We start from the raw sequence: 60,948 nt of genomic DNA on the forward strand, positions 1-60,948 counted from the left end.
TCCTTCATATGAAGATCAAAAGTGATGAATGACAAAAGTCAGCAGGGAGGGTAGGGAGGCACCCCCTGAGGAGGGTGGGCTACGGCAAGCTACCCGACGAGCTTCAACTCAGGGATGTGGACTCCTGGGGCTGGATCAGGGAAAATCTGGCTTTAAAATATTCCGCACCTTGGCTGTCGAATGTGTCACAGTTATCCTTCTGACATTACACATTCCTCCCGTTACACTGCTCTAAGACTGCTTGCTCATATTAATGACTGAGCGCCTCAGCTATGGCAAATCAGTACAGTTTTGCTAAATTGTTCTACCAGCTTCATAACTTGTCTCTTCGCTTTCTTTTTTTGCAATGAATACAAATAATTCCAACCTTTCTCCAGCCCTTTAGCACTATGACCTTTGTGAACATTTTCTAATTTTCCTTCCTGGTCTTTCTGGGAACATGTTGCAATATAGATTGTAAGATTCAATCCTGTATCCTGTTCATTAACAAAATAATAAAATTTTTTACGTAGTAACTCTGTCCTTTTTTGGTTTAGCAAATTTGTTGTGCGTTGGAAAGATTTCTTTACAGAGCTCTAAATAGTGACGCAAACCAGAAAACCTGACTGCATTTGTATATTTAATTTTTGGTTTTGCTTTCATTGTGCAGAGCATCATCTGAAATCATGTCATCTGGGTTTGTTTGTGCTCCCCAGAGCTGGGTACAATATTTCAGTGCCATTTTTCCTTTAAGCAGGTGTGTATGCTAATTTATATTTTTTGGGTTAGTGAGAGAAGGGTAGCCAGCTATTCAACAGCTCTGAATCCAGTCTGCGGAGCTGTGCTTTATATGTTTCTTCTTCCACCTGACCATTCCACTCTTTTCAGGTATTTGCTTTGAATTCTTGTGTATTTTCTTGTTATGAACTTATTTCCATAGTAAAAATTAATCCTTTATTTGTGTTTATGCACATTTATTTGTGTATACGCAAAATTCTTGTAACAGGCAGCATTAGTACTCCATGTTTTCACACAATTTTCTGCAATAATGTATTCCTGGAAATAAACCGAGAAACTGTGTTTAGAAATTAGGGCTCACTCTTACCTTTTGACTTACTCTCTTTTGAACTAAGCCCCTGCCATGGGGCTTAGAGTCTCAGAGGAGACTCTATTCCATAGTTGGTGAAGTTATTTATTCAGTGCCTGGCGCTCCCTTTTGATGGGATAAAGCATTTGTCTATACAAGGAAAGAAAAGCACCATCAGTGGAGACAAAACTATGAGAAACTCATGAAGGTTCTGCTTGCTATGTTCAGTTCATTCAGCATTTCCATTTTTTAGTTTATTTTACTACTGCTTCTAGCTGTCTTTTTAACAGAAATTACCTAAAATCAAGAACCAAAACAATGTGGAACTCCTAAACGAGACTGATGATCCCTGACGTCATTGGTAGTCAGGTCTAGCTCTCAAGTTCAGCCACATATTAGATAAAACATATTACTTCTCATGAACAATAGTCTGCAATAAGAGATGTTTTCTGCTCTGATAAGTGGAGATACATCATCTCAGCTTCCTACATTCTTCAGATTGCATCAGTGGTATTTGGGCAAAAATCTCATAACTCCACGGGAACTGATTATTTTAAATAAAGTATTGAAACTTGTCAAAATATCCACTGTCACTTTTGGGGCAGTAATTTGAATAAAGCTTGAAATTGATGAGGGTGAGTCACTGACAGAAATTTCTTTTTTGTCACACCTCTCTGTTATCAGTTCCAAACAATATATCATAGTTCTGACTGCACAAGGAAACCAGAGGATGCTATAAAGGTGAGCTTGCAGGACTGGCCCATAACTGAGATTAAAGTTTAATATACGTCAGTCTAATACAAAGAGCGAGCACGCTCAGCAAAGGACTGAGTATGATGTTCTCTGAAAGAACCTGCTTGGATGAGAAATCGGGGGAGTGGCTGTTTGAACCTGATGCTTTAGTTCACAAGTGAAGTTCTGCTAACGGCTTGAGATGGAGGATGGGGGTTATGGATTTTAAAACTCATGAGTTAAAATGGTTCCAAGTGGAGAAAGAAGAAATGAAGGTCTGGACAGGAGAAGATTTTTACATTAAAAAAGTCCAAAACAACAACAAAAAAATACAGTTTGCCTGAGAGGGGATAAAAATGCCCTATTCTCCTGTCTGAAGAAGACAAATTTGGAGGGCTTCGGAGGTGGGGAGAAAGTGTGTGGTTTCTGTTTGAGTTTGTGTTTTTTTCCTTTAATGTCTTGTCTTTTTGTTTTGGCAGGAAAAAAATGTTGTTGGGGGTTTTTTGGGGGGGGTTGGGTGTTTTTTTTTTTAAAACCTAGGCTTCTGTGGCACTTGGCTGATCTGGCTGGGACACAGCCATCCTTCCACGTGACCCAGTCTGCCCTTGGGGATCATACATGCTGTCATTCTCCTGGCAGTGTCTCACGTAGCACAAAAAAAGGGAACAACCTGGAGATCTACACAATATTTATGATGCATTATCAGGGTGAATGTAATGTGTAGCTCCTTCGGGACAGCATTAATCCCCTATTACTCAGGGTGTCAAGGAAATGTAAGTGGCTTATCTACTGTAATAAGTGACAATGATTGGATGCTCAGACCTATTCTCCACCATACCTTGTTCCCTCACCCTCAGCACAGGTAAAGGGGCAGTGTCTCCCCTCCGGTCCCTCCCCACCCCTGTTCCCACAGCAGAGAAAGCAGCCCTAAGGTGAGGCTTCATGAGTTGGCATTTCTAGCAGCAAGAGAACGAAAGATGAAGGTGGGATCAGGGCGCCATGAGTGTTGTGAATTGCTTAGGGCAAGAGTGTCTTGGGAGCAGCTGGATGAAAGTGCTGGGATTTTGTTGACTGGTGGGATTTTGGGACTGGGACTGCTGGGATTCTATTGACACTGTTCGGATTTTTTATTGACTTCCCTCACCCATTACTCGGTCATGCAAGGCAACTGCCTCCGTTGGTGACACCTGCAGACAGCTCTGGCTTTTATTAGGTCAACTAAAATAGTTGTATGGAAAAAGCCAAGCTTCCAGGCACTCAGTGCATCCTTTGGAGGTTTTTTCTTTTTATTGACTGCATTTACACTCCAGGAAATAAACCGGTCTTCAGAATTGTTTGCAAGCATTAAGATGTACTTTGTCTCATGTGACCTTAAATATGACAGTATGGTGTATGTGTTGCTTCATATCCTCTCCTCTTCTCATTTCAAAACCCCCCAGGGAAAAGAGGGAGAGAATATGGGTGAAATATTTCAGATACTGACTATGTGGTTTTTACTTTCCCGTGCCACATTCTTGATGCTTTCCAGACCTGCAGTGGCAGATAAATATAAGACACTTGGGATACCAGTATCAGTTACAGCTAACTGCAGTACCTTGGCACAAAACATGGTAAAGACAGGTTTAACACTGTAGAGCACTGCAGCTGTGGTGAGGAAGAGAGCTGGTGTTCAGGGGTGTAGGACAGAGATGAAGAGAGGAAAAAAGCACCAAAAAAACCCCAAACCAGAAAATCAATGACACCTACACCAGACCTTTGGATAAAACCAGCTAGTTACCTCTGGTATGTGGTACTGGACATCATAAAACCACTCTACGCTGACTGTACTGCAGTTGCTTACTTGCAATTTAAAAGTAAATCACGATGAAAAAGCAGCAATTGTCAAACACTTATCACATGAACCAAGTTAAACCAGCTATGTTATACCAGGGGGGCAGGCTAAAGAGTTGGTTGGGGTTTCTGCCAGTGCCTGTTATTTAAGTGATATTTTTTAACGATGACCTTGTATTTCTCAGGCTGCTATGCAGTAAGCTCCTTGTAAGGAAACAAAAAAGAAGCACGTACTTAAGCACGAGATTTCTTAACTGGATATGGTAAGGATACACAAGAAGCTGTTAACAGCTCTCAGTGAGATTCTGTAAAGATTATCTTTTTATATCGCCTCGCTTTGCAGCTTTGATTGGCATTTACAAGTAAGTTTTCCTACCCATATTGGAGATGTTACTGACCAAAGAGAAACCCAGTGCATGGGGGGAAGGAAACCGGACTGGAAATAGCCTAGAAAAACAGGGAATGAAGAGTGACAGAAGTGCATGTGCAGAGGGCAACAAACAAAGGCAGGTTTGGAGCAGAGGTAGTCAGCTGCAGGAAATTACTCATCTGCAGCTGACATTAGCTTTTTCTCCTGATTTGTTGACCTACAGAGACAAGGATGGCTTTTGCAGACCTGCGAAGTCTTATGCATTGCACGTGGAACTCACCTGATGTATTATTTCCCCCTATTCTCCATATTCTAACCAGCAAGGCGTCGTGGCTGGCGTTGTGGCTTCCATCCTGGTCCACAACCTGCCACCTGGCTGAACGTGGTGCCTGCAGATCACAGCACAGAAACCAGCCAGACACCACGTTGTGCTACCGATAGGAATGTACCCAACCTCTGGGTCCCCACAGGTCATGCAGTCCTGACAATGACACACTCGCCAAGAGCAATGTAAGATCGCCATCCCTGCAGCCGTCCCCAGGTTCTCTCAAAAACTGGAAAAGAAAATGCTGCTGAGGATAGTGCAAGTGCAAGTGCAAGGGGAGAGGGATTCCTCTCACACTTGCAGCTGCAACAAAAAATGCCGGACTTACAGGCATTGAGCTGCGGAGCTTAGTGGCATGCCCTGCTTTTCTGCATGTGCTTGTCTTAGCAGGTAAAGTTCCTCCACAAACAAATGATCATCCCTAATAATAATTTAAAAAAACACCACAAAACCACAAAAAAAACGAGGAGAGGTACTGCTTCCATGTGAACTCTTTGCAGAATTTTATTATGAACTAGCACACAAAGCTATTACACTTCGTATGCTTGCTCAGTTGGGAATGTAGGCAAATAGTTCATTCACTCCCAAAACACAGAGAAAAAAAAACATGCTCACTGTTGCCCTTAACTTCTGGCATGGTTTGGGCTGGACTGGCCACTGAGATGATTATACGCATGTAAGCGCAGAACTGAGAGAAAACTTGATGTAAATCAGAATAGATATTCAAGGCATTGGTAGACAACAGGGCATTTGATTTCCCCGTGCTCTCCAAGAATTGAGAACCAAGCTCTCCTCGGTGTTTTGATTTAGAATAAGCGACTTTTTCAGGTTTCTCTACAGTTGGTTAAAGAATTTTTATATCTGATTTTCTATTACTATTCTTCTTTAAACTTCATTTTATCCAGAAATGCTCACAGATAAGTCAAAAGAGGTTGCAGACAGATGCATTCAGGTGCATTTTTATACCTATTATATCTAGTCATTTTTTCTAAGCAAGGTAACTGATGACATCTGTCTTAATTTCCTCACATCTGTGTCACTCACAGCAGTGAAAAAGTTACAACCTGATGTTCCAGAATCTTGAATCAGTCTTTGTTTTGTAGAGGTATAGCCATCCTCAGAGCTGAAAATGAGTACTAATGCTTGGCTTTGGAGGTAAATGATCAGGTTTTCCATGATACCTCCTTGAACTCTCTTAGCTTATTTATTAGTTATTCTGGGGTTTTCAAAATTAGTATTTTGGCTTAGTAAATTAGTTTATTAAGTGAGAATTTTATTACACGGTCCTGTTACTCATGCACGTAGGAACAGATTTTCCCAGAAGGACTGAGTGGATTGAAGCTCCTGGCATTTACATCACCCAACGAGATGCACACAGTGCCCCACAGCTGCCCTGCTTAAATGAGGGCTGTGTCGGCGCCTGGTACTGAGCCTGAATTAACGCCTTACCATGCTGAGCAGGCAGGGGTAAAATACTCAAGAGTGCGATAAAACTTCACCTGAGTGCAGGTGAGTATCCTCAAGAAGCAGGCAGAAAGGAGCCTTGGGGCTGAAGTTGCTGTTCATGCCATCTGGATGTGACACCTCAGGCCCTAAAAAGCAGCTTTTTTAACTGTCTCTCAAGCTGTAATTATATGAATCCCACTACCTCCTACTAGTACAAAGCCACTTAAACTGCAGCTAAAGATGTTTTTAAGCTAATCTTTCTGACGGCGCTGAAATGGGTTTGAAGCCCTTTCCTTGTCAGCTCTAGCTGAGAAGTAATTCAAGGAGATGCTGCCTGGTAGCTCTTGATCGCAGCAGCTCAGCTGAGGTGTGATGGCTGACTGTAAGAGAAAGCTTAGTCCTTTCTGAGGCAAAGCTGGGCAGGTTAATTAAGCCCTAAGTAATGATGATGTCAGATATTATTTAAGTTGTGGATGCCCCATCCCTGGAAGCGTTCAAGACCAGGTTGGATGGGGCTTTGAGCAGCCTGGTCTAGTGGGAGGTGTCCCTGCCCAGGGCAGGAGGGTTGGAACTAGATGACCTTTAGGGTCCCTTCCAACCCGAACCATTTTATGATAATTTAGCTCGTTCTTGGGACAGACTGGGAGTGCTCAAAGCCAGTTAGAGCCCACCTGGCCCAGCAGGTGGTGACTGGTGATAGATCGGTATCTGACACCGCTTCATGGCTGCTGTCAGGAGCCCACTATGGGAGGGGAGAGGCTGGACGCCACATAAGGTGTGAGGCTGTGGCAGCCAGGCAGGCCACTGGGACGAGGACGCTTTGCTCCACCAGCACTGCAGATGCGCAGGGCACAGACAGCAGGCCGGCCATGTTGGGCTGTCTCCAGCCCCCGTGAGACCGGGTGCTGGCACTCGGTCTGGGTGGCCAAAACCCAAGACCCACACCTAAGGCTTCCCTTATGTTCATTTCCAACTTCCGGCAAGTTCGCCGACGACACAAAGCTGGGGGGGGTGGCTGTCACACCGGAAGGCTGTGCTGCCATACAGAGAGACCTGGACAGGCTGGAGAGCTGGGCAGAGAGGAACCTTATGAAATTCAATAGTGGCAAGTGTAGGGTGCTGCACCTGGGGAGGAATAACCCCACGCACCAGTACAGGTTGGGGGCTGACCTGCTGGAGAGCAGCTCTGTGGAAAGAGACCTGGGAGTCCTGGTGGACAACAGGATGACCATGAGCCAGCAGTGTGCCCTTGTGGCCAAGAAGGCCAATGGCATCCTGGGGTGCATCAAGAAGAGTGTGGCCAGCAGGTCGAGGGAGGTCATCCTCCCCCTCTACTCTGCCTTGGTGAGGCCGCACCTGGAGTACTGTGTCCAGTTCTGGGCTCCCCGGCTCAAGAAGGACAGGGAACTGCTGGAGAGGGTGCAGCAAAGGGCTACCAAGATGATTATGGAACACCTCTCTTATGAAGAAAGACTGAGGGATTTGGGTCTCTTCAGTCTGGAAAGAAGACGGCTGAGGGGGGATCTTATCAGCACTTACAAATACTTAAAGGGTGGGTGTCAGGAGGATGGGGCCAGGCTCTTTTCAGTGGTGCCCAGGGACAGGACAAGAGGTAATGGGCACAAACTTGAGCATAGGAAGTTCCACCTAAACATGAGGAGGAACTTCTTTACTTTGAGGGTGGCAGAGCACTGGCACAGGCTGCCCAGAGAGGTGGTGGAGTCTCCATCTCTGGAGACATTCAAAACCCGCCTGGATGCATTCCTGTGCAGCCTGCTCTGGGTGACCCTGCTCTGGCAGGGGGGTTGGACTAGATGATCTCCAGAGGTCACTTCCAACCCTGTGATTCTATGATTCTGTGATTCCTTTCTAGCAATGATACATTATAAACGTTTATTTAGGAAACAGAAGCAGTGCATGAGATTTTTCACCAGAGCTTTAGGGAACCCTTATGCATCCTGAGGCATGGGCGGCCGGATGGAGCCCACCAGGTGCCCGGGGAGAGGCGGCAGTTGCCGGCACCACTGGGGAAGGATGTCCCCGGCTCTAGGGACAGCGCGGACCCGCCTGGTCTGGGCGGGCGGGGGTCTGCTCCTCAGCGGGCCCCCTCGCCCGCCTCGAGTGCCCACCGGCGGCGTGGAACCTTTCCGTGAGGCGCCGCTTTCCACTCGGCGGCCGCCGCGAAGGACCGGCCCCGCTCCCGCCGTTGCCTAGGTAACGCCAGGGGAGGAGGCGGGGTGCGGCGGGGAGAAGCGGTCCGGTGCGAGCGGCCTGCCGGCGGGCAGGGGTGTCGTGTCGCCATGCTGGACCCGGACAGCGGGCTCTCCCTCACCATAGCGCGGATCGTCCAGCGGCTGAAGGGCTCCAGCCTCCACTCCCAGCTGGAGCGACAGGCCCGGGTGAGCCCCGACCCGGCGCCGTGGCCTCCGGGCCCGCCTCCATTTCCCGTTCCCCGGCCCTTTGTTCCCGGCCGCCGCCCCTGGCCCGGGCCGTGCGGCCTCCGCCGGGGGCCCGGGGCCTCCCCTCCCCTCACTCCTCCCCCGGCGGGGCCGGAGAGCCCTCTGGCTAGTTTCTAAACCTGTATTTATAATTCCTCCCCTTGGGACCGAAGGATTTCGCGGAGAGTATGAAGAGTATCCTCTTGAAATCTCGCTGCTCCAAATCGTTCCTAAAATGAATCGCTATGTCTGTTAATCTCTAATTTGGCAAGCTTTAAATACCCGCCCCCCCCCCCTTCCTGCTCCAGAGTGCCCCTGATTTGATGAAAGGAAATGAAAAATGAAAAACGCACATGAAAGCACATTTTTTTGTAGCTGGGAAAACAGTTGCTTTTTTATATTTAATAACTTATCCTCACTTGAAATCAGCTTTTCATGTTTCAGCTGAACTTCATTTAGAATGTTCTGGATTAAAACTGTGTCCATTTTCATGACCATAATAACATAGCAGTGATGCAGTAACGATTATTGTGTGTTACTGAAATATTTTGGGTTGGGTTTTATAAAATCTTGGGGTGTGGTTGGTTTTGGTTTTGTGTTGTTTTGGTTTTTTTTCAAACAGTGATTGAAATTGTACAGATATTTTTTTTCATAGAATGTCCATTATCTGCCTTAGTTTTGTTGGGTTTTTTAAATGAAACATGATTTTTCTTCTCTGATGTCCCTAAAGCTTTCCATAGCAAGTGACATCACTGTGTGCCTTTTCTGTTTTTTTTGTTTTGTTTTTAAATTTGCTGATTAGTTCTCTAAATGCTTTTTTAAAGGTATGTCTGTTTTATTGCTGTTGACTGACTGCTCTCTAAATGTGTGAGTAAGCAAATGTGCATGACTTGAAGGGGGCTGGAATTAGAAAAGAGTATAGATGTTGGGTTCTGCGAAGTGTTGGGGAGTTCGGCATCCCAAATAGCCTGACATGAGGCGTGGAAAATCTGATTCAAGACCTTGTCCTCAATAAAGACGGTGATGGCATTTCAAAACAGGGCTCTCCTTTAACCACACCGTTACTGATGATAATAAAACCTGTACGTACTCACCTTTGCATTAATTCTTTTCTCTCCTGTGAGGCCTGATTTCATAGTCATTTGATACTTTACATGTTTGTCTTAAAACATGAGGAAGCTTGGTGTCGGCAGGACTTGGCGGGGTGTTTAAATGCTGCTGGTGGATGGCTCTTTTGTACAGCCGTTGATAAGCATGGATACTCTGAGGACCTTAGCAGTGGTGTTTGATGCTGGTGTTTGATGTCTGGAAGGGCAGTTAAATGCCTGACAGTACAGCATATCAATTGACTCAATACAGGCAGAAACTCTGCATAATCAAAGCACAGAAGTAACCTATTAAAAAAAATAAATAAAACACAGTGTAATGACCGCAGCCAAATCTGTCATGATAACTTTGCAGAACACGATTTTACAAATTTCTTGGAGAAGAAAAAAAACCATATGTATATATAAGTCAGAAGATTATTCCAGTAACATGAAGTGCTAAGGGGAAAGAAAATAAACAGGTGTTTGAAGAGTTTGTAATAGAAAATTAAATCAGAGCTATAGTTTGGTGTAGACTGAACTTTCTTCTGAAAGACTGGAAAGTTTTTAGGTACATCAGCTAGAGGATTTCTCAATGTAAAGAGTCATCTTTTGGAGCTCATGGTTTAAATTAATAGGGCCAAACGTACACCCTGTTTGAGAGGAATGTGTATGTTCTCCTTGATCTTGAATTTTTTTTATTGACTTTGGATGTGTTTATGTTCTTTCGTGGACAGTATAGACTTGTTTTATTTATAATGCTTGTATAGTCATGTTATTGCTATACTATGCCATTGTAAAGGCCCTATCAGTGAATTTCTTATATTTGTCCATCCCTTAGCAGCTGTACAGAGTTCTGAAGGTTTCTGAATTTTGCTACTCTCTGCATTAAATTAATGCTTGATTTCCCTCCCATTATGTGGGATATTTCTGAAGTTGCATTATCAAATATGAAATCTTTGCTATTGTTATGCATCACACCTGAACTCCAGTTTATTGATAGGACGTGATGAGTTTCTTTTTGTCTGTTGGTTAACAGTCAGTTTCTGAACAGTGCTTAGTCTGCAGCAGTTGCAGTATTGATCTACAGGTGGTCCCTTTTAAGGTGATTTTAAGCTATTTTGGGGGATTCATACTGCATTTTGAGAAATCTTTTGAGTCAGTGCATCAGAATAAATTTAACTTATTGGTTTTGGTTATTTATACTACAGTTATATTTTACCTTTACAAAGATTCCTCTTTATCTGTCAGTGTAGAAACTGACATTGCTGGTACTCCTTCCTCAGAAATATTTACCATCTCTGAAAGCAAGAGAGTCAGAACGGATGGTAAGGTCCGTTATAATATTGCCTGAAATTTTTAAGAGGTCAAGTAGTCTCCAAACAGTATTTTAACTATTAACGAAAACTGTTTTGTAAATTCATGTCTTCTTTTAAAGTCTAGGAAGGAGAGCTGAAAAGAAAGTTTCTTTCACCAGTTAATAAAATTTCTGTGAAAACACAATATCCTGACATTATTTGTGAGAGTTGATAGAGTAGCCCTGTGGTTATGAACTGATCACACCAGCTCGGCTGTCACCGGGAACTTGAGATAGTCTCAACGACTGTGATACACAATCGCTTTGAAATAAGTTCGGCATGGGCACCAAAGGATTTGCTGTCACAGCTTTAGCTCTGGGGATACCAAGATAATCACATTTTTGTCCCAGGGACTGAAGTAGACATAGGGTCATATGCTCCTAATTGACGGTCTGGAAAATAAATGTTTAGTTGATTTTGTAGGTTGAGTTTTGGTGTATTGATAATGTGCCTGCAGTTAATACAAAAAGATCAATGCAGGAAAGAGTGTACATGTGCCTGTCATTTGCTTTGGAATTTATTCTGAACATATTTTGTAGTGTGTTTGAAAGGAAAGAGTGGCAGTTACAAAGAGCCAAAATATTAGATAGTAGCCTTTCAACAGATAGAATTGCTGCTGAGGTTATTGAGGTTTCAGAGAAGTGTGATCTCAGTTTCTTAGGTACAGCTTTCACTTTGTGAGTTTGTAACCAAATTATTTTTGCTTTTGTCTTCACTTTCCTCTTCCCTTTTTGAGTAAAAGTTTTTAAGGTAAAAATTAGAGGTGGTTAGAAAAACAGAGACACTGATATCTTCAATCACAAAATGCATTTTGAAAACAATTTTTTTTTTTTAAATCTTGCTAAAATTTTGTTTTAGGGAAAATCTTTGTCAGTGAATTGACAATAAAAATGGAACAGTTCAGAGACATGAAAAAATGCTACCTTTTAAACACATTTTCATTTGCAGACAATTCAGAAACTTTGTTTTTCGTCATGTTTGAAGGAAGATGGGCTTTATTAATTAATTAAGATTAATCAGTCTTATTTTTTGTCCCCTCCAAACCTCTGATAGAAACCAGTCTGACTCTGAGTTGCCTGGAGCCTCTTGTGGCCAGGGGCAAATAGCAAGTTAGGTTAAAAAAAAAAACAACAACGACCAACTGAACAAAAGCTTCAATAGTTTATTCCTAAAGAACTTTTCTGAAACAGGAAATGAAAATAAAATGAAAGATAATGGTTCTAAATCATGTTTCAAATTGAACAAGAAAGACTCGCAATACAAGGAGTCCTTCCAGGCATTTTCTCTGTAGGTGTTCTTTGATTTGTTTCTTGTAGGTGTCTGTAGTGGGACAGCTTGAGTGAGAACTTGCGGAAAAACAGGATAATGGATGTCAAAGTAGGCTAAAACTGGTAACTTGAGTGTAAGAATCAGCCCTGACACCCCACCCTACCCCACTCTGAGTATTAAGTTTGGGAGTGAGAAAAAATTTTAGGAAGTACCTGAAGGTATGAAGAAGCTGTGGAGAGGAGATGTGCTAGGACATGTCATGATCAGAATGACTGTCCAGAGGAGAGAACTCTGCCATCACTCTTTGAACACATTTTGGTCACAACAGCCCCAAGCAACGCTACAGGCTTGGGGAAGAGTGGCTGGAAAGCTGCCCAGCAGAAAAGGATGTGGGGGTGCTGGTGGACGGCCAGCTTAACATGAGCCAGCAGTGTGCCCAGGTGGCCAAGAAGGCCAACAGCATTCTGGCTTGTATCAGGAATAGCGTGGCCAGCAGGAGCAGGGAAGTGATTGTGCCTCTGTACTCGGCACTGGTGAGGCCTCACCTCGAGTCCTGTGTTCAGTTCTGGGCCCCTCTGTACAAGAGGGACATAGAAGTGCTGGATCGTGTCCAGAGGAGAGCTACCAGGCTGGTGAGGGGTCTGGAGACCAGGTCATATGAGGAGAGGCTGAGGGAGCTGGGCATGTTTAGCTTGGAGAAGAGGAGGCTGAGGGGAGACCTCATTGCCCTCTACAGCTGCCTGGAAGGAGGTTGGAGAGAGGTGGGTGTTGGCCTCTTCTCCCAGGTGAATAATGACAGGACCAGAGGAAATGGTCTGAAGCTGCAGCAGGGGAGGTTTAGATTATTAGATTATTAGGAAGAATTACTTTACTGAAAGAGTGGTCAGGCACTGGAACACCCTGCCCAGGGAGGTGGTTGAGTCACCATCCCTAGAGGTATTTAAGAAGCGTCTAGATGTGGCACTTGAGGGCATGCTCTGAAGGGCAGAGATTGTAGGTTGTTGGGGTTTTTTGTTTGTTTGTTTTGGTTTTTTTTTTCTGTTTTTTTTTTTTTTTTGTGTGTATGTGTATGGTTGGACTCAATTATCTCAAAAGTCCTTTCCAACCATGAAGATTCCATGATTCTATGAACAGACCTGTGGTTAGTACCAGAAAGGTTTAAAGAAAATATTAATCAAAAGGAGAGGTAAGGGTCTTCACAAGAATTCAGATGGGGCAAAGAAGGAGAGGAGCTTTCCTTGGGAGTCCTAGGGACGTCGCAGCTGGCATTTTGCCTGACTGTGTGCTTCTAAAGGGAGCACAGGTAAATGTCTTAGAATAATTTATGCAGAGTGAATGCTTTGCAAGATATCTGAGGATATAATTTTCATGACATTCTTCTCCAACAGTTAAAAAAAAGAAATTGATACTGATCCCTAGTTAAGTAAAAGATCAAATTAAGAAGAAAAATGTTTCTGTGAAATGTAGCATTTATTTAATAAAACTTAGCAAATAAATGTAGGCTCGTGAGTCATCATAGATAATTAATGATTCCTTTTCGTGCATTGTAGTTAACAAATGGCTTACTCTCCCCTCCTGATAGAGCTTGTACTTTGTTTTTAATGGTTCAGCAGTAACAGTTGCAGTACAGTGAATTTTAAATTGAATGCAGTTGTGAATACGTTGAACAGATTATGGAGCTCAGAAGCAATGCAAGCTTGATTTGCAGATTTTTTTTTTTAGTAATGTACATTATATGTTTTACCTTGCGTGTGTGTATTTTATTTGCAGTACTAATTTTGTATTCAAATTAAATTTAAAAACTTTATTAAAACAACAAAATTATTAAAAATGTATCCTGCATGTCTGGTGGGAGAACGTAACATTTGAAGCTGTTTATTCCTGTATGAGGCTAATTGAATCTCTGTTCCAACTGCTAGGTTATTTTTACTTGTATAAGAAAGTTCACAATACTTTTTCTCTTAGTGTAATTACTGTAGAAATGTAGAAGGTTTGTAAAATCGTCAGTGTAATCAGGGTTTTATACTTACTGCAATTTATTTAGTTATGCTCAGGATGATTCCTCTTTCTGTTACAGAAAAGTATAAACCAAAACCAGAATCATTCCCTTAAACTTTGTAGGATTTTAAATGTTTAGAAAGTGTTCACATTGAAATTGTTGTGGTCGTACTTGAAGTGGTTTTTAACAAGTTGGCTTGATGCTGATAAAATCTAGTTATGGCAGAATGGAGCATGTAAGAAAAGGTGAATATTTATTAGCTTTTGTTGAATTTACTTCTGCTAAAGTTGGGCTGTATTTGGCATATATTTGATGCTTTATTGTAATTTGGGAAATAACAGCAATAAAAGCTAAAAACATTGTGTACTTGTGCAGAATCATAATGAACAGTAATAAATGCTCTGAGAGTGTACACGTTTGCCTAAAACAAAAAGGCTTTGAAGAGAGATTAGAGCAGATAGCCTGTAAAAATATTTAGATTGTGTAAAGGTATTTGCAGAACTGTTTGCAGCAGGATAAAAATATGTGTTCACCTGATGCAGTTCCACATTTCAGTAGAGTTGGATCACTGCTCTGCAGTGTTTATTCTTGTTGGGAAAAGAAATAGTTTAGCACAGGAGTTATGCTAGAACACTTTGTTCTGTCAAGCCTCCTCATTGTAGTAGTGTGCTGGTCCTCTGGCTGCTTTCTTTGAGTGCTGTGCCTTGATGGCTCATCTGCCCTCTTGCATGATCAGTGCTGGTCCTGTCATGATGACTGAATGCCATTTCCAAGTTTAGGTGCTAGTTTGCAAGTAGATTTTTCTCTGTGTTCAGTTGCTCTACAAATCAATTTACTATGCCCACCAGCTTTTCCCACCTAGTGCGGTGCTATCCTTTTGCTTACTCTCAGCCAGATCAGTGTCGAGCGTTTGGATTTTCTTCCATCCTGGCATCCAAGTACTGAAAGTGTAATACATTTGGAGTATCGCTTAGGATGGTGACTGTCCAGATCTCAGCAGGATACCTCACCAAATTCAAAGGCAAAAAAGATGTGCACAGAACGTAAATACAAAGGATTGCTAGTGGTACCTTAGCTGCCTTTCAGAAGGTTTGGCAAAATTTTGAAAGTCCCAAAACTATCCTTTCTCTTCTGTACAGCTGAAGGACAAGAGGTTGGGTGCCAACAAATGCTGTAATAGTAGCTTGTTTTATGAAGGAATGTCTAACAGCTGGTTGCTTCTTGATTTGCAAGAAGCTGACCAAGACTGTAGATGAACATGGACACCTGAACTCTGGTGCCTTATCCATAAGAATATGCACAATGACAGTTATACTGGAAGAGAAGATGTTAGGCATTAACTTTTATTAGAAATCATTTGTTATTGCTTGCTGAATTATGCTGCGTTCATCCCTGTCTCCTTTCAGGACTCTGTGTTGGCCTGACTGAGCCTCTGAATAGTGTGGCTTCTTCCCTGCTCCCGCTGTTGCTCTTTGCCTTCACGGCTTGTTCCCTTATGTTGCTCACTCTCCTTTACCCTGCTTGTGATAGCCTCCTGATAGTACCAGATTTCTTTTTAAAAAAGGAAGATACTTGTTCATCAAGATGTGTGTATTGAAATTGGAGAGTCTGTAGTTCTATCTGAGTATATGCTACATTTTGATCATGCAGGAAATTAATTCAGTTCATCAGTACAAATTTCATCAAGGTGTGTTTTTTCCCAATAAACCTAAGCCAGGCATTTTTATCAGTGTAAATCATAGTAATGTTTTTTATATAAATAAATTTTTGTCAACACGTTTTTCATTCTATCAAAAAAACATAGTGGATAAAAACGCAAACGGTACTTAGGTAGTACCTTGTATCAAGCAGATCACAACAAACAAACCCTACCAAAATGCTTAAATGTTTTTTGCAACATAGTGCAACAGAGAAATAAGGGATTTCCTTTATCTACCAAAGCAAGTATTTTCTTCTTTGGTTGTATTATACAGAGCTAGGGTGTGTTTTTCTGTGTTAGAACTGGCTGCAGCGGCTGGCCGCACCGTCTGCCAGATTCTTCCCTTTCAGGTTTCTAATTTCTGATTTGAAAACTGATCAGCAGTCTGGTATGCAATGAGTCCTTAACAGTCATGGTTTCTGTAGCTCTGTGTAGCGCTGTAGGAATCTATCGATCCCAATCCAGAAGTAAACAAAAGGAAGAGTGGAAATGGGAGGAGGCTTTGGCAATCGCATCCTGAAATGACAAGAGTGGGGACAGAAGTACCCCCATAATCTAGGGAGGGAATTTTCATGTTTCTTTTATGAAAATTTGTCTCAGTAGGGCATTTTGTACTCAAGAGAAGGAAAAAGACACAGGAAACAGGCTAAACCGAAAAGTTTTGATAAAGATTAGCATAGGAATATTAGCTGCAGCAGGGCTAGGAAGAGTGAAATAGACCTTGGCTGAATAAATGGGCATGAAGAGGTGAAGGTGGAGGTCGATGCACCAACATAATCCTTGGAGAAAGTTTTCCCCAAAGTGCTGGCCTGCTTCCTTTTTGACTGCCATCCTGCCACATACAAAAGAGTCACTGTTTTCTTTTTTGTTCTGCAGCTGGGGAACAGAGTCTGTTGGGAACAGCAGTTTACAAGAAAGTCCTCTGTTGTATCTTTTGGGCTGACAGGGAAAATGGGAAGCCATCTGCGTGGACTGAACTCCTTTATCCCCTCTAATGCAATATGCTGTATCAATTTCCAGAGTTTCCAGGAAACCACAAAAAAAAAAGGGGTTGTCAGTCTAAGTCATGCCTCCACTAATGACAGGAGCTCCCAAATTTTACAGATATATGAACAGCAGAGAATTAAAATACTGTTCTCCTGTTTGCATTTTTGTCAGTTCTTGCACTGTTTACAGTGTCAAAACAATGAACCCACTTTTTAGTAAGATTCGGTTTTCTTGGTTCATTGTCTCTCAATGAATTGTGTTTGTGAGGGGTTTTTCTTCTAAAAAGGGTTATTGAAGTGTGTGTACCAAGCCCCACAGGTAAACACTCCATGGACCTTGAGATTAAAATTCGCCATAGTTAACCCAGAGGATGAAGTTGAACATTTACAGAAGTGTGTGCAAAAACGTCTAAGGAACAGTAAGGCAGAATTTGTCCAGTTTGCCCTGTGTTACTTGATTTAAAATTCATACAGGAGAGGTACAAATCCACTGCCTTGCAGCAGAAAAAAATTAAACTCAGCGTGACATATGTCAGTCCAAAAAGGACATAGGGCTTTCCATCAAAGTAGATTCAGAAGGAATCCTTCATAAAATACTTCTTGAAGCTGTTGCTTGAAAGGGTGTTTTGTGAGCTGCCCAATATCTCTCTGTTTCCCTGCCTTTAGTGATGATCCTTTGCCAGCTTTTGCCATTGTGCTGAACGGAGTATGTGTTTGTCATTTGACATGAGAGTTAGGCAACTCACCACACCTTATGATTTGTGCTTACGATCACCTTTCTTTCTCGAAAAGCGTGCTTACTTACAGTCTCTTTGCTATTGCAGTCGAGAAACCAAATATAAAAGCCTTCCTTACATGTAATGGCAAGGGGACTTAAAATAAGAGCAGAAATGTTGATGCTGTCAGTCTCTGCGTTATTGGTCCTTCCTCCTTTCTGCATTGTGGATTCATCTAGACTAACTTTTCCAGCAAGCTGCGCAGCACAGAAAATACCATTTTCTGTATATAAACTGTAAGGCAAACGATAGGATTGTGGAGTTTGCTAGTTGTGTGTGATGGACCTAAAACATGCCATGTTGTCAACAGCGCTGTTAGGGCTGTCAAACAGCGCAAGCTGGTGAAAGTTTATTTTTAATAGCAGCATAACTTACTGCAATAGAATCAGCAGCTGATACCCCTACAGCATATTGCTGAGTAGCTTTTGGTAAGAGCTGTCTCACATTTCTAGGTAGGTGATGTGGACATATGCTTCTAACATATGCCTTGAGCTGTTGTGGCAGTGGAGTAAGTTGCACAGATCTCCCAGTGTTATTTTGAAATTAGCAGCCACGGTTGCTATTCTTTTCTAAACCTCTAGCTTTATTGTCTGGTGTTAATCAGCTATCACAACACTCCATATTTAGGAAAATATGTATTAGAAGCTATTCACAGAAACATCTGAGTTTCTGATTGTTGTCCTTTTGGACCTTTGTGGTCTATTTGTTTTTTCCTCTTGGTCTAGCTATAGAAGGAGAAGGAGATGCTATAGCAGCTGCTTCTGCTGTTGCTGAAAAATCTGCAGCAATATCTGTGTGGTAGCATCATGGTACAGATATAAAGCTGGTTGGTGCCTAATTGTCTGCATTGAGTGGATTTCATTACAAAAGGCTGTATATACCTGGTAGTCACAGCTGCAGTGGGGAATATTTGGTCCACAGTTTTTTATTTCAAGTTTGAAGACGCCATTTCTTATCTGAAAGAGGTGAACTGCGGGAGGTAAAGTGAGGAGTTATGGAGTGTTTTCAGTTTGATTCTTTCATGTAGAACACAGTCAGTGGCTTCTAGTTAATTACTTGTGGAGCTTATGACCAGTCCTTTAATGTGTAGAGTCTAGAATTTGTGCTGAGTATGTGCAGCACTTGCTCAGAATATTAAGCATATATGTCAGTGATACTCCCTCTCCCTTCTCTCTTCTTTCCCACATAAAGCTTTTAGTACTGATGTAAAAGCAAAGACATCGAGTGAGGAAAAAGTTTACAATTACCACTGTCAAGTTAGTAGGAAGCAGTTTGCTTTTTGTGTAACCTTAAACATGTATGTTTCTTATTTCATAACTTAAAATACACAATATATCTTCTCTTTAGTGCTTGCTTGATGCTTATTTATTTATTGATTTATTTATTTTTCATATTAGGTTAGCCTACACAAACCAGAAATTAAACTGGAATCACTAAAAGAAGATATTAAGGATTTTCTGAAGACATCAGGTTTGTAATACTTCATTGATGCAGTTGTGAATACTATAGATCTACACAAGAATGTAAGTGACACACAGGATGAAAATAGTAGTTTGTGCAGTTTGGTATCTTGTCACTGACAGTACCCACAAGCAGATATTCAGTGATTATTAAACAAGAAGGAATATTAAAAGGGAAGAAGTTCTTGGATTCCAGCAACATTTTGAAAAACATACTATGCTAAGAATATATATAGCATAAGAATATACTACAAAGTGATTTTATCATTATATAAGATACTGGTAATTTTTTTGAAAGTTCTGAATAATACAGGAGTTCAGTCACTTCTGAAAATGGAAGTTAACATTCATGGAGGTACTCTTGAAAATTTTACCCTTAGTTAAATTTCCAATTTCCATTGGAAGTTTTAACCTATGTAACTCTGTCATGTGAAGATTTGATGATAAGTGATATAAGATTTATAACCACCAGGAACACTATGTCTATTCTATGATTAATATTTATGGCTGTTTTAATAATATGATGGCTTTGAAAAAAATAGCATACAATTATTTAATCACAACTCTATTGTAATTATTTAAATAGTAGGTGGAAATAAAGGGTATTCACTTTTTATACAGACCTCAACTTGGAGTTTTTCCTTTCTTAATTAGGTTAAGGGTTCTTCATATCTTCCTGGCCGGTAGACATGAATTGAGATAGGACAGAAAACTCCAGTGATTCTAAAGCAGCTTCTGATTCATGCTCCGTTAGTATTAATTCCTAAAGTTGTCTTCTGGATATTTTTTTATTTTAACAGGTTGGGAAAAGAAGCTTCAGAATGCTGTTTATAGTGAACTCAACGTGTGAGTTTATTTAGTATTTTTATTTAGCAAGTTCTACTCACATGATTTATTTTTGATTCCTTTGTATATATAGGTGTATGATGTGTTACTATCGTCTCCGAGATCTGTCGTACCAAGGGTGCCTGCTTCATTTCTGTTTTTAAAGTGCCATTATTTCTTTTTCATCCTTGTGAAAATAATAGACTCAAGTACATTTTAAGGTTTGGGTGAAACAAATATCACCAAATTCAGTAGTTACTTTAATAATTTCTTTGTTGTTTTACTTCCAAAGCTACCAACAGTCATAATATAATTCTTATGTAGTTCAGGTAGTTATTGTAAGTTAAATTTAATACAATTCAGCATAATATTTGTGTCATCATTGCACATATTTGTTGTATTAATTTTTAAGAAAATGTTTAAACTAAGGTATTCGATCTCTAGACTTACCAGATCAGTGCTCATCATGCTTGGAATATGGTCATAAACACACTGAAATTTGTGAGATTCACTTTTTATTATTGTTCAGCGCACTTTGGATTAGACTTCTGGGAAGCATAAGCTGCCTTTACATTCTGGTGAAGTGGAAAGGTGAATTTAATAACAGATATAGCCCTAAGTGCAACTACCTAATAAGAACTGTGTATGCAAATCTATTCGTGCTAATTTAAATAAGTTTATTTGAGTTACCAGTTCTGAGCAGTGTGTCTTAGTAGTATGAGGGACTCAATTCGGCAAAAAACTTGTAAATGTATCTGTTAATAAGGATTCGTCTTAATCATGTCTTTCAAGGGAAAAATATTTACCTGTCTTTTGGACTAAAGCTTATGCTTTCTTTGTATTCGCTGAAATAAGCTGCAAACAATAATGAAATTAGCCCTGGAAAACTGAAATTAACGAAGAATACCATGATTTCATGAGCATTGTGGAAAAGCCAAGAAACAGCATTGCTGAGATCTGTTAGTATTGATTCCATTTTACACATAGGCACAGTGTTGTCCAGAACAAATTAGCAGCAAGTACAAAATGACCTTACTAGTTAAAAATGGGAAGAAATTTCGGGAGGGTTTCCCAAAATCATATGATTGTAACTGATTGAATACATTTAAACAAATGAAAATTCAGGATAACTATAAGAGAAGCTTTGTCTAAATTTTGTTTCCTGAAAGATGTTTGAGACAGTTAAAATTAAGCTGGATAAAATGTTTGGCAATAACTCATTGGAAATAATCTGTGCTACTGGAAAATAAATTAGTGTTTTGGTTTGGTTTGTATTTTTTTAATTTTTGTTCCAGCTTTTATATTTTGTCTGTTTATGAATGGATATTCAACTTTGCTTAGGTCAACACCACAAAATTTTAATTGACTTTGACATGTATGTACTCGCTATTGATTTTTAAAAGGAAATCCTCCAAAAAATATATTGTGTTTTGCAAAAATATAATATCCTGGATAGTAAAAGTTCTGAGGATTCATAAAGATGACTTGATATGAAGAGGTTGCACTTCTAAAATACCTGATTTGTTCATAGAATTATTTGGTTTTTATTTTACAAATTTGTGAAGTTATGAGGAAGTATTATTTTTAATATAAGAACTCATGTTGAAGAAATACTTCTAAAAATAATGTTTATTTTTAGTTTTGATAAACATACACAGTGGTTTTACTAGTGCTCTGGTGAAAGAAGTTATGTTTAGGTTTACAAATATAGGATTCAGTAAGCAAAATAAACATCTGAACATTTAAAATATATTATACTTCCTTTAAGGTTTCCTTCGCCCTGTCATCCTGCAGCACCGGCTGAGCACATGAAAGAACCGTTAGCTTATATGAGGAAAGCCCAGGTTGGTTGTTAGCAATTTTACTGTTCATATCAGATCTTTGATTAGACTCTTTGAGATTTACTCTGTATAATGTTGTTGTACAATTTCTAGGTTTTATACCTTAGGAAAAACATAAATTTGTACTTGCATCGAAGTTAATAATAATGTTGTATATGTGACATTTCACATACATACAAAAAATGCTCAAGTAATTCTCCAACCATGAAAGAAGTAGGATATAGTGGCAGGTAAGTGAATATTATAGAATAGAGACAATATGAAAGATGTCAAGGAGGAGAATTTGATTTTGTTGTGAAGAAGAAAAAATGTAGCTGTAGGTCATTTCACTTAGGGTTTCAGAAATACTTTTTTGAAGCGACACGGGCAGGCAGTTTTGCAGTGAAAGACAACAGGCTGCAGAGATAGTGAGTTCTTTAGAAAGAAGAGATATATTTAGTACTTAGAAATGTGAAAGGAAGATGAAAAGTATAGATCTAAGGAGCTTAAGGCATATTGAAGGAGAATAAGAGAAACTGGACTATAGAAGATTAAATGAGGGTGTTTGGTGTCAGGAGAAAAATTATTTTTGCTTCGTTGTTTTTTTCACCAATATATGCCATTTGAAATAAATAAAAAAAAAATCCACATAAAAATGTTAAAAAAATGCTTCAAGAATATTATCTAACCAAAATATTTGAGGTAAGGATAAAATTGTATTTAACTCAGCCGTGCCTAGAAATACATTGCAGTATTTTTTTACAAGGCATTCAACAAATTGTGTTGCTTTATCAATCATATTGGTGCTTATTCCAGGAAGTCTTATGCTGCTGTCCTGGGTTTTGGTCTTTAATATTTGGGAGCAAAGATTGTATTTAACAATTTTTCTTCTGTGGTGTGAAAAGTAATGCCACAATTTACTGCCTGAAAATAATCAATCAGTTTACTAATGTGGAAACCACAGAGGTGTATCTGTGTGTATGTTTGTCTAAACCACTTTTATTGGTTATTAGTTTATAAAAGTGTATATAATACTTACGGTAACCAATATTTTTAGCTCTATGTGAAAAGAACTGTTTTTCTAATAGGAATGAGTAGGAGAAGTCCTGTCTTTACTAGTTTCAAAATTTCATAGCCCTATTTCAAAGGGGTTTATGCATCCATATCCTCTGGGGTGGGTTAACCCTGGTAGGCGGCTCAGCTGCTTGCTGACTCCCCTGCAGCAGAATGGGGGAGAGAATTGCAAGCGCAAAAGTGAGAAGACTTGCCATAAAGACAGTTTAATAGGTAAAGCAAAAGCTATGCATGTCAGCAAAGCAAAATAGGAATTAATTCTCTACTTCCCATTGGCAGGCAGCTCTTCAGCCATCTCCAGCAAAGCAGGGCTCCATCACACATGACAATGACTTGGGCAGACAAACACTGTAACTCTGAACATCCCCCGTTCCTCCTTCTTTCTCCTAGCTTTTTTATTCAGAACATGATGTCATATGGTCTGGAATGGTCATATGGTCTTTGCTCAGCTGGGGTCAGCTGTCCTAGCTCTGTCCCCTTCCAACTTCTTGTGTACCCCTAGCCTGCTTGCTGGTGGGGCAGCATAAGAAACAGAAAAGACCTTGATGCTATGTACACACTTTTCGGCAGTAGCTAAAACACTGGTGTGTTATCAGCGCCGCTTTTGTCACAAATCCAAAACACAGCACCATACCAGCTTCTGTGAAGAAAATTAACTCTATACCAGGCAAAGCCAGTAGATCCTCTTTCAAATCCTTTCTTGAAATACAACCCTTCAGTAAAGACATATGAATCCTTTTCATAGAGAAATATTGATAAATAGTGATAGTTGGGAAATAGTAATAAATACACAATTAGGGGAATCACCATGGTATTTTCTAAAACCACTGAGGTACGTGTGAGCGTTTGATTTTCAAGATGCACACATATTTATCACTGTTAGTAGTAGGTCCGTAAGAAAACAATCATGATCAGATCAGTAGAATCACAACTAGGTTTTATTTTGTTACCCTGTTTGCATAAAGAGCAATAAACAATGTAAAAAGCTTACAAAGTCAGTCTTTCCATGATTTTGGTTATTTGTTTAAAATATTTGGAAATAGCTAAAATGCAAATATACAGGTTGCTTATACCTTTTGGGGGTGAGCTAAAAGTGGAAATTTACCAATTTACTTCCATTAGGTATTGAAAGTCTAATTGAATGTTTTGAAGGTAGAAGACTGATTTTGTTTTATTTGTAGGTAGATTTTTTTTCCACCTTATTTGTCTTTTAGCATCACAAAGGTTAGAAATATTTTGAAACTACCAAAAAAATTTGTCTTAGTAGAAAAATGTTTTCCATATACATTATATTTGATTTGTATTATGCACAGACACTGTTTAAGATGCTGTTTCCATTGTTATGAGCTCGTTGACATTTTCTTTATCCTTTCCTATCTTAATTAATTTTGCTCTACTTCAGAATTCTGGAAAGAAGGGTAGCAGTGTCTGAAGACCACCTTACTTTGTTATCAGTTATTGGAATGACTTTGAATCAGTAATTAAAACTAATTAGTATTTTTCTAGAGTAGATATTAAAATGTTCATAATTAATCCTTTTTCTCCTCAAATTGGTTCTGTCTTCTCATTCTTACGTAGTAGACTGAAGTTTTTGTATGGTATTCTCTTTACTACCTCAAAAGAAAAACAGCTTTCTAGGAAAGGATAGAGCATTAATGGCAATGAGTAGTAATGCTGTATATCATTCATGTAGTCCAGTGTAGAAAACATACTGCCATTAATAAGTACATATCTTTGAATATTAATGTGGCATACTGTATATTTTCTAATTGTGTCTGCCGGAGAGCTGTTCCTGTGGTTGAGTTGAGATAGATCACTGGGCACAGCTGCTTTAATTTAAACCATTGTTTAGGTCTTTCCTAGACGGTGAAATATTAGGTCTTTTTTGGTTTTTTTATTTCCTAATTCCTAAATCTCTTTGAGAAAACAGACTCGAGTACTTGAATAGTTGACAAAGTAAAATGGTGTTTTCTTTGAAAAGTATTAAAGTCAAAATAAATTTGATAACATTTTTATTATTCCTGAAATAATTTCTGTTTCTTGTTGCAGAAGTTGGAGTAGGCGATATTCAGATCTCTTTCAGATTGTGTATTGATTTGGCTTCTTGTGTCCTAAATTAAGTTATGCCTCTTATCAGAGGCCAAATGAAAAGTTCATGAGCATCAGGAGAGCAGTACCAACATAGAGTCTGTATTTCACTTCTCTTTGAAATGTACACTTTTTGATTAGAGAAAATGTTCACTTTGTTCTTTAAACTGCTACTAAAACCTCTGTATTCTGCCTTTGTTTCCACTTTCTTATCCTATATGGCTTAGTAGTCTCCGTGCTCTCTCACTTCTCATTTCTTCCAGCAACAAACCCACGCTTCTTAGCAAAATAGGGTACTGTAAATGCTCTACACCACCCCTCTGCGAGAGAATAACCAGTTTGTGGCATGGCATTGTGTAACTGCAGCATTTAGAAGGCTAAATAGTTGTGTATTATTTCAATACATAATACAGTTAAATAAAAATATTATACAGAGTATTGTAAAAAATACTGCAATTTGGAAAACATTCCTTACAGTCAAAACTCAGATCTGTTTTGTTTATGCAAGAGAAAGTGAAGGGATGAGTTGATTGTGAGAAGAAATTTCTGGTGAAAAATAGCTATTTTGTTTGATGAAAAAAGTCGTAAGAGGATCTTGTAAATGGAAGCTACTATGAAATAATTATAGACAAGTTATAATTTTTAATTTTAACAGAACATCTGCCCTTCCCTTCATTTGCTTCCTGTCTAATAAACTGCAGCCTTTTTTTGGACAGAACTTTAAGTTTGAGAAACATGTGGTTAGACAGTAACTAACTGCTGTAGAATAGAGCAAATTACAAATAATAAATAGAGCTAAATGACATTAAGAGGAGTCTTTGCATTCATTTGATCGAGGCCTGACTCGTCATCCACAGAAAACTAAATTAAATATAAAACCCACCAGTGCTGCTGTAATCACGGAAGCAAAAATCCTAAGTCAGTTGACAAGGAAGTCAATACTAGTTGGCATTAACCTCAGAGGAATTATCCACGGATTAGGCACCATATGGTAAGTTTGAAGTCTAATGCAATAGTCGGAAGAATCTGATTGCTCTTTAAGCTGTCCACTTGCTACTGAGGTATTGTCTACTCCTGGTTTTCTCTTTGATTAGAGAACTATCTCCTGAGCATTGTTTTAGGAGAACTGGTTTTTTTTTTGAGCATTACAGAATACCAAATTTCTAACTTTTTTTAACTTCTGAGAACATCTAAGATACCATTTGTGGAGAAAGACTTGCATTCCTTTCAGGTCGCAAAGTAGAGAAGGCATTCTCTGTACAGAGTTGATTGCCCTGCTTTTATAATAGTTTGAAAAATTTGTTAAGTGTTGATATATAAGAAAGCTTGAGCATTAGGCATATGTCAAAAATCAGTAATTGTGAAATACAGGTCTTTGGAGATCTGAAATGTGAACAACTCGTTTTTCTGGTTATTTATTTTCGTGTAAATGGTGAAATCTGTTTGCTGTATTGTCTTAGTTTAAACAAGCATGTAAATATTCCCTGAACGTTTTTGCGGATGATAGTCAGTGACTCTTGCTGTCCTTTCTCACATATGACTTTAAAAAGCTGCTTGTTATTACATGATAAATGCAATTGGAGGAAAAAGAAAGTCCATATAATTTAATCTTTTGTGTGTTTCAGGGAAGCTGGGAGAAGCGAATTCTAAAAAGTCTAAACAGCATGTGCACGGAACTCAGTATCCCACTAGCGCAGAAGGTAATGTAGTATTAAATTTCTGTTGACAAACTTGACATTTTTTTGGAAATTAATCCTTGTCTTGCACACTTGTAATGTAATGTTCATTTTGCACATGGTTATCAAAAGCTGCAAGGGCAGTATCCAAATAATTGTAATACAGAATAATTTTCAGGGATAGTGGCAATGTATGCATCAGCTCAGCTTGGGAGAAGATGAAGTCTACAGGTACATCTTCTTTGCTGTTGCAGTAATTAGCCTCTTGAGGGAGCAGCATGTTGGAAAGTTAATTGCTCTTAATAGAGCATTTTTGTGTGCAGACTCAGCTGTATAACTTCTAGCTGCGTAGCCTGTACACATATAGATATACTCGGTGTGCTGGAGAAAGCTCTGGTTGAACTGGTGCTTTAGGAGAGAAGAGATACTGGTACATTGCTAATTTTGTTTTGGGTTTTATTAATTTTGAGGCTTTAATTTTAAAGATCATAGAATTGGGGAATAATGTTGGAAGGTTTTGTTCTTTATCTTTCTTCTGCTATATATCTATGATAGGTAGCAGAACATCTGTGGTTCATGTTATGAGATAAAGGATGCAGCTGTATTTGCTTTTCATGACTGCCAGGGACAGGAATTTGATGACGAAGTCCAACAGCTCTACGGAGTGAGCAGTACATCTTCAGTAATATGAAACTGACTACTAATCAGCCTAAAATTCTGTAGTAAAGACACCAAACTATTTAATGGGCTCCTTTTTACCTTGAACTGGAACTTGGACTTTCTACAGTAGAATATACCTTCAGGTTAGGGATAATTTGTAAGCAAAATGAGTTTGTGTTGCTAGTGCAATCTATTTTTTAGAGTTACATTAATTTATGTATTTGAAATAGGCATGTTTTTGCTCATTCTGTTTAAAAAAGAAGAGTTACTTTCTTGTACCTTTCAGAGGCCTGTAAATGAACAGAAAGAACTGCTTAATAAATGGAATGAAATGGGAACTGATGAGCCAGGTAAGGTTAACTAAATTTATGTGCATTAAATTTTTGTACATAGAAAAATAGCATATACATCTTATTTATCAGTCAAAGATTAGTATAATCACTTCAAGGTAAACTGATTTCAATCCTTTTTCTCATTGTTAATGTGTAAATGCAATGGTAATGCATAAATAAATATTTATTTCATTGTTATTTTGTTTCAAGTTATTGTACTGACTTTGAATCGTCACTGAGAGGTCATGGTGCAATACTCTTCATTCCAATGCTTTAGAGATTTATACAGCTAGGGCATAGCTCCTCTTAGTGTAAGCTCAGGCTAATAGAAAGAAAACGTTCAGAGCTATGTATAATTAAGCTCAGACATTTTATTAACAAAACATAAAAATAACACTTGCACGGAATTGTTAGTCATATTATCCTTTGGGAGAGCAAGGCTAACAGCCTTGTTAGTTCATATCCGAATTCCTTAAAAGAAATGATTTCTAGTTTGTATCGCAGTACCACCTCTGCGATGGCAAATGCTTTTCCTAGATTGTTTATGACTAGTTCCTATTTTTTATTTGTCAGCAGTACATTTAGTTTAACAATCTATGATGTTAAAAAATCCCCTTCTTTTAGAATATCATATCTCTCCCATGTCTAAGACAAGTCTTCAATTTAAAGACTTATGTGGAATAAGTAAAAACTTCCTGGGACTACTGTTCACTTACTTGGGATTTACAAAACTAAGGCACTAACAGTCGCATAATCTTGGAGAATATGTGGTGGTTGTAGCCATGATATCTGTGATAATGATATTTTAATCTTTGCTTTATTATGTCATTGAAATTGCTAGATTGTGTTTCAGGTATGGGAAAATTGCATGGTTTTTTTATCTCTTGGTTTTAATGTAGCATCATTGACATCTTATTCCAGATCTGAGTCTCTTCCGGCCTGTTTATGCACCTAAAGATTTTCTTGAGGTAAGCATTTATGAAACAATGACTCAGCCATTGACTTGCATCCGTTACACTCTTTTGTGTGAAGTTGGAAAAATAAGTGTATTTTTCAAACAATTTCTCCTTTGTAGCAAGTGAAATTTGGTATGTTTTTAATGACTCCATGTTTTGTTTACAAAACAAAATGCTATGGTCTCTTTTTTTAACCGCAGTTTTAGATTGTACTTGTGATAAACTTCTCTTTCTTCAAAGAACAGTTTGGAGCTACCTTTTTTCTCTGAGAGCAATTCTCCAACTGATTTCATAAATCATCTTACATTTTTAACTGCAATGCATTAAGCTGATAAATTGCAATTTATGAAGCTGATAGACTGTTTGGTGGTAGATAGTAGACCTGTACGCAGTTGAAATTGTAGGTCATCTATGAAGACTGTGAAAAATCAAATATGAAACAGAACTGCGTGGAATTTGGAGGCTTTTGTCTATAATAAAATCAAACCATTAAACAAATGGTGACTGTTGAATGTTTGAAGTCAGAAATGACAGTATCACTCATCACTTTGTATGGTTCAAGCACAGAACATATTAGTAAAACAGAACCTGCTCTACCACTATGCTTAGAATAGGTATGGATGGTGAACAATAACCATTGTTGATGACAGTGAACTTAATGGTGTAGTTTGTTCAAGTAGGAGATTTTGGATTAAAATGTGATTGAAAGTTAAATTTAAAAAAAAGTGTTTGTATATCCTGTGAGTTATACAGGAAACAAATTATCTAGAACATGATGACTGTGTAGAATTATGGAGTTAAGATGGCCTCCTAATTTACAGAATAAAATTTAGAAGTCTAATACTGAATTATCAGTCATGATTAATGTATTAATATTTCGATGTGATTCAGTGCAAGCTTAGTGGAATGTCTTTTGTAGTGGTAGAGGAGATTTATAGTATTTCTGACTTAAGTATGAATTGTTTCATGCTTATGAAATGTGAATGCATTTCTGAATCCAACAATAAACTTTATATCCATTTTATTACATTTCTAAAGAACATCTCATATTCAGTTATTGATAATAATATTGGAAACTTTTAATTTATTGTTTTCTATCACTGTACTGACAGCCAAATTGTGTATTTAATCTTGAATCCGTAAACAAATCCATCTTCATTTTAGCCTTATCCAGTGACCCTCATGGTCACTCACTTTTTCTTTTATACTGTTTTCTTTACAGAGTTTGCAGTGTCTTACATTAATCTTTTAATTTACAAGGCTGACAGTGAGGTTATATGGTATTAGAATACTTACAGGACTGAGAATTGTAGAGATACGATGATGTGGAATAATTTCATAAGAACTGGAAACTCATCTTAGAAAGAATCCTTGTCAGCTCAACTTTATAACATCAAAATCTATGCCCATGGAATAACAGTATGTAAAAAACTGTAAATCCCTTTGTAGATCACAATTACTTATCTTGACATTATGATTCCTTGACCCTTAAATTTTTTTTCTTACTTTAGGTTTTCAATTCTGTAATTATTTATTTTTTTTTTTTACTTAAGTGAAAGAAGATATTTTGGTGTGTTGTAATTTAGTAAGAAATTATTTTAGTAGAAGATTATGTAGCACTCTGATTGAAAGCTGTGTAAGCAGTGTAAAAACATGGATAAAAATTCTTTCAGAAAAAAGTAATACTGAAGAATAACCTAGATATTGTAGCCATTGGAAATATACTCTTAGTGTTTGAATAGCTTTGATGAGGAAGTGAATTTTAGTCAAGACATTACTATGTAGCCAGCACTTAGTCCCATATATCAAAAATTGTTTCTGCTTTTTTTATTTCATACTTTGAGCTTACTTTTCAAAGTAGAATATGTTTCGCTTCCTTAAAAATTTGTCTCCTTTTTTATTTTGAAAATGCTGAGATATAATTTTATAATTTGGGCCTATATATGTGATAGTTGCAGGAAATGGTTTTATGCTGAATGTACTGTTTGTAATACTGATGATGTTAAGAAGAGTTCTGAATGTGAATTTCTGAACATACACAAGGAATGACAGAGCTACTGTTTTTAAGGTACTGATGAATCTTCGAAACCCAAATTATGAAAATGGAGAACAGCCTAGTTTCAGAAACCATCTGGGGCTAATTCAGGTTCCTCTAAAAGTTAAAGATATTCCAGAATTGGTAAGTATATTTTTTTCTTACAAGAGGTTTCTGTAAGAATTATTTTTCCTTGCTAATGAATGAGATTCTGAACAATAAGGAAGAATATTAGTGTCATGGTAAGTTTCTCCTTTTGAAAGTGAAAATCAATGTAAATATGTAGTTAAAATACAGGGCGTAAAAAGTTTTATGAAAAGACATTTTTAATGAAAAATAAAACATACTCAGTAAACTGTCTGACAGTAGGCGAGTTTTCATTTTATGCCATGCAGGTTTTGTGCCAAAAATATACTTCTCCACATTTGTTCACTTACTCATTTCTTTTCTGTACAAGAAACTTTAACTATGTAGTTTATCTTAATTCTACAGTTTTATTTGACCCTGTACAAGATCAGTGGCCGACAATCAGTTAGCTTCTGATTTTCTTCTCAAAGTACTTTTAAAGCCCTTTCTTGTCAGATTGTAAATGAAAGGAAACGCTTGCGTACTTCCATTATAATTGGAAAATAGGAGAACTGCTCTTAATGCTTCACTGATAAGGCTCTTGAGGATTTTATGCTAGTAGAAAAACTTGCACCTGGGTTGGGAAAGAGCTGGGAATTAGAAATCCTTAACCCGATCTTTCATTCACCACTTTATTACATCCAGGTGTAGCTCATAGTTGACATGAAAACTGGGGCCTATAACTAAAACTAGGGTAAGAATTGATGTGAGATTCTTCTCTTTAAAAACCTGAGCTCATATTTCGTATGTATGCATTTAAAAGAACTATGCTGGGTTTAGAAAATATTCGCATTTAGCCATTCAGAAGAAATCTCTGGTGATTTAGAGAATTAAACGTTAATTATTTTTTTATGGTTTTGTTTCTTTTCAGAAAGAAGACTTCAGTGAACTAGGCTTAAATATAGGACAGCTGGGTATTGATGATTCGGCACAAGTGCCTCCTGGTTAGCTAATGCTGTGCTTCAGTCATTTAAATAGAACATTAATGAGTAGAATGCTTTCCAATTATCAAGTACTTTGTGTATTTTTTCCATAATAAACCGTAAATATTTGGTCTGTAACTATGATCATAGTGATTTTCTTAGTAAAATATAGCTAATAATAGCAAACATTGCAAATACAAAGTGTCAAATTTGGAGAAGATTTAAAATAATCACCAAAGTTGAAAATATGTTAATTTCAGCGTGTTTGAACAGTTCAGGGTCTGGAGAACAAAATTGTCTGTCTCCAAAAATACAGAAAATATCAATGAATGTTAAGCCAACTAACAGATAGGCATATATACAAACATCTTTTAAATAATTATCCTTAAGAAAAGATTACAGAAAATATCCATATATTAATATTCAGTAGCTTAAATAGTGCATAGTTTCTGTTGCTTTTCCATGTATGCATTTATTCCTGAAGAAACAGTTTTTAAAATGGTCTTTCCTTGTAAAAATGAAAAACATTATAGTATCAAGTGATTTTTCTTTTTAAATGAAAACTTACCTAATTGAAAGTCTATGTGCTGCTTTGGTATTTGTGTCCTTCAGACAATAAAAAATTCTGTAGTATTATTTCTTCTTAGCTTTTGAAAAAGAACGTCGATGTTGATGCAGGTTAATTTTTAGTGACATTAGCAGTAAAACTCATCTGAATGTAATGGTATGTAGTAAAAATATAAAATACATTACTAGGTGGAGTATCTTTTCTTTATTTATTTTTTGCCATTCTTTTCTATTTCTTTATTTTCTAGAGTTCTTTGAAAATGAACATGTACGTGTTGGACAGAAAGGTATGGATCTGTTTTCATCTGTAATAAACTATGAGTAGTTAGGAATGCATTTAGTAAATTTCTCTCAATTACATGTACCTCTTAGAATTTTAAGAATTTAGACAGACTAACACAAAGCGTTGTCAGTAATACCATTGTAATTTAGATAGAGACAGTCAGTAATACTGGTGTAATTTAGACAGAGACAGAAAAGCATTTGCAGTCTACCAGTAACTACTAGATAAATAGCTCCACAGATATTTCATTAAAAATGAAATAGGAAGCATAGAGACATAACTTTTTGGTGATAACTTAACTTATGCTACTACTGAATTTCATTTTAAAATCAAAAGACTCTGGACTCCCTTCTCTGCACACACTGTTCTCATTAGTGTAATGGGATTGACGCCTGTGCATCAAACAGAGTCTTTTCGGTGGTTATTTGCAATTGCAGAACTTACTAAATATTGCAATACTTAGCCACTATGGAAAATTTGCTCATTTGCGTCTGTATACTGCTTTTTCTGAAGGAGTTCCAGGGTTTTTTTTGTAGGTTAAGAAATAACCTGCAAAAGAAAGGGAAAGATAAAAGAAATAATCATTTATTAGCCCACATTTGCTTATAGAAGAAATGTACAAGGAATGTTTGAAATCCATCAATATCTGTTCCTTACTTTCTCTTGGGATTCCTGCTAAACATTGTCACCATCAAAGAAAAAAATCAAGTGGATACTATCCCAAAAATCCTCCATCCCTTTGTTGTAGAACAAGACAGTAACTTTCTTTCTTACTTCTCCTTTTGTGGTCCTCTTTCCATCCCACATTGTCTGTTTTCTGGTCCAAGAGCAACTCATTAGGGTACTGTCCATCTCTCTGTTCTTTTCCCGTTCTTCCAAAGAAATTCCCCATCCAGGCTTCCCAAGCCAGTCATTCAACTCGACAGTGGAATTCTTACTCCTCATCTCTTGTCTGTGTAGAGCAGCCTCTATTACAGATTGTCTTAGCTTTTTCTGTATGAAAAGACATAAAATTTTGTAAAAATGTAGTTAAGATTCTTGACCATAAACTGAAATCTCAGTTCATTCAGTGGGAATCCTACTGCATGCTGTATTGGGTGTTGGTTATGAGTTTGGTTGCCACTGATGTATTGATTTTGTTTTTATGTTAGGTGTATATTGCCAAGTCTGAGAAATTTTCTTTAATTATTTAGTAAAACCTATCTTGTATATAGCAAAACTGCTTTCTAATATTTTATGTCTCAGTAAGAAGAAATGAGGTAAGCACTTATGGACACTGAGGTGAATCACAGTCTTTTCTGAAGTTTTGTGGGGAATGTAGAAATGTTTTTTCTTTTTGCCCTCTTTGTTTAGGAAAAAAGGATCACACACCACCTGTGTTGGAGCTCTGCAGGTTAAACAGAAAATTGGCAGACGGGTCTATTCAGTATTAAGGAAGAGAGGGAAGGAGAGAGGACTCAATTAAATAGATTTATAATTCCAAAGCTCATCCGTCTATGTCAGACACATATGTCTATGTCCTTAATTCATGTCAGGGCAGATATTGTGAATATTGAATTTAGTGAAATTTAGAAAAGCAAGTTGTTTCTGAAAGACTTCAGAAAAATCAGAGGATACGGATTTGGAAACTGCTAAGTACCAATACAACACCTGTCTAATGTCTAGATAAACTCACTGAAGTATTCTCCCAAGTTTCTCTCTGTTGTGAAAGACATTTCAGGTATGAGGGTACAGTTAATCACATAACCTCAATGGGAAACAACACATCTACCAGATTAGGATAGCTAAAGATGCATGTCTTTCAAGTTTAGAGATTTAAGTAAGGAATGAGACAAGGTATGTACAGTAGTGACAGGATAGCCTAAAGCTTCACAACGATGACTCATCTAAGCTAACCTGTCAACAGCAGAGTATTTGTTTTATGTCAATCTGAAGGAAAAACAAAATCTTTTAAGAAAGAAAGTCTTTATCCACTAGAGTACACATACCAATAATGAGAGAACATGACAGTACACTCTGAGTGGAAAATTCTTGTCCCACAGTTATCTGTGAAGATATTTGTACAGTTACCTTAAAAATGGGAGAGAAGTAAAAAAACAGAATGAGTGGCAATCTCCTATTTGAAATGAGATACCTCTCATAGTTCAACAGAAGTATTTTGTGGCTATATACAGCTGCTTCTTCCGCTTGATGCCAGCCTACTAGCTGCAACTAGCCTTCATATAGTCATAGATACATACTACGACTATACATACTAAGTGCTATTTTATGACAGAAGATAGTCCAGCCTTGCTTATTAATACCAATTGCCTTGTTTCCCAGGGAACTACTTCAAAACTGCATTGTGGAAACCAGACCTTTTAGATATCTTCCCTTTAGCTAGTGCTTACAGCATGGTAAACCAGTTTGTAAAGTCAGAAATTAAAGTTTTTGATAACTTGTTAAACTTTGGAAGTCCTAAACTACATCAGTTCTTTACCCGCTTTGTTTCTTACAGTTTTAGCAGAGCAGGATAGCGCTGCCGCTCAACAATATGTTCGTCAGGGATGTCCAACAGCACTCCGAGCTGGTCTGTGGGCCCTCATTCTCAATATTTCTAATCAACCAGAGGTAAGAAGCAAAGTGAGAGTAAAATATGAAGACTAGGTGAAAACACAAAAGTGCAAGCACGTATCTTCTAGTGATCTTTTTCCAAAATAGAAATGTTCTACTGAGTTGTCACAGAAACTGATAAACATTTTATGAGAAATATACACATGCCTGTAAAAAACTCTGTGCTGTGATAGTCTTTTAGGCTCTTCCCTAAAACAGATAGATGAGCAAAATACTGTAGAACAAACGATTCAATTGATCTGGGTAGCTCCTGAGGTTTTCCTGTATGGTGCTGACTTTAAGAATGGGACAGGAAAGAAGACTGAACCTCTCTTATCTTTTTCTAAGTTTTATGAAAAGAAGATATGCCATACCTCTTTCCTGGCTATCTGAACCTGTCATCGTATACATGTACATATCTTGTAAATTGCATATATTATTGCGTATGCTCTACATATGTACAATCAAAAATACATAAAGAGGAACTAGTAAGATGTGGATTGTTTTCTTATTCCCTTGTACAGGAGCAGTTTTTCATAGTACCTTCTATTTGATGCAAGTCCTCGACAATGGAATCTTTTGCAGTATCCGAAGCCTAATATCCCTTAAAAAGTTAAATCCCTGTTTAAGTCTTCTCAGAATTGCAAGTACTTTGATGCAAGGCTTTTATTGCAAAAAAAAAAAAAAAATAACACGCATACATGTAAATTTGCTCATAAATGTAATAATTTTACAATATCTTATGTCCTTTGAGGATGTAGCCATTTTCTTGTAATACTGGGGCATTTATTGGTAACTACATAATACAATCATAATATCTTGCCCTTAAAAACGAACATAAATCCTGTTCATTGACCGCTTACCTAAGGAATAGAAGTTATTTGATCTGGTATTAGAATGACTCAGTTTATTTCCTTTTTGAAAAAAAAAATACACTTTTGTTTCTAGTAAATAAAAGATTGAATTTTCTGTAGAAGACAGAGCTGTTGAAAGACTAACAAAATTTTATACATCTTACTTGAGATACTCAACACTAGATTTAAGTTATTTTAAACTATCAGGGCAACCTGAATTTTTGAAGTCTCTATCTTTATAAGAACAGGAATATTAGATGTGTGAAATTAACGTTGTTAGTTACATTGCATCTGTTTATATTCTGTTAAATGCTGCATGTTCCAAGAGCATTTTTCTCTTCATGTGGAAAATTATGTAATTGAATAAAAAAATCCAGGTATTCTGTTTTGATTACTGAAAGTCAAGATAACAATCAGAAAAATGATAAAATATTTCATTTTATATTCATGTAAAGCAGGAGTTACTATGGAAATAGATTTATTAAAATCCGTTTCCTGAAATTTACATGGACAATTTTCAACAGTTACCTTTTTTGAAGAGAAGCAAGCTATGCCTGCCTATTAATATATTTTTCAGCCACAGTTAGGTCCTTTCAAAGTTAACTCTGGTTTATAGTTGTTTTAAGGTGTGTTTATACTATGCACGAAGTGTGAGTATTTTAGATGTTAGTCTAAAGGTTAGTCTCTGCTCTGAGGTAATTAACTCAGTTTACTGTTAAGTAACTAGAGAACAGTACATTAGCAGTTTGATCACAACTGCTTGTGTATGTGCCTTTACTGTGTAATAAATGGTAATTCAGCTCCAACTTATTGCAAGGATGCACGTGGACACTTATATCAGGGCAGCTGATATAAGGGTAGGAAGGCTTTACAGAGGGACCTGGGCAGACTGGATCAATGGTATGAGGTTCAGCAAGGTGAAGTGCCAGGTCCTGCATTTGGGTCACAACAACCCCACACAATGCTACAGGTTTGGGGAAGAGTGGCTGGAGAGCTGCTTGTTGGAAAATGTCCTGTGGGTTGTTGGTTGACAGCCAGCTGAATATGAGCCAGCAGTGTGCCCAGGTGGCCAAGAAGACCAACAGCATTCTGGCTTGTATCAGGAATAGTGTGTCCAACAGGACTAGGGAAGTGATCATCCCCCTGTACTCAGCACTGCTGAGGCTGCACCTTGAATACTGTGTTCAGTTTTGGGCCCTTCACTACAAGAAAGATACTGAGGAGCTGGAGTGTGTCCAGAGAAGCTGATGAAGGGTCTAGGGAACAAGTCCTACGAGGAGCGGCTGAGGGAACTGGGGCTCTTTAGTCTGGAGAAAAGGAGGCTGAGGGGAGACCTTATCGTTCTCTACAGCTACCTGAAAGGAGATTGTAGTGAGATGGGAGGTGGTCTCTTTTCCCAAGTAGGAAGCGATAGGAGAAGAGCAAACAGCCTCAAGTTGTGACAGTGGAGGTTTAGACTGGATATTAAGAAGAATTTCTTCACTGAAAGGGTTGTCAAGTGTTGGAACAGGCTGCCCAGGGAAGTGGTTGAGTCATCAGCTGAGCTGTGGAGGTATTTAAAAGATGTGTAGATGTGGTGCTTAGGGACATGGTTTAGTGGTGGACTTGGAAGTGCTAGGCTAACTGTTGGACTTGATTATCTTAAAGGTCTTTTCCGATCTAAACGATTCTATGATTCTATGAAAGAACTGTAGAAAGATAAGGATAAGTGGCTGGAAAATAGTAACAATAAGATCAAGAAAAAGTGGTAAGTTAGGATGGATGAAGTGATGCAGTCTGTGAATTTGTCATTTTGAGATTGTGGAAATAAAGGATTGGAAAACAGTAAAATACAAAATCCACCCTCCATCCCCACAAAGAACAGAAATAATCAAGTATGTGGAACAAAATAGGCTATGTTGGAGAAAGTCATCTAAGCTGGTGATGTAAGTGCATATGAATGTGTTTCTGTCATGCTAAACCGAAACTGTATCTTCTAACGTAACAGCTATCAGAGCCTTTTATCTTATTTTCCAAGATTATTTTTGCATAACATAGTACAGTACTTGTTATCCTGGGCTCTAAGTTACAGTTGTTTTATGGACTTTGAGTACCAAAAATACAAATGCACTAAAAGGATAGGGTTTCTGACTGAGACCTAGCAGACTGCTCATAGATCAGGTATGATAGCACAGGGTTACTATAGCTATGTTACAAGCTCAATGTCCGTAGTTCATTTCAAGCGTTGCATTTACTAGCATTTCACAGAAGTAAGGCTGTATCTACTCACAGAATGCTAAAACCCTGAGATGTTCTTCTTGCATATACTGAATATACTGATTTATTTTTTGTAAAGAATACGCTGCTTTATTTTTTGTAAAGTATAGCAAAGCAGTTTTCATATACATGTAGCTGTTTTATGATCTGCTGTATTTCACGTAGACTTTATTGATTTATCTAACACTTTTTTTCTCTACCGGTTGTATATTCCGCTGGAGTTGAGTTGTGTGGTTGCAGAGGTTTCTTGCTCTAATGTCTCTGACTTGCAGTTTAGGCTCTATTACATTTATAGCTGTATGAATCTATAACTCATAAGGACCGTGAATTTCCTTTCTTTAATCTAAAACATTATGAGGATTTGTCATGAGCAGCATTGTGTGTGTTAGCAACCAATATTGTTGGTTGAAAAATTTAATTCTGTAAAACTCAGCCTCTGTATAAAGCTAATATACAGCCAAGTAAGGGATGATACTAGCAATCTAGCGTCATAATAGTGAAAATGATAAACTCTAAGCTTTATATGCAGGATTATTTAGAAATGTGTAAGCACATCGCCCGGCTATGAAATGTTTATTAGTTTTCATTTGTAATGGTACATTTTAGAGAAACTGTGTTAAAAGAGCATTTTTAAGGTTGCAAAGTCAAACATTTAAAAGTTGGACAGTGTCACAGCTAATATTGTCTGTGCAAACAGTCCAATTTACTGTATATATAGATTTTATAGTATGATCTTGACTCACACAATCACGGTTTTTTCCTGTGTGATGTCTGCCTCATTGATTGCACAAAATGGATGGCACACACTGAGAATCTGTTTAATTTTTTTTTTGCTTGTGGTCGGTGTGTTACCCTATTGTTTATTCACTGCATGCTATTCAGGCAGTGCTTAGAAAACAAAATTGTTCATTATCTCATAAGCTTTTTTTCCCCCCTCATATTTTTTTGAGTTAATGGGTTGAAAATAAATGTTAATTCTGAAGACTCCATCATGCAGAAATTCATAATGCTTTGCTTTACTACAGCTTTTACTGAATGTAATTTCCTAGGTTTAAAAGCTTAATAAATAGGCGAGGTGGTAAGTTCATAATGGAGCATTATGTAACTCTATGCCTTATCAGAAGTGGTTTTGTAGATTAGGATCAGTAGCCTAAGGTACCCACTATACCATTCAAACGACAGAGAAGCCAGTACCAGTAATGGACTGTCATAATCTTTGACTGGACAAGGATGTACATTACGAGCAGATTTCAGAGGTGTCTGGTAAAAGGAGAATAAGCTTTGGATCCTCTTCAAGGATTTGCCAGTAGGGATTTCCTTTAGCTCTTTTTGCCACTGTCTCTTTATGTAATCTGATTAGGTTTTTGGTTTGTACTTGTTTCTGGTGCTTCTGTCCTGAAATCTACAGCTCATCTAATTAATGCTGATTGCCATTCTTTAGGCTTCATCCAGTTCCCACAAATCTTAGTGTCTTCCTTTCTAGGCTCCCCAGCGTCAATCTTTCTTCATATTCCTGGTTCTGTGTTTCACCCACAGCTTTCTTGTATTAGATTTGAGAGGCAAGTATAGATAAGTGCAATCACATGGTGAGGGTAACCAAAAAATGAATCATGAGCTGCCTACGGTTCAGCAGTGAGCGTGCAGCTCCAGTGCCAGGGATTTCATGGACTGTGCCTGCACAGAGGCTGCTGAGTAATCCAAACCTTAATTTCAAAGGTGAATCACCAGATTCTGCTTAAACTAGCATCACTGGGTACTGCTGAAAGATACTGTTCTCTCTTGCCTCTCAGCTACTTTCAGAGCTCCCCTTTCCTTCTGCTCTCCAGTGGATACAGTATGAGTTTTTTGGGGTGGAAATTTTGGTAATGTGGCTTTGAAAGGTCAAGAGGACTGGGCACTGCAATCCTGAAATGTACTTTGTTTGCAGTTGGAAAGAAGTTTGGAGGTGCAGTAGAAAAAAATATATATCATTTTGAGAAAAGCTTCAATCTATATAAATATACAACACATTTTTAAAAAGGAAAAAGTTTACAAATCTAGGTTACATTAAGATTTGGCAGCCAGAGAAGAAAGGTTGAATCAGATGAAAATGGTAACATTTTGGTTTTATAATTGAAAACATTTTAGGCTAAGAAATGTACCACATTTTTGGACACTCCTGAAATTTGCTGATAGTCAGTTGTCTCATCTGGGGGAAGAAATGCAGCAAATAAAATAGTAAAATGAGACTTGAATCTTTTTTGAAGCCTGACTGAAGCTCTTACCATTCCTTGCTGCGTGAGGAAAAACTGATCACCGAGCAAGACAGTCATGTGGCTTGAAAGTAAATCTGTGACCAATCTTGTTTATGATTCAGATATAAGGAATAAATTTAGTCATACAACATGACTCACAAGCCTCTTGTCTTACTAAGAGGCATGGGCAAGATCCTCTTGTAGTCAAGTTGCGTCTGAAAAACTGCCAAGCAAGCCCAGACTTCATTTTGCATCACAACAACCACAGTTTAAGAGAAAATGGTTATGAGAGAACCTGTAATGGTTATAATTGGTTTTTCCTTGCAAGTCCCTTTTTAATAATCTCTGAGTTGTTTCCCAAACTTTTTCTCAGGAGTTCCAGTTCAGGTGAACACCTTGTCCTTCAGGTCTTTTTACTATTGAGCTGTTAAAATATTTTACTCTGCTAATATTTGCAATGTAAATTTGCTGTTCATTTCTCCAGGGTAGAGTTTTGAGTTGTGTTTGAAATTTTAGTACATTCTGAAATTATAATGGCAAATGGTGTTTGATTTTCTGAGTAATGAGCAAGTTGGCCTCGTGCGTTTTTGTAAGAGCAAAGGAGAAACTATTATTTCTGAAAAAGGAAAAGGTGATGAACTGTTGACCCTTTTAATTTAAAATCATATTGAAGAAAGGATTCAACTGAATTATAAAGACCTTGCGTTCAGTTTCTGCGAAGAGTCTGAACCCAGTCGTTCTCTCTTTTAAGACAGTGCCCTAACCATCAGGTTGCTTATTCTTGCGATGTTTTTAATTGCTAGAAATATTTACTCCAATTGAAAGAAAATAAGGAGGAAAATTGGGAAGAATATATGTATCAGAAATTGTACATCCTATTGGTTAAAGCTAAGTAATTCAAATCTCTTCTGACTCAGTCGGCACTTGCGCTATATTCTAAGTAGACTGTTTTCTAAAATCAGTACGCGAGTCTGAAGGGTGGGGAATGGAAAGTTTCTACACTTCAGCTTTGCTAAAACAGAAAGAATGGTTACAAAGTGGTTTAAATACATGTGTCATTATGGATTAACAATTAGCAAATCCTCTGTTTATTTAAATTTCTTTCACCAGTTTTCTGTTTTTCTTCTTTGGAGGATACTGTTCACTGGCTATTGGCATAAACTATAATTTATGTATAATTGCAATTAGCATGATTCTTTTCATTTCATTATTAATAATGCATTCATGAATTAAGGTGTAGGAAGCTGATAAACATGTTAAGAAATTAATAACATAACAATCATAGTTCAATGTGATGCCATAAACAAAACTTCACTGAAAGTAGCACTCTAAACTCATGATGTCCGTACAGTAGAGCATCATTTATGAATATTTTTTCTTGTACCGAAATCTGTTCTTCATACATTCAGTAAAGCTATTCCTTGCATACCAAATAACTAAGTCTATTCTCAGTGTGACTAAATCAGCAGCGATTAAACTTAATACCAAATTATTCTGACTGTTAAGATGGGTGGACCGTATACCTAAGTGATTACTTTTTAATTGTGGTTTTACAATAATTTTAATAATAACAGGAAAATCTACGGACTCTTGTAAGCAAACATAAAACATAATTGAACTGCTTTCTAATGCAGGAAGCAGAAGGTTAGCACAAAACACGGGGCTAGTGATAACCGTAACTTGTGGCTTGGAGCCACTGTGTAACCTCAGGTGAAAGTATTTTACGAAGAAAACTTGTTTCTGCGTATAGATTTAAAATGTGCTCTATATGTGGGTAGCAAAAGATTACTCTCTTCCTTCATACCACTTTCATCTCCCACTCCTAAACAGCTTTTAGCAATTGTTCAAGACAGTTGTAGAGAACTAAAAACTGGGCAATGATAACAGGAAACCACGAGGTTATTAGAATCTCTTTCTCAAGTTACAATAGATTAGTAATTGCATTATCTAGTACCCTTGTAGCCATGAGTTTCATTGTAGCATTTCTTATGCAGGAGTACTTGCATATGCAACAGAAAGAGTTAATCATGCCGCCTGCTTAGCAGGAGAAAGAAGTTTTGTTTGGGTTTTTTTTATTAGCTCTTTCCATTCTGATATATACAGTCATTTGAGATGGCAAAAAAAAACTTTAGACATTATTCACTTGGCCGTGTTACACTTAATTAAACTACAGTATTGCTGCTTTAAAATTGTGACTTGACTATTAGAGTAGTTCTCTGTAGCTTTTAAGAACAGAATGCTACATTCATACCGCAAATAATTTACATTTAGTAAGTATTTATGTCTGATCCTCACTAAAGAAATAGTGTAGTGTTTATGCCTCCCTCTTTCATTTCTCAGAAAGAAAAACGTAAATATTTTCCCTGTGGTAGTTTTCAGTGCTTAATAAATACAGCTTTTGTCCTCATTGCAACTTAACAGTTGAATAATATATTAATTCTAATAGTTTCTAAGTGTATACTATTCACCGCTTCTCAGTTTTGGATTAATACAAAGAACAGTACAACATCACCTTGCCTTCTCTTCAATTTTTTTTCCATTCTCTCCTTCTGAAAATTTCATCTTACTTCCCATTTGTTCTTTAAATCTTTACAGCAGACTTAGCCTTTTTGCAAAGAAATCAGCAGTAAATATTATGTAAAGCTTGGAATATACAAGTATTTGTATGGTGTCCATAGAGACACATTGAAATCAAAATAGTTGTTTGAAGTGGGAAGGGGCTTTGGGACTGCTGATTTAGTTTATGAATTATTCCAAATCCATCTGAAACTGTTACTCAATTATAGGCATAATGGCAGAGAGGGATTTAGGAATTACATGATGATAGTGCGATGTATAATTCTTTTTTTCCTTTGCAAGCTCTTTCTAAGAAGAAAGGGATAGCATAAGCAAAAGCAGAGAAATGTTTGTTCTGATTCTTCCCCATCGCTTCACCCTTGTGTATGTTCTGTAGACATTCAGGAAGTAATTGGAGTTTACGAAAACTATTTATCATTTAATCTTTTCACAAATTTAAACTATTTAGAGATTCATATTAGACTAACATCAAGTATTTGCAGCTACTCACTAATGCTAGAAGATATGGCAGAACCTGTTGGTGGAGAGGTGCATGAAAATAGAGGGTAACAAACAAAACAAAGCGTATTGATTTTGAGCATTGAAAAGGTTTTAGGTGTAGAGAGACCCAAAGGTTGGAAGATTATGGATCTTTGGTTTGAACTAGTTGCTTCGTTCTCATTTTATTAATTATCTAAAGGGGGAGATCATTTTATAATGTCTCAGATATCTGCCTCATTTCTTAGGGCCTAAACTACAATAAACTGTGATAGAATGCTTCATAAATTATGCAGTGGGTTTTTCAGCTGAATACATGCTTATAATTTGTTTTTTTTAATTGTTGAAATTGGCTTTGTTAGTTTAAATATAAATTAAAGTTGTATCTCAGACTGATGGTGATAATATTTTTAATTTTAGGATATCTTGTATTATGAACAGCTTAAGTCAAATGTGATTCAGCACGACCTTTTAGTGGACAGCCTGATTTACAAAGTAAGTAATTCACTAAAGAGTGATTAAGTGATCGATATACTCATCGCACCAGTATGCTGGGTTTTTTTTAACAAAGAAAATGTTAGGTGGTTTGGTTTTAAGGAGTGTAAGAATAATTAGCGTGAATTTATTGTTGTATACTCTCTCCTTGTGCCTGTGTTGGCTCTTGTGTAAGACGTTTGTTTGAGTTGAGCCGTTAAGTCATAAAGAAACTGTAACTTCATTTGAAGGAATAACTGGATTTGCCAGCAAGGTAGCACTGGGGTCTGACTGCTTCCATTTCAAGGTTCAGTTCTGAATACTTTAATCATCAAGTTAATATAGTATTTTTTAATTTTAAAATACAGAGTATATACTTAACTACAGCTCTTTCATGATCCAAAGGTGAAACAGTGTCTTCTAGCACTCTGTTAAGTTTAGTTTCTATGGGAGTCTGAAAAGATATCTTTTGGCTTCAAAATGCTGTATTTTTTGATGACAGGATGTAAAGCTGACAGCAAGCAATGATGACTACTATTTCGTATTTGAGGATTATTTATATCAGGTATGTAACTATTTTTTCCTTAGAAAAGCTAGAAAGTTTACTCCTGTGGGATTATTATAATTCTTGGAGTAAGGACTGTCTTTGTGTTTTGTGTGTAGGCAGAGTACAGGGGGACCCTAGACAGATGCATCTGTTTGCCACGTTACACGTACTTTCCCGTCTGAATAACAATCTTGTACACTTAAACAGATTAAGCAGGACAGGCTTCTGAAACTCCTACCCTGAAGGACCCTACACAATGTCTTTCCAATGCGGTAAAGTCAGCCTTATTGTTCCCCTTTCCAGCTTTGCAATGATAAAAGGATTAACAGCTGTGGCACACAGAGAACTGGAGAAGTATATTGCGGGTTCTAGTTTAAAAAAAGAAAAATAGTACTGCTTTACAGTGACCTACTGCAAGAAGCATAAAAGATATTGTATTCTCGTATTTTTAAATCGAAGACTCTGAGTAAGGTAGTGATATTTATGATTACTTTTCGGATTGCTCCTGTTGCAAAGCCGCTTCTAGCAATGGGGAACCCAGCTAATTTGTAAAGAGTTATCTTTGTTGCTGCCTGTCAAATGCCCTTAAATAGAAGGAGATTACATTTATGAATTTCCTAATGTGTAGTTGATTGCAGTGTCAACATAAATGTCATGCAGCAAACTTACCATTTCCGCAGTGCTTTCAATTTCATTAGTCACATCTGTTAGGTTAGACTTGCTTAATTTTTTGCTCTAGAGCTATGTGAAACTAAATGATTTCTTCTTTGATGGCAATATGTAAAACTGCTAGTAATTTAACTAACCAAGAAACTGTCCTTAATGGTGCTTAGTCCATATAGATATTAAAATGTGTTACTATTTAAGCAGACTGTTCAGTCACGTCTACTTATAATCTTTTAGTGTAATAAGCATTTAAACGTTAATCCTTTTCAAATTATAACCTCATGAAATTGTAGCCTTTTTTACTTAAAAATAGTTACAATATTAAGATTTGTATCTGAATTTGTTTCTGAATTAAAATTTGAGAAGTGACTACCTAATGATAAAATATTTGCATGTAGAAGTTTTTCTTGCTTTAAGGGCAAAGATGATGTTCATTATATGGACTACTAAGGCATGTTAATTAGTTATTGACAGATGGTTCTAGTGGACACAGGATTATAATCTGTGAAGGAGTATGAACTAGCATACAGTATAATCTTATGTTTTTAAACAGTCAGAAATAGATTTTGGTCATCATTCTCAATATATAGCACTGTTTGATATTTTAATTTTTTATATATCTCTATTAACTAAAAGAATGACTACAGAATGAAAATCATAAAAAGTACTAAACTATCTTTAGTAATTTGAAGGAGAGTCAGCAAAAATCTGAAAAATTAAGTGGCTAGTTTTACTGCTTTGAGGCAAACAATATCTCAAGCTTCTAATTATTAGTGGCTCTGGCTTTGTTTGCTACTTTGTGGTATTCTTCAGACTCTTTTCTAGAAGAAAGTTATCCCTTTTCCTTGATAATTTTCTCTTCCAACCTAATTTGCAAATGCATTGCTGCAAAACAGTTTTGTTCTATGGTCCCTGGAAAAATTCTGCAGTGTGAAGCACTCTGATATGGAATATTATTTATTTATTTATTTCATGCGATAACTGGAATTAAATATTGGCTAAATAAAATAGGTAATGAAAATGTCAGTTTATATCAGACAAACTATTTCCATGTTCGCACTAGGTTTTTTTGGGTTTTTTTCATTACTAGTTACTGCCTCTAAGTTTTCCAAGTCATGGAGCAGAGTGTGGCATTTGTCTGTGTATTACTTAACAGATAAAGCATCCATCAAAACCAGAAAATTTGTGCACAAAACAACGAGAATATTTTGTTAGATTATAGGTGCCTCTTTAGTAACATGCAATCCTTTTTGGAAAGAACACTGTGAAATTATGTAATTTATTTCCTTTGATATCTTTGTTTTTTTTTTCCCAAAGTTTACATGTTTTTATTGTCTCTTTATGACTATTGAAATAGAATACAGTTACTTCTAACATAGTGATTTCTTTTTTATAAAAGCTTTGGCTTTGTTTTTTTTTCTTTTTCTCAGCCCTTTGAATTCAGTGATTTTCTTTTCAGTTTTGATTATAAACATCCAATAATTTGCCAAACATTTCTGTACTTAAAAAGGGGTTTGTGTCATTGTTTTCTTTATCATTATCATTTTTGTGAATGAGAATTAATAAATTTGGAAATTCATTATTTCAGGCCAGAGGTTCAATTTAAATACTTTAGTCTTACATCCTGCATAATGAATACATGCAAAGAACCTCACCCAGCAGTTTTTATGTGTAACTTATGTTTGAGCTAGAGTCTATTTCTTATAAAGATGCATAGTCTTAATTTAAAGACTTCCAGATACTGGTACTGGACACTGTATTCCTAAAAAAGGGGACCTTGAATTAAGGTTACATTCTTTCCCTTATGAGAGAACATAATTTATGTCCTTTTTAGATCAGTTTCTTTTTCTTTCACCTCAGTTAACATATACAGAGAATTACATTTGCCTGTGTATTGTTATTGTCAGCTGTATTTTGGCAGCTATGAAAATGATTGTGTATTGTGCAAAAATAACATTTAGCTTAAACTGTTTGAGATAAAGAAACTATTTATTTTTTAAAAGATGCTTGTATCTGAGAAATAGTTTTGAGGTTCAAAAGAGGAAGAAGTCTCAAAATATGATCTGCTTTCCATAAAAAATAAAAGCAATGATGTTCAGATGTCACAGTGTTTCAGTTTTGCATGTTTCCTTTTGACAAATGCTGATATCTGGAGAACGTTTGCAATAATTAGTTGAAGGAAAAATCCATTCATTATTATTCACAATAAATTATGTAGTGAAACACCATCTATAGCGTTTCCACCTTTTACACCTTGGCTACAGTTAAACCAAACGAACTCTTAAAACGTGCAAGAGCAGAGGGTTGGAGGTGTGCAAAAAAGTCAGCAGCAAGTTGGAGTCTGTCTTACCTCTGCCCTCTTGTGTACATTCTTGATAGTGCCGTCTTTCATTGCATAAAAACAGGAACTTTTGAAGTACAATACTAATTATTACATTTTTTACAACTGCGTGTAGGATGAGATCCTTTATTGTTAACTTTTTTCGAGGAATACTGGATTTTTAGTTTGTGTAAACAATCAAAAATACAAATATATTTTACAAAATACAACGTGTATTTCAGAACTTATGGATATGAGGTGAACATTATAATCTGTGCTTTTTGAAAGAACAGAATATCATACAAGCATTCTGTAAAGCTCCTGGAAATGAGAGTGAATGTAAGGATCAGTCTTCTGGAACTGCACACATGCAAAAATGTAAATGTTTCGTTTGCTTATTTACTTATTAGGACTTCCCCAGGTCATAGTAACTGAATAGAAAGATGATCTAATAGGCACCACAGCAGCCAGGTCCATACACAGTCATTAATGATGTGACAGAAGGGAATAAACCCGTGCTGAGAGGCAAAGAGGAGGGTTGGAGAATGTAGATATTTTACTAACAAATAAATATGAAGGTAAAATCATAGCAAGTTTAAAGCGAGCCTGGAAATTTGAACAGGAAAGTATATTAGGTTGGTCAAGAGCTTTCAACCTTATTAGCTCTTTTCAATAGCATCTAGTAGGTGCTAATTTAGGCAGGTCCTTAAATCTGTTTGCCATTGCTTTGTTGATCTAGTAAGTCAGCTGATTTTTATGTGCTTGTCTTTTCTACAGGTATTGCTCTGTTTTTCCCGAGATACATCTGTATTGGAGCACTTTACTTACAGTAGTGCCACCCCACCCAAATCATACATACGAGGTAAAAGGAGTTGTTTTAAAAAGATTGTATTGATTTTTGTTGGCTGCTGCAGTAATACAGTATGTGAATTTGCTTTATTTTCATTACACCTAGTAGACTACCTTTAAAAGGATGTAAATAAAAACTTCATGTATCCAGTTGACATCTACATGGATTCCATTTTGACAGTTTAGAAGCTGATCACATGAAGGCCAGATTGCGATGTTTTTCTTTTACTGTAGTTTTCTGTATATAATTCTCCAGTGTTTCACTGAATAAATTGAACACACGGCTATGACAATATGGTAAAATCTTGACAACATCTATCTTTGTCAGAGCTAGAAATTTAAATACACAATGTTGTCCTCTGCAACTTCAATAAATTTAGCAGCTGGAAGTGGTGGTAGGGTGTTATCTTCCCAAAGCAGTGAGCTTTGCAGGTATTTGTAGACAGGAGCAGAACATATTGCTGAAGAATTGAGGGCTCTGTTCAAAGGTCTGAGAGAGTAAAGCTCTACCAAGCAGACTTGTGCTGATTTTTTTTCAAAGCATGGCATCTTTCAGAGTGTTAGCTTACTTTTGGGTGTCCTTTGGCTTAAGTTCTCATGTGGTCTTATTTTTCTTAACAATCTTAAATGTATTGGTTCAGTCCACTTGCCTTCTCTGCCAACTTCTAATGTCAAACCTCTGTACTCTGTTTCCTTGCTTTTTAGATCTTCACCTGCTTTGGCCTTAACCAGAGGTTGCGAGTTTTGTCTTCCTTCTTGAAGACAATAACTTTTTTTTTTTTCCCCCCATGTACCTTCTGAATTCCCATTTTCTTCCTTGGTCCCTCGTGCCGGTGTATTTAGCCAAATGTGATCCCGATCCCCGTACCAAGTATTTTATTTTGAACAGGACCTCTACTGACAGTTTTCCTCTTGCTGCTTCTTATGTCACTAGAGGCAATGTTTGTGTTCTGATTTTTTTTTTCTTCTTCCTTTATTGCTTTGTAGGTCTTTTGTCTCTCCTTAACTGAATCAGGGAGTTTTCTTTACCTACTTCTTGCAACAAGCAAAGGGCTCACCTGAGAGCAGAACAGCAGTGGGATCCCAGGTCTCGCTGCAGGCACAGAACCATGACAGCCCAGAAACACAGCTATGGGGAACATCCTGCTTATTCCTAGACAAATCCGGGGAATGAAGTTGCTGAAATCTAAATCTCTGCTAAACCTGTGCAGTGTAAATCCGAAAGGCTTGTAGGTCCTATTTTTGGCTAATTTTCCAAGAGATGTGCTTTATGCTAAAAATACTCTCCTTCCAGATTACAAGTCTCGGCTGCACAGCAAGCAAACTATTGAAAGGAAAAGTAAAAAGTATTTTTTATTTTAATGAACAACTGATGTCTGTAATTGGAAAATACTGGATTTTATTTTCGTGGGGTAGTAGGCAAGAGCTTTGCAGGGTAATTTTGAATTTAATTCAGTCAATTCATGCTACAGGAAAATATCTAAGTCCAGATTCCGTTGAACCTGGCAAAAGTTCCCTGTGCTAAATTCTTCTTTGTAGAGTAAACAAAATGCACGGAGATCTAAAGGATCTCTGAATATTCTGTAAGTTTTCATATAAGTAATTACATTTTCTAGTTGTATTTTCTCATTTTAAAACTAAAGTAATTACAGTTTTTAAGTACTTGTAATTATGATTAAAGACAGTTTTATATTTCCAAATAAATTGTTGATTTTTTGATAGTGGATTTTAAATTATTAGGGTTTATAGTTAAAATACACTTAACTAATATAACATGTTCATTTTGCAGGGAAGGTAAAAAGTGCTGTCTGTACTATCTGTGATTGTCTTGACCTAATAAATATTTTGTATCCAACAGATTACTTAAATATTTTTTTGTTATATCGAAGCTATACCATCCACCTTCCTCTCTGTTGCAGGCTTAGTGAGGCCTTGAATATTTTTTATCTGTTCTTATATCTTTTTTAATGCCTTTCCTGTCCCTAGGTCAGTCTGCCACGGCATGTCAGACTTATCCCCTTAACCTTATCCCCGTCATAGAGCTTCCCCGTCTTCAAGGTCTGCAGCAAACACCATTAGAGCTCCTAAGACCCACACAAATAAAATCTCTATGGGACAGCGTTGCTGAAATCTTCCTCCCCTTTTTTTTGCCGCATTATTGGTGCTGCATTTTAGTTTTGTATCTGACACTGTACCCGTCCTATTGCATTGCTTGCCTGTTTTAGACAATATCAAATGGTCAATAATGTAATTAGTTATGATTTTTATAATTGTAACTTAGAATGCACCTTTTAAATGTAGATCTTTACAGTTTTTAACAGTTTGATTCCATTTTAATTGTGGTTTGATGATTCACAGGAAAACTTGGAATAGAAGAATATGCTGTTTTCTATCCTCCAAATGGTAAGAATTATACTACTGCCTCCTCTAGTGGTAGATTGAAAAGATACAGGATTTTTTTTCTCAAATACACCATAACTTCTTTTTCTATTGCAAATTATGTTTTGCTGTTATTCTGTAAAACTCACTAATTTAAAGCTGGACTGAAGCTACTCCAAACCCGCATTCAGCCTGGTGTTAGTGGTCACATATGGAGTTTGTCTGTGTGTGTGGGAAGGAGAAGGAAAAGAATTTCTGGTGCAGCAGCTTCTATTGCAGTCTTGTGTCACCTCTTAGAGGATCTGAATGACACATGTCTGACCCCCAGCTTTTCAGTACTCAACAAACCATGCCTTAAATTCTTTTCCTTTCAAAATTTGTCTTCATTTTAAAAATTAAGCCATAACTAATCTATATAATTTTAAGTTAATATCATTGCTGATGTTGTTACTTCAGTTATTAAAATTCTTTTTTTCAGCTCTTATTTTGACCATTTTAGTCCTTATCTATTGAATGCTTTCCCTGTTTTTGTGCTGCATTTGTATTTTAAGTTCAAGCTCTTTGCTCTTGCTTTCAAGGCCTTACATCACCAATCTTAAATCTGTGTCTCTGGCCTTGTCTTTCATGTCTTCTGTGTTCCACTGGTGTCAGTTGTAGCACATGCTTTTGTTCTCCCCTCCATTTTTGCCTCTGCAATTCTTTGCAGCTTTGTAGCCATGAAGCATTGTCCTTATGACCTTTCGCCAAAGCAGCTCTCTCTTACCGGCCCTGTATGAAAATTAATGAATGGGAGCTAAGATAGCTCCCGTGATTACAACTGCCAAGTCCTCTAAATGTTTTATCTGAGTACTACATGAATTACTAGAGGTCTTGGCCTCCTTTTTTTCCTGCTCCCTCTTTGTCAGTGCATGACAGTTACTGGTTGTCATTTATCTGAAATTAGGTTCTGATTTCAGCAAAGCTTATACGTAATAACTTCATGGAAATGGAGCTTTACTTGGCTTTCTAGGAACTGTAGCATGTGTTTAAGCACGTAGTTGGTTGTACTAAAGTAAGTGATACAATTCTTGTACTTAAATATTTACAAGATTGATATCTAAGACTGCAAGTGCTATAACAAGGAAATATGTTATTAATGGATAAAAAGAAATATACAAGAACAAAAAAATTAAATATTTTGTTTTGTAGGTGTAATTCCTTTTCACGGCTTTTCTATGTATGGTAAGTGTGACTGATGAACTCTTAAAAACTCTGGATTGCTTTTTAACATATTGCAGTTTAAATCTCTATGTACTTATCTGCAACTTTTAAACTTGTGTGTATTCTGTTTCTTTGTGTATGAATACTGTTGTGTATAATTTTAAAATTTCTAGGCTCTTTCTGTTTATTTATATTACATCTCGCTACCGTATGGGAGTTCCTTCTTTGAGAGCTAATAGCTGAGCTATACATCTTGATGTATATGAATAGAGGGATAAGTTTGTTGACAGAGTGCTCTTTTCTTGTGTTTCACTTCTGGGTAGACCAAGTTACCTGTGAAAAGAGTTCTTAAAAACGTGAACTATGTGAAAGGCCCATTGCTGTATCTACTTGCCTAGAACAGGTGTTAAAGGAGCGTTAAATAATAGAATGGTTCCCGGAGTAGGGAACTTTAAGTCTTTGAGGTAATGAGCAGCTTAGTTACAAACTCTTCCTTAGGTACTCACTAGGAGGCTTTCACTTTTACTGCGGGAAACCACTTTTCAAAATGTTTGGATTTGACCCTGCCCTTGGGAGCAGCGTCTCTCAAAGCGGGCTGAGCTGCTTCCCTCCCTCCCGCCCTCTCCCCTGGCAAGGGCTCCAAATACGCTGGTTGCGGGAAGGAAGGAGGGAGGCTGAGAAGCAAGGCAGCAGAAACCCAGCAGCGTAACTCCAGGCTGCGGGTACAGTAGCTGGGACCAAGCGGAGCGTTCTGTGTGTTGGGTGCTGTGCTGCTGTACGAGGAAGAGTCTGGGGCCTTATGTAAATCCGGTACACTTTTGCATGTTCACATGCGTACACTGGTAGGGTGCCAACTGTCAGGCGCTGCTCTGTTATCCTCCTGGCCTTTATGTACATACGCATGCTGCCAAGTCTTCCACCTCCATCTGCAATCATTAAAAACACTAGTAACACCCTCTGCTTTTCTTACCCCTACACAAATACACATTTCTGTGAACATCTCGCCCTACCTTAGCACCCTAGCTTTCATACACGTATGCCACTATTTTCAATAAAGCCACCTTCTTGATATATATATATCTCTCTCTATATATAAATGAAAATGAATTCACACATGCATACACCCATATATATATAAATGTACATATATCTATGTGCATATCTATACCTATGTGTGCGGACAAATGTATCCATATCCTCAGCTTTGCGTAAATAAAACTGGAAGGGAAGGTGAATGTAGAGGTAGAGAGTATGAGTGTGATAAAATGTAAGCTGTCATCTATAATGAATGCACCTGTAAAATGAAGCAGTAGAGGTGATGAGTGGACAGCTGAAAAGGCTGTTTACAGAAACGCTTGTGTGTGACGCGTGCATTGGGTGAATGGAGTAGCAATCGCAGGGAAGTGATTATGTTTGTGCAGCATGTACATACTATATATTAATCTATATGCTAGACTTTTACAAAAAGAAAAAAAGGACTGATTTACAAAAAGAAAAAAAGGACTGATTGACAAAAAGTTTGAGGTCTGCTGCTTTACACATGTAGCCAATTCTTATTTTGAATTGAGTATACTAAAGGACTTCTGAACATTAAACTACCAAATGTCCATGGCTTTCAGAGCTTATAAGAAATAAACAGGTCTGCCATACTTACCTGATGTTATTGTGGCAACCAAAGGCTATTTTTTTAATATTTTCATTTTCACAACACCCATCTTCAAGCAGCAAACTTATTCTGGTCTTACAAATGGGGAACCAATTTGGAGGTGGTCATGAGCCCAGGGGCGCACTGGAAGTTATAGATGGTTGAATCAAAAACTTGCACTGTTCAGTATCTCATTGCCCTGCGTCCCAGAGAAGCTATCCGTAAAGCCTATTTCTTATGCTTCGGAAGCCAGCACTGTAGTTAGCAGGTTCTCATTAGTCTAGATTCTTGAAATATATAGAACTATTACCTAGAACGTATTGTACTCCCTTTCTTAACTTTTTATGTCGAATAATAGACTCTATTATAAAATATTTCTTTTTAAATAACTGGTTTAGTATTGTTTTTGTAAATTGTACTACTATAAATTACTTGTTTTTTCCTCATACGTCATGCACTTAATCATTGAATTCTTTTAGCAGTTTACAGTGTTGAGTCAATTATAATTCTTTTATCCTTTCAGTTGCTCCACTTTGTTTTCTGTACCATGAACCTTCCAAATTGTATCAGATATTCCGTGAGATGTATGTGCGTTTTTTCTTCAGACTCCATTCCATCTCTTCTCATCCCTCTGTAAGTTCATTAGGAATTAAAACCCACTCACTTGATATTCTGTTTGCTATGGAACAATAATATACAGTGGCATGATTTTCTATGCAATTGAAATATATCCTTTTAGAGATAATAAAATATTTCAGGTAAGCTTGGAAAAATTATTACATAACTCCAGTTCAGATATTTTTGTTTTCTACGTCAATGTTAGTCTTTGTAGAATATCATGTGCTTTGAAATAGAACAGTTCTCATTTTATGAGGGTGTGGGATTTTTTTTGAGTCAAGTCTTTTATGTAACGGGTTTCTCCGTTCAAGAAGTCACATCAATGCATACCCACTTTCCTTTTAATTAATGACATGTAAGTGCACACTTCAGTATTTTCTGGGGTAGAGGGGCAAAAATATAGTCATTAACATACAGATATTGTTTGAGTGATACCAAGTTAATGTCTGTTTCTTTAAGTCAAGTATCTTTGTGTGACAGCACGTGCTATTTAGTACTACTAGATGAATTTAAACAACTTATGTTTGTGACCAGGACCAGCTGTCTTGAATGTACAACAGTTGTAGAAATTGGCTTATCTTCTATTCTTGAAGAATAAAACACAGTAATTTTTTTTCTCCTTCAGAAAGTGATGAATAGTTATATTACTTTTTGAAAACATTTCCTCGTTAGAAGAAAAAACGATTTCCTTGATACACCATTTCAAGGCTGTGCATTGTGCTTTCAGTCACTAATAGCAGGGAAACCGGTCAGACAGGCATCTATTCATTTTCTTGGTAATTTTTAAAAGAAATTTTAAAATGTGTTTACATTTAACTTTTTGTGTAGCTATCCCCATTGTGGTTTGCTTTTAGTTAGCAGAGAGACACTGTTTCTCGCATCCTCTGGTTTTAGTGCAGCTGAGGTCTGTTTCATCAAAGTGGAAATATTTCAAGTAGGTCATATTATAATAACCCACTAAGTATTTAGACCCTGACATACAAATACCATAAGTAACTTAGAGCTGAAAGGAACTATCACAAAATATTATGTTGCTAATGCGTACAAAGAATTGTAGGAGCAAAGCTTTAGTGACTGAAGGCGTTAGAACTGCTTGTGCCCTGCTTACTTCAGCTGTATATTATATCATTAGTAGTGTTTTTTTGCTTGAATTAAAAATTGGTGCATACTTACATGCTGATACTGCTTTCTCAGATTTGGCAGGATGAGTGTTAGTATTCAGGATGTGATCTTGTTTCATTAGGGCATTGTATCATTGTGTTTGCTGTTTGAGACTCTTCTACAAACCCATCTGCCCCAGCTCTTTTATCACCTTCGAGAAATTGGGGCTCAGCCGTAAGTACTTCTTTCGGACTTGCCACAAATGCTGCAGATTCATTGGTCTGAAAATGCTGTTCGGTAGTATTTTAATTTAAAAGATGTGAGAAAATTTTCAAAAGTGCAAGCATCGATGTGCCATTTTTCCTTGAAAGTCAGTTGGAGTCCTTTGTCTAACCCGCGTTTTATGTGCTTTGTGCATTTCTTCTGTATGTTCTATGAAAAAGAGATGAGAATTGCTCTGTGAGCAATGCTGCATTATTCACCTAAGTTTCAGATATTCATATCATATCTGATGGAACTAAGTGATTTATTTCCTAGGGGACAGAAGACGCAGAGATATGTTAGTTATAGCAGAAGCTACTGAAAGGGGAGAGAGCGCAAGAGGCTGTCGCTCCATAGTGTGCTTGTGGCACCAAGTGCAATAGAACCTGAAAATCTTGCTGTTATAATTGGTATCCATCATGATAGCATAATAGCAGAAACGATGAAACATTGGGGGTGATAATAACTGAGGATCCCTCTAATGTGATTGTTTGGTCAGAATATTTTAATGATATTAGTGCTTTGTCAGATGAGATGCTAGATAGTTCTCTGATGGCTGTTGCAAAGGAAAATATTGATTATTAATGCAGCAAGAGAAAATGGCTATTCTTCCTGGAAGAGAAATGCAAAATAATGAAATATTTTCAATTTATAAAGGATCTGTCTGATCATTATGGGAGGCAGAAATATAATAACTCTTGTTTATCACTTGTTTGCAGGCTAAGAATTTCATTTAAATGGATGGTACGAGCATTTTCTGGTTATTTAGCTACAGATCAGCTCCTACTTCTGTGGGACAGAATCCTGGGATACAACTCTCTAGAAATTCTTGCCGGTAATAAAATTATTTTTACACAATGTGTTAAGTCTAGGTGGATGTAACGAAATACATGTTAGCTTCACTGTATTTTGTGACAAGAAGAAAATAGTTGCTCTTTGATTTTAGAAAACTATAATTGCATAAATACTGCATCTCTAACAAAAGTATGTGAGGTAATTTTTTTTTATGATAGCACTCCAAAAATGCTAAGTGCTCTCAGAACAGAACATAAGATGCTTCAGTGGTAACAATAAATGAGTTCATCACCTCTCACAAAATGCGACATCCATGTTAGTCATTTATAGCAAGTACTTCTTCAGTACTTACAGCAACTGAAGAGGTCCTCTGATTTTGCTGCATTTCTTCTTTCGAAGTCCCATCTTTTAAGAGACTTTGAAAGCTTTGTACTTATTTTTTTATAGAGGAAATAATATCCTAAGATTTATTGAAGCTTTAAGATGGGGGTTCCAAAGATGACGTGTATCTTCAGTTCGGTCAGTTTTTAAATATGAAGTAGGTGAATAGAAGAGAAAAGGTTTTGGTTCCATTTATACATTTAAGACAGTTATGTAGAGAGATACAATTATATAAGATAGTTCAAAATGAAGAAACATTTTTAAATGTTATATAATAGTCACAGTTGAAATATTGCTATTTAAATAAGTTAAAATTATTGGTTTAGAAATGAATTTATTGTAAATCACCTTGTCCCTTTTAATGAAAAGCTAGTCATCTTAAACTCAAGCATTTCCACTCAGATTTTTCTGAAAGAATGTTGTGGTTTTCCTATCCATTTTAAAGAATGGCCAAGGAAACTGAAACGCAGCCATCCATTGTATATTATTCTTTCGAATCAAAGGAATTACTCTAAGGGAGTGCGAATTGGTATTTTACATCAAGATTAATTCTAACCACTAATTAACAGGTCAGCAACTTAAATATTGGGCATTTTCTTTCAGTCCTGGCAGCTGCTGTGTTTGCTTTCCGAGCAGTCAACCTGATGGAGGTGACATCACTGGCTGCAGCTGAAGTAAGATAAGTTTCAGTTAGGGGAGATTGAAATAGTTTCTGATGCTTTGCCAACGAGAGTAACTTAAGCTTCACATGGCACGTGGTACATAGTGCAAATCGTTCTGCCTGAATTCTTACCTTAGGTAAAAAAACTAAGGAAATTGTGAATGTGCAGTACGTGGTACTGCTTTTCTGGAGTAAAAGGAAATAAAAGAGTATACTTGCTACAAAAAATGCAACATTATCAAATAATTTTGTACAATTGGATTTTTTTCCTATTTTAATATATAATCTGTGTTTGTGGGATATATTATTTTTTAAAATATTCTGGAGGTTTGTACAGTTTTTTTCTCAGTGCATTTTAATGTAGTTGCTTCTGTGCTTTTTGATATTACAAAAATTTTACAAGATTATTTTTGTCAATATTGGATCTAAAATTTCACTGCGAGTAGTGTCATTTCACAGGTGGGAAATGAAGAAAATGAAGTCCTTAAGATGAAGGTTATTATTGTTTATCTCTAGTAATTTGTTAAAATGTATTTTTTCCCAAAAATCTGGTGATGTATTTTTTTTCAAACTTTGAAAGCTTGTGATGGCTCACTCTTTTTTTTTTTTTTTTTTTTTTCTTCTCTGTAAACATGCTTTTATGAGAAGACATTGACTATTTGAGTCATTACATCAGACTTACTTCACAAGTACTAGCCAAGCCACAGGATAAGGATTCTTAATTCCCAATTATTTTTAGAAGCAAGTTGAAATGTTAGACCCCTTATTCACCCATGATGCCACATATATTTGAAGTAATGCTAAAGGCTAAAATAAAGTTACTTGGTTTATATATGTAAACATGCTTTTTCTTTGAAGTATTAGAATGAAAAATAATAGAATAAGGCTTTCCGCACACTAACATAAAGTAGCATAATTTGTTTCTAGCCAGGTCTGAATCTAATTATTGTTAGTATTGTAGTCAGTATTGGAATTTTTTTCTGAATTCTTGACTTGCTTTAAAGAAATTTGATTCAAATGTCAAATTTAACAAGCCTTTTTTTTTTTTTTTCATCCTAGGCTGTACTTGCTGACCTTTCAACCCTGAAAGTTATGCCCCTTCTTCAAATTTTCTTGTTTGCTACTGTCACTTGATCTGTTTCAACAATACTGGTACCACAATTCCAGTCTTTCTTGAGAAGCTCATCACCAACTATGCAACGTCTGCATAAAACCAAAATTAAACTGTATGTATAATATTAATTTAGAAATCATGACCGTACAATTTTCTAGCTGAAAACAATAACTTAGCACACAAATATGTGCAGTGCATGCTACTGAATTTCGCCGTAATAGTGATGGTCATTACTCGTACATTGAGAATGACTACTTGTGCAAATAAACACTATGAATCAGTGTCTGAAATGCATGTACTATTAAATTAAATAAAATAAATATAATTCGTGATCTGAGTGCTGTGGTGTTAACGTCACAGTTGTAAAAGCTCTCTTTCAATATGAAATGACTTTTTCAAGCTCACAGCTTAGAGGATATTAGCTCAAATACCACCAATTGAGAAAATAAAGATACTTTAACTTGCAAGAATTTTTTTCTTGTTTTCTAAGAAAAAAGATAAGATCATACACCAGTTCTCCTATCTCTATCTTATTTATTCTCTTCACAGAAGTTTTCTCCATGTTCTTTCTCACATTGGCTACTTCCGTTTATTCTTTTCACTTAGAGAGATGTAGTCACGCATTCCTCGTTCATCTTCAGTTAGGTACACAGCTCTCTCAGGCGTCTTCTAAACTCCTACCCAGAGTCCCATCAAAGGGCCCCGTGTTGTAAAGTATGTTCCCCTGCAGAGAAGGCCTGAGCATAGCTTCCTTCAGAACTTGTTGGAGCCAGTCCCTTACATGAGCCAAAATATTCCCTGGAAATCGATGCCAAGAGTCCTGTTGCGGTGCCCCACACCCTCTTTGGGAGAGCAGCTCTTTGCCTTTGCCAGTTTTCCAGCTGCTCTGATTCAACAGCTCAGGCTTCAGTTCAGAATCCAAACTCATATCGATGTGTGACGGATTGTCACTACGCTGTCAGGCTGGCTCAGCATCTGTTGCCTTTTTCTGAGGTCTTCCAGCTTTTTCCACTGATTTGTTTAATACCAAAGTTGGAATCAATGACCTGATTCGATTAAGCGTATCTTAATACCTGAAAAAGGATCAAAATCAAAGGACCATAATAGGTAATACACCCACTGTGTTTGCCATACAGCTTTTATCTTCCCCTAAGTTACATAGGTGTAGTTGTTATCATTTGTCATACGTGCTGAACGTATGATAGTGAAACATGAATCCTTCATAGTGTGCTCAAACGTTGTCTGCAAAGGGATCAAAGCTGTGGTCTCAGACGGGGTTATGAGCTTTGTGTCTGCGATTCTCCTTGTCTCTGTCAGGATAATGTAGTAAGAAAGTCACTGAGCTTTTATAGGCTGCTGGTGAATTTATAAGGCTGATTTTAAAAAAGGTAAAGTTTTGGACTCGTGATCACTTTTTATATGAAGAACCAAACTGCTTAACAGACATGACATATTGAATAAGAATATTTGGGGAAATTTTGTCCTGGATAACAAAGAAAATTGATCTTTTCCTTAATATTTGCAAGAAATGGTTTAACCAGAGGCTTTTCTATGACATTTAGTTTTTAAAAAGAGGACATGTGGCAGCTTTTATCTTTACAACAAGTATTGTCCTGTTTTATATACGGGGAACAGAGGCATAGAAAGATTAAGTGATTTGCTAAAGATTATAGAGTAAATTCACAAAAGAGGTGAGCAGTCTCTCCTCTCCTGAATTCCTGCTTGTACTTGGGGATGCTCAGATTGTGTATTAACCACAAGACCGTATTTCATCTTCAGAACAACATGTGATGCCCATCTACCTCTAAAAATGCAGCATTTTGCAGTTTTTAAAATGGGTGAGATTGGGGAGCAATTTAGGAATTATAATGTTACAAAGCAGTCACAAGGCCTGTGGCTCAGTAAGGTCATTACAAGGTTACCGTGGCTTCTTAGGGAATTAAAAGTATTTACTAAATAGCAAGGGAGATTCCCTAGAGGCCTGGTGACCCTCTTAATTCCCTTCGCTCTGTGCAAGTACATGGTGCAGAATCGGAACGTTACCCTAACCCATTCCATATTGGGATTCAGGAGCGGTGCTTTTTCTCTTTTTTTCATTTTCATAGTTTTGAAAATGTTACAAGTAGGCAGAGAGAGAGGCTGTTGGGTTCTTGTTTGAACAAGCAGTTCTGTGACAAAGAATACGGTCTGTTTTCCTTTGACTGGGCATCTTGTTATTCCATCCTAACAACCTCGCGTCGCCCTTGTGTCCCCTCTGCCTTCCCCACTGGAGTACTTCAGCTGCTCTTCCTGACGTCCACCCTTGTTTCTCCTGATGGCTGGAAGGGGACCTTACTTTCTGTGGTTGGTGTGGGTCAACACGCAGCTTCAGCTGGACCGCTCATGCTGGCTGCTGCCTCAGCCTGGGGTGATGCTCTCCTCTCACTGCAGGGTTAGCCGAGGGCGTCAGGGACTGGCGGCAGCTCTTGAGCTGGTGATCGTACGGAGCAGCCGTAGCAGCACGTCTCTTGAAGGCCTCTGCTGCCTGTTGTCAGGTGTTTGACTGTTCTGAGACATGGGAAGATGCATACACACGCAGAGAAACATGTATAGAGGAATAATGAGTATAACTGCTTTAAAAATAAGATTAAGATGAGATCAAAAAATGAACCAGACCCTCTCCTTAGTCTTCAACTGTACTGTTAGATTTTTATATATTTTTCAAAAATCCATTTAAAAAAATTCCTTTTATTGAAGAGGTATT

General features: G+C 37.2%; 1 protein-coding gene across 1 annotated transcript; it reads left to right on the forward strand.

Annotated features, from left to right (window-relative positions):
• The first annotated feature begins 7,967 nt into the window (after positions 1–7,967).
• On the forward strand, positions 7,968–58,550 carry TBC1D19 (TBC1 domain family member 19). The gene is made up of 21 exons (XM_063336667.1): positions 7,968–8,168; positions 18,777–18,849; positions 19,640–19,685; positions 21,433–21,508; positions 26,272–26,346; positions 27,269–27,332; positions 28,236–28,282; positions 30,339–30,449; positions 31,303–31,375; positions 32,170–32,208; positions 34,702–34,814; positions 43,615–43,689; positions 44,171–44,233; positions 47,979–48,063; positions 50,409–50,453; positions 51,618–51,650; positions 53,798–53,907; positions 55,136–55,227; positions 55,974–56,089; positions 57,034–57,104; positions 58,151–58,550. The coding sequence occupies exons 1-21, from the start codon at positions 8,070–8,072 to the stop codon at positions 58,223–58,225; spliced, it is 1,581 nt and encodes a 526-aa protein (XP_063192737.1). The 5' UTR covers positions 7,968–8,069; the 3' UTR covers positions 58,226–58,550.
• Positions 58,551–60,948: the final 2,398 nt, after the last annotated feature.

Source organism: Chroicocephalus ridibundus, chromosome 5, assembly GCF_963924245.1.
Source record: "Chroicocephalus ridibundus chromosome 5, bChrRid1.1, whole genome shotgun sequence".
NCBI lineage: Eukaryota > Metazoa > Chordata > Aves > Charadriiformes > Laridae > Chroicocephalus > Chroicocephalus ridibundus.

Coding starts and splice junctions, on each gene's coding strand:
- TBC1D19 (XM_063336667.1), top strand. CDS start 8,070: ATGCTGGACCCGGACAGCGGGCTCTCCCTCACCATAGCGCGGATCGTC. Junction 44,234..47,978: donor TTGAGGATTATTTATATCAG/GTATGTAACTAT, acceptor TCTTTTCTACAG/GTATTGCTCTGTTTTTCCCG. Junction 57,105..58,150: donor CATCACTGGCTGCAGCTGAA/GTAAGATAAGTT, acceptor TTTTCATCCTAG/GCTGTACTTGCTGACCTTTC.